This window comes from Miscanthus floridulus, chromosome 10 (assembly GCF_019320115.1).
Source record: "Miscanthus floridulus cultivar M001 chromosome 10, ASM1932011v1, whole genome shotgun sequence".
Taxonomy (NCBI): domain Eukaryota; kingdom Viridiplantae; phylum Streptophyta; class Magnoliopsida; order Poales; family Poaceae; genus Miscanthus; species Miscanthus floridulus.
The window spans coordinates 118,836,355-118,906,828 of record NC_089589.1 but is presented as its reverse complement, the minus strand read 5'-3'; the positions used below and the strand labels follow the sequence as shown (position 1 = coordinate 118,906,828).

Here is a 70,474-nt window from a genome sequence, read left to right as displayed (position 1 = left end):
TACGCACCTGTTAAGTAGGGGTTCAAACTTAATGAATGTGTTAACTAGCTTTTTCATGTGTTTGGTGATATAAAAGTCGCATAAAAAGATAACGTACGCGTTTGTTTGAATAACTTTTGTGAATAAAATCAATATGCGTGATGCTAACCAACCTTGCTTTTGTTCTTAAACACCTCTAAATGATCTTTTTGAACAAAAGTTGTTTAGGGTTTGTTTTGGAAAAATATGAAGAAAATTATTAAAAATGCTCCAAAAGCCTAATTTGTTTTAATTGCTTAATAGCCTTTTGATAACTAAATAAATAATTATTTTATAAAAACTGTAAAACATGTTGGTGTGAAAAGCTTAGTTTAAGTTATGAACTTTGTGGTAGGGTGTTTATTTGTGCCTAGTTTGCGTGTTTCATAGATTAATTAGCGCTCTAAGCCCGGTTTGTTCACCGACGCTGCTAGTTTGATGCTCCACGTTCTCCGCTGTTTGCTATGCAACTAGTGTTGGGGAAAAAATAAAAGTTGGGGTTTGAACATAGAGCAAGAGCTCTGCAAAGTTTGGTGTGTGTTGGTTACAGGTTGGACCTTCAGAATAGCAGTCAAACAGGGGAAGTTCGGAGTTTTTGTTCAGAATTCTTGAACCTTGTTGGTAGCCTGACATACCAAAGTTTGAGCACGTTTATCTCCTACTAATCCTTCATGCTAATGACCTTGGTCCCGTAATAAGTGTGGAAGTTTAGCCGGAGGTTAAGATCTTTTGTTACCGTAGCCGGCTTCGAATCTGGACGGAATATGCTGAAACAGTGAGGTCAAGGGGAGCAAATGGCACTGCCCATGCCCACGCCCTGCTCTGTGCACGCACAGGGGCGCCCATGCCGCCCTGTCCTACCGCGCGTTTAAGGGGGGCGCCGCGCTGCTGTCCTCGCGCCCTGCTTGCTCTCCCTCGCTCTGCTCTTGCCGGCGTAAGGCTCGCCATGGCCGCCCGAGCCCCTGCCGCCGCCGCCGGCTGTTCCCGCCTCTATGGTCCGCCTCCACCTCGACCAAGCGCACCCTAGCATTCGCCACAACCTCCCCGTTCCCATCGGGTCACTCTCCTCCGGGCCAAGCCACGCCAAGGACCCCGCCCGTCGCGGCTACTGCTGTCTGCCATCACGGCGGATGATGCCGCCTCCGCGGACGTGCTCCTGCGGGCCGCGGCCAGGCGTGCTACGACCTCCTGCGCGTGTGGCCAGGTCCGCCGTCGCCCCCACGCACCACCGTCGTCCTCACCCGGCTCGCCCCTTGCCGAAACGACGGGCGCCGGTGCTCGTGGCCCCATCCTTGCGGGCCACGGCTGAGCAGGTCGCGCCCCCCTACAGCCACGTCCAGGGTCACCGCCTCTCTCGCGCACCCCGCCGGCCTGCTGGACGCTGCCGCCGAGCCCGACGCAGCCCTCCTCCGCTCGATGAAGACGGGGAAGAAGATAAGGAATAGAAGTTTCTCCGCTCGTCACTCAAATGAAATGAATAGTGCTACATAGTGTTTTTCTTTTTCCCTTTTTAATAAATCGGCTGAAACTTTAGAAAATAATAGTAATTCGTAGAAAAATACTAAAATGGCAAACCCAGTTTTGTTGAGCTCCACATAAGTAGATCTATGTAGTAGATACATAATAATATGACATGTTTAAGTAGAAAAGTTTGGATATAGATGGTTGCCTATGCATTTTAGTGCTAAATTCATATTTGTAGTTATGTGAATCCAATTGTAGTGGAATTTTTATGGTACACTAGTATTGATGTGTGTTCTATGGTAAAAGTTTCATATACAGATGATGCGTAGTTTCTGAGTTATTGATTTATCTTGTAATAGCCTTGTTTAATAATTTTAAAGTAGTTAAAAATGCATAAAAATGGAAAAGTTGTGTCTTCTATGTTTTATAACTGTTATTATGTCCTATGAACTTGTAGCACCCGATTTTAAGAACAAAATCAGATACACACCTTATGTGAGCCTAGAAAGTCAAATCTCACATATAGCTACAAATAAGGGTAATATCAATAGACAATACTCAATATATAACATACTTAGTATAAAGAATATAACCTTAGATAGCAAACTGTGGAAAAGACAACTCCGGTCTTCAGGCGAAGACTCCAAATCCACAGGGACAACTGACTAGTTGATCACAAGCATAATTCCTCCAAACAATAGCAATCTGGTACCCATCCGGGGGTTTTATCCAAATATATGAAAAATAAAGCAAGCGTAAATACATGTCGTACTCAACAAATATAACATGTGGTTCATGAGGCTCAAAAGGCTAACACTGGTTTAACTACGATTAGCTTTTAATTGTAACAGTTTTAGCAATTGAGTAGCAACAAGAAGCCCATATAAACACATGATCAAGTAAACATGAATAATAAATAGCATAAACAATAATCATTAGTAAGCATCTTTATCATCGGTATTATTAGTGTTCATCATCTATTCCGTGAATGTTCCAAGGCCGCTCGTGACCGTGAGCACGGCTAATATACCAGTTTTACACTCTGCAGAGGTTATACACTTTCACTGTAGGTCGTAATTTACCCTTTCGCCCGAGGCGGCCAACCTTTTGACCCACTACCAAGGAAGGTCGGCAGGGTTCACTATGAAGCCTTTCAAAGGTTCGTCTAACAAGTTAGGGTCATTAGATTAACTCGGCAAACAGATATAGGAACCCCTGTCGAATGGCACAATTCAATCGCGACTATACACATAAGAGTAGAGGTTGTCCTATACCCGATTCGGCAAGTCATTCTTATGCCAATAAATTTAATCTCTAACAAGCTAGAAAAGGTCCTCATACTGAGCTAAATCCAGAGCCATATAGCCCTCACAGTTGTACTATAAGTTCCGAATGATCACTTACAGATAAGTCCTTAGGGAGAGGAATCTAGAGCACCATAAAACAGCCCAATGCTCTAGCCCCTGATTCCATGTTGTTAAAAAGCATCTTTTAATGTTTATTGCATATTTCACTAGTCAAGTTACAAGATCATTGCTTTAGTTAAGCAGTAGCAAAGCTACCCAATACATACCCCATAGGAGTCCCTAACTGTCTCATTGAAATCATACCTTTTTACCCACCTTTGTGTGCATGTTAATTAACCTTTGGAATGCCAAAGTGAAATTTTCATGAAACACTTGTGGAAGGAAGAGTGATGTTTTAAGGGTGTAAGTTTACACACATTGAAGACTTCTATCACTCACAGTTCTGATATACCAAAACCTGTAATCTTTGGAACCATGCGATCATCTAGTAGTATATTGGATGGTTTGAGATCCATGTGAGTAATATGCTTTTCCTTGTGAAGATAACATAAGCCCTGACATATTCCCTTAATTATCTGAAAACGTGTATCCCAATGAAGTCCCCTTAATTCATCTGCAAAAGTAATATAAAAAGAGTATGATGGAGTGCGTTATCTTCCAATATTTGCTTTATGCTTGCTAAATTGCATGTATACCAAATGATGGGACATTTCTATTTTTTTCAGTTCACTTCGATTGAATTGAAATAAAATGAAACAAAATAATAGTACAAAAATGAAAAAATACACATGCCTAGGTATTGCTAAGTTTTTTTATTGTACCAGAAATATGCTTCTTTAGGCTGCCATTGCTTAGATACTCAAAACAGAGTAACCTTTCTCTTATCTCCGTGTTGGTAGCTTTCCCATGTATTGATGCCTCTTCTTTTGCTTCATAAGAACAGTTGCCTAGAAATCGTACTATGTTTTGGTGCTGAGCCGTCATTGTGATTTTAACCTCCCCATGAAACATCCTATCATTAATTTTGAGGCTCCCAGAAAGCCTTACTACAGCAACAACCTGCAGGATGCCCTGTTTAACTTGACTTATTAGCATGACCATGAGCCTTAGCCCTTAGAATAAAGTTCAGCTTTGTTGTGACGAAACATGAAAGAGAATCAATGGAAGTTAATATTACCTTGAAAAATTCTCCAAATTCATTATTACCCATCTTTCGCTCAACAGAAAAAAATTTAGTCATGAACTGTAGAAGTGAATATGATAGATTGTTGGGCTTCTGCCTCCCCTCAAGTATATGCTCCAGGGCATTAAGATCTTCATATATACCAACCAATCTAAGTAAACAACATACTTTAAAATTAGAGGAACTTCAGCCTGTTCGGGAGGCCGTAAACGATCGTGGATTATTTACTGCTGGCTGGTTTGGTGTGAGAGAAAAACACTGTTCCCGGCTGGAAATTTACGATCGTTTACGAGCAAGCGAACAGGCTCCTGTCTTTTCAATCTGGGACTGAACTCAAGTGTAAATACTAGATTGTTTGGAAGCGACCCCACAATTCAAGTAGCACTAAAGTTATACTATTTATATGCTGTATTCTTTTAGAAGTGACCTTGCTTTGATGTTATGTTGTGTCCATTGAGGCACACAATAAGTATTGATATGAAAATTTAAATTCAACCCTGATTCAGCTTCCAAACATCAATTGCATGGGACTATGGGCCATATCTGGTCATTTAGATTGTCAAACCAATTCGTAGCGTGACATGTCTCAAAGAAATTATTGGAAATGCATGGCTTACATTGCCAGGTTCTCGATAAAAACTGCAAAAAAGAAAAGGGTAATTGGGGTTACTTGTGGGGTTGGGTACTATGTATGCTTAGGTTCTCCAGGAAATTAGGAGGGAGGGAAGGGAGGAAACTGAATAAATGATTACCTCTCCCCAACAAACAGACACCTCTTTTTCCATGACAGTATGATAATTTGGAGAAAAATAAAAAAATAAAGGCTGCGCCTGTGGGGATTTACTTATAATTTACTACCTGGAATGTTCATTGATAGTTCGATCAGGCAGCTCACGGAATCTTTGCACCACCTATGATTCAGAATATAATCAACTAACTTTCAGTATAAAATTAGGATACAAGAAATACAATCGAAATAAACATACTCAGTAACCTGAAGAGCACGCACACACGCTGTTAGGTCTAACATCGAACCGGCAGTTATCCTTATCCTATTACTTCTGGTTCTGTCAATGAACCGGCAGTGATATCGTACTATCAATACAGGATGAAGAACCAGCAATGATATGCGAGCACCTCACTGTCGTTTGCCCTCTGTCAGACCCAATTCTGGTAGAGATGCTGGTTTTTGACCCGGCAGTGATCCTCTCCTAGAGTAGTGACATACAAGAATCACACACAAGACGTAGCATATTACTTTTCAACAAACATGTGTATAGATCTTTTTGTTATGTGTTCTTGTTCCTACATCCCCTAGCATAGGCGAGGTTCAGGTGTATTCCCAAATCATTGTACATTATCTAATCATTGACACTTAGGTATTTAAGTTTTCAGTTTCCTCTATGAAGGTTTTAGGTGGATACACAGATACACCAGTTGAGGCCTTGTTTGGATGCGCATGTATTCATCACAATCCACATGTGTTGAAGTGGATTGAGGTGGAATTGAACTCAATTCCATTCCATTCCACTCCAACACATATGGATTGAGGTGGATACACATGCATCCAAAAAGGCCTTGAGTGGATTATGCACAGGATAGATCCACATGTAAATTCTGACATAAAAAGATACGTCACTGCATATTTTACTTGAATGAATATACCTGGTACAATGAAGACATTGGGTCATTTCTTGGCTCAGTATTAATAGACGGAGGAATCATTTGAATCATAGTTTCTGTCTCATCTAGCATAAGTATTATGTTATGTATAGTAGGTCTGCTATGTGGGTCGTGGTCACAACAACTCCGTGCTATTTCAATGCATTTCTTCAGTAGTTTGCAGTCTCCATCTAATGATTCATGCCACTGCAAAGTTCAAACATATAGTAAGGATGACAGCATCTGTATGTTGTAAAAGAGAAAGTATACTCAATATATGCCACTACAGATATTCGATAGGACCTTCAAGAATCTCCACAACTGGATTAGTAAATAAATGTTCAAAAGGTAATATATACCATTTAAAGGTGTCCATAAGATGTGCAGCGAAACTGTACTGACTCGGATCTGACCAAATATACAAGAGACTGAACGCTACGGTATAGAAATGTATGTGTAAATTTGTGATAAGACATATTTCCATTATTTGACTTTGATTGACACATCCCTTGACACCCATTGCCTATATGAACGAATAGCTCACTGGTGTTCATTCTTGAAGAGCCGCATCCGCTTGTACCAGGTTATGGCTGCACTTCAGGTGAAAACAGTAGGCATTGCCATTCAGGTTTTTCAACTCACTAAGACACTAACGCTAAAGTAAACAATGAACTACAACTTAACGATCTTTGTCAATCTAATATGGCCGCTTGTTACCTTCTCTGGACACTCCCATGTTGAGCCACATTCTCCATTACACAGCTTTGCTGTCCCCAACCTACCTAGCATCACCCTTCCCCTTCTCGAACTCTCTGCTGCCATGTGTTGTCCTGGACAGCTGAAAATTAAACTCGTGTTGCATAAAACCAGGCACACCGCCAAGGTGACTGCTCGTGCCATGGTGGAGGCTATGCTTCTATGTCTATGCAATCAACCATTGTAAAGCTAATGTACACGCTTTTCTGCTGCCATCATAGACCATTGACCCTGGAATCCAACTATGGTTGTTTTACTCTAGCTTTTTTTTTTCTTTTTTCTGTTGTGATCGAGTCGTTGCAAACTTGAGATTCAGCTGAAAGAAATTTTGAGAAACATTACCATTTATCAGCCAAAATATTTATGTGAGTTCAAACTTCAGAGTTTTATCTTGTTTAGGAAACAAGGAACTAATCCATTTTCTTAAAAAAAAAAGGAAACATAGAACGGAACGGAACGGAACATCAAACTCCTGTTTGGCTTAACTTATAACCAATTACTTTTGCACAGTTAAGATTGACCGCAACCCGCTACCATTCCTCCGCCAACAGAAAATACACAATAAAACCTATAAGAAGCTTTTCACTACTTGTATAGGATATTCTTTATAGTGATATAGTAACAAAATCCAAGTTTGATGTAAAAAATGTGCTAGGAAGGTAAGCAATGTAAGTATCCTTACATTTTCAGTAGGAGCTTCATCACTCTGAGTAAGTATTTTTATCATGATAATGCCCAAACTGAATATATCGGTCTTGCAAGATATTTGTTGATTGTCTATTAGTTCTGGTGCCATATAACCCCTGCAGCAAGGATTATAGCATAAAGCAGTTTTTCACAAATTAGGTACCAAGGAAAAGATTGTGGTGCCCAGAGGACGAGCTTACGGTGTTCCACCAACATTTGTAGTGAATATTGTGGACTGTTTTCCATCAATGCACCTTGACAGACCAAAATCGGTAATTTTTGGCTCCATCTTAGCACCCAGAAGCACATTTGCAGGTTTGAGATCCAAATGATAAATGTGTTCTTGATGAAGATAACCCAAACCCTGACAAATCCCCTTAATTATTTGATAACACATATTCCATTCATATCCATGAGTTTTTTCTGTAGAAGTAAAGAACAGCACAAAAGTAATGAATTTGTTGGTTGAATATTGACAAAATAGAAGGTTTCACTGTGATGAAGCTTTCAAAATCATAAGACTTAAACAATAATCACTACAAGTAAATTTAGTTAGTTTATACACACCTTTTATTGTATTAGTAAAAAAAATTTGAGATCCAAATTGGAATCCCATGTAGGTTAGATGGTTTGAGCACTTGCTCGAATATTTTGAGAAATGATTTGAAAGGAATGGAAATGATATGATAAGACATTGAATTAGCTACATCTTTTTTTCACAATCATGCTCATGCATGAAATTGGCTACATCTAACATGCTAGGTGAATGGATTGCTGATGCGGTGAGGTAAATAGAGTATACTCCATCCATCCCAAAGTGTGCAATTCTCACTTTTTGATGAGCCAAACAATTATAGGTTCGAATAAATTTATACAGAAAACACTAACATTTGTGATACCCATTAGATTAACCATAGAATATATTTTCATAGCAAATCTATTTACACTAAATGTTGATATTATTTTCTATAAACCTAGTCAAACTTAAGAAAATTTGACTTTGTTCAAATCTAGAATTGCATTCGTTTTGGGATGGAGGGAGTACATGGAGATGAATAGAGTAGCAAATTTATACCTTTTAGGTAATGCTGAAGATTCCCATTTGGTGCATACTCAAAGCAGAGGAACTTTTTATGTGCCTCATCGACAATCATGGCTTCTCCTTTTATTTCCATAACTTCTCCTAGTGTATATGCACAATAGCCCAAAAGCCTTACAATATTTTTGTGTTTTACCTTCTTAAACAATTAAATTCGTCCAAAAATAGCTTGTTAGAAAAATCGTTCCATGTGGAAAGCTTTTTCACAGCAACCATCCCATTTTGCAGACTTCCCTGTTTAACATTCCCGGCCTCCAAGCATTACATATTTGCTCTGTTCAGACAATTATATGGAAGATTACTGTTGGGGAGGCAAATAGGAAGTACCAGCATACCAAGTAAACTACTCCAGACCCACCAGTACCAATCTCTTGAGAAATTTTTTTTTATCAGTTCTATTAGTGTATATGATATTTTGACGGGTTTTGCGCTTGCATCACTAAGTATGCGCTCCAGGTCTTCAACTTTGTTTGCTTGATCACTAATTTCTGTAAGACACAATATACAGTTGAATAAGACTGGCCACAATTTTTTTCCTTTTCCAGGCAAAAAGCATATTTGTTGAAGAATGTATGACTTTTCAGATAAATAAATCATAATCTTGAAGAAGAAAATTTGGTAATAATTAGTAAATAGAACCATGCTTGCATGATGTTGCTCTAAGTATCTTCTCATTGTGTAGCAGATGATCTAAAAGAAAATATATATGGCCTTTTACTTGTTTGCATCCAAAAAAAAGCCTGAATGACCTTGTTTCTTACTTATCTTTCATATGAAGATGTATGATCTAGATTATTGTGACTTGTTCTCATTTATAGTACTATGTTGTAGGTTGTTCCACGTATCTAAGGTGCATTCTTACTAATTGATCAGAGTCCATTGGTAGAGAGATTATGTGATCATACCTTTAAAGTTTGATTGAGATGTCACCTCATGTGTCCTTTGGTTTGGCACAAACAATGTTGTACTGCGCTTAAGCATTCGTCCTGTCATAATGCAATGGACAGTGGCTTGTCCCTGGTACTCTAAAACAGAAGATAATGTGGTGATATTGGTCTGTGTTCGAGAAAAAAAAAGTGATGATATGGATCACCTTTGCTTTTTCTTTGGGGTTCTTATTTTGATAGGGATAGTCAATGGAAGTGCATCCTCTAAAAAATTGCGTTAAAAAAAGTGCATCCTCTAAAAATTTAAATAGAGTTCACTTGATGTGGCCTATCTAAATAGGTCAGTAGATGTCAGTGAACAAACTTATGGAAGTTCAACCAGTCAAATATTTAAAACAGAAGTATTTCCAAATACATGGAGCCTATTCTGGAAAGGGGGTAATGTGCCAAATAGATATGTACTTGTTAAAATGTCTAGAATAATTGTATTCACTGCAGCATACGAAAGGAGCACCCTTCTCTGTAAGTCTCATCATCGGCTTTGCAATACTAGAGAAATTCTGCACAAAACGCCGATAATAGCCAGCAAGACCAAGAAAACTGCGAATCTCAGTCACTATAGTAGGTCTCTGCCAATTAACAACACTAGCAACATTCTTAGAATCAACTGAAATGTCATGCCGATTAATAACATGACCGAGAACTTATCAAATGGGCAGTGAAGAAAATAGACCGAATTCGAAGAAATTTCCTCTGGAAAGGTTCAGAGGATGCATGAGGAGGCCATTGCCTAGTCAATTGGAGGAGAACCTGCCGCTCAAAAGTCTTAGGAGGCCATGGAATCAAGGATCTGCAAAAATTCAATAGAGCATTGCACTTAAAGTGGTTGTGGCTGAAGTGGCGGGATCCTGACAAGCCTTAGACAGGGGTTCAAAATCCACACAACCCCAGCGGAAACAGAGATATTTAGGACATGTACCTCAGTCTTTGTAGGCGATGGACTGCGTAAAAATTTTTGGCATGATAGATGGATGGATGGAACTGCACCAAAGCAAATTGCACCTCTATGTTTCAAATTGGCTAGCTAGACGGAAAATTTTAACAGTGGCCTAAGCATTGGCAGGGAATCTATGGATGCGGGGTCTGCGACATGTGTCCACTGATCGAGGGTTAAGGCAGTATGTGTCACTTTGGCAAGCTTTGCAGCAAGTCCAATTAGATGACCGGCCAGATCAGATCAATTGGCGATTCCCAGCAGATGGAAACTACACTGTCAAATCAGCCTACAATGTTCAGATCATTGGCTCATTCCCTGATCATGATTGGGAGAAAGTATGGAAGGCAAAGGTTGAACCAAAGTGTAGATTTTTCTGCTGGTTGCTGCTCCAAAGAAAGATTTTGACTTCCAACAAGATCATACGGCAAGGCGGCCAAGTAGACCCTATCTGCAAGCTATGCACAGCAGAAATTGAATCGCCGAAGCACCTGGTGGCTGATTATTCATTTTCACGCACGGTCTGGTCATTACTAGCCCAGAAGTTTAACCTTCCAATGACAAATCAAACCACAACGAGCACAAAGATCAAGAAATGGTGGTCTGCAATGATTGGAACAGACACATCAACGACAGCTACAAACCGAGCCCAAGTGTTCAGTCACGCTGTTTGGAACCTGTGGAAAGAGCGCTGCAGGAGAGTCTTCGATAACAAAACACAAACGCCAATACAGGTAGCAAGCTTAATTCAACAAGACATTCTGCTATATGCCATGGCGCATGACCCAGAAGCTAGTCTGCAACAGAGCCAAAGTTTCAGACTGCATCTGTAGTGCAGTTTTCTCTTTTTAGCTTATTCAGTTTTCATTTCTGTGTTAGCTGGGAACTTTTAACCAGCATGTAAACCTGTTGTACATGTTCATTTTCACCTCTACTTAATTCAAAGGCAGAGCACCTGCTGTTTCATGCTTAAAAAAAAAGTAATTTTTGAAGTTTCCTTACGGAAAAGAGCCTTGTGCATGCAGTAGCCTTTTGGAAGTTTGGAACAAAAGATTCTTTATGAAGGGCTCGGCTGGCTGTAAAGGCGCTGGTGCTGATTTGTATGGCTGATTTTTTTTAGAGAGAAAAATACTGTACCATGGCTTATAAGCCAACGAATAACCTTGAGGATTTCATAAGTTCCTGTAAAACCTCGTACTACCTGAAAGGCTGGAAGGGGACTTTACCTTTTGGATGTTGCTAGACGTTAATAGAAGATTTGAAGCTCACTCTCGAAAGAGCCCCATGTGAGCATTTACTTTAATTGATTCATTCAAAGAACGAGTATTTCATCTATACTGTGGATCTGTTAAGAACAGATAATCGTGAAAACAGAGTTAACAAGGCATTCAGATGGAGTTGTAGAAAGTGTAAAAAGCGGTGGAGGATTTATCGTTCCAAAAGGATTCGGCAACGAGTTGGAGCTTTCAAAATCACTAACGAACTACAGCTCCTAAGTTAAAGCACTAACCTGCGCTAAGCTCGAAGATCCGGAGAGACACGAAGAGCTGGAGCTGGTGCTTGGAGGCCTCGAGCAATGCAACACGAGATGGTGATAACCGTTGACTGTGTGCTAGTCTCTCGAGTTCTCCGCTGATTAGTCTGATTGGTTCTCTCTCTCTGGAGTTGGATAATGGATACTGTCATTGGCATTCAGCTGTACTAAACCAACTAATTTCAGATATGACTAAATCTATGAAGAATACTAATATTTGTACTATCAAATAATTACCATTATACATTTAATATAAAATATATTTTAATAGGCAAAATTTGCTACCTCTGTTTGCTGACGGACATGCAAAATGAAACAGTTTGCTGGTGGACCCTCTGGTTGTTGTCAAATTTACTCCTGGATATCGCGGCCAATAAAATATTAATTTCTAGCTCTTGAAAAGAGAGAATAGTGGTGAAATATCCTTTTTGTCCTTGGCTCTTTCTTCTTCCTCCCTCCCTTCGCTAAAAATTAATATTTTATTAGACATTTCACCACTAGTCTCTCTCCTCATGAGCCAGAAATTAATATTTTATTAGACATGATGTTCAGTGCAAATTTGACAACTAGAGTGTCCATCAGCAAACTGCTCAATTTTGTATGTCCGCTAGCAAAGAGAGGTCACTTTCAGTGTCCTCTAGCAAATTTTGCCTATTTTTATAAACTTAGCTTTGAAGTGTAAAATTATAATCTAACGTTCTCCGAATGCTGATTGGTTGGACGGTGTGTTTTGAATAATGTGTTTGGCTGATCATTGCTGTCATCACTAATCATGCATGAAAGGATCAAGATGTCTAAGAGAAAGGTGAATTGGGCTAATTCTAATTTTTTTGTAATAATTAAGCCCTACACTTAGCCACTTCACCCCTTGTGTCTAAAATATGTTTCTATTATTTTTACGCACAAAAATTTTGCACCCTAGGTTCCAATCCTACTCTAGCATGGTAATTCTAGGAATGTAAAGACATGAAATGAATTGCTCAAATGTAAATGCTCAAAGTAAAGAGAGAGAAAGGAACGCAGCGATATTTTTTCAAGGTATCGGAGAGTCGCCACTCCCCACTAGTCCTTGTTGGAGCACTCGCGTAAGGGTGTAGCTCCCCCTTGATCCGCGCAAGGATCAAGTGCTCTCTACGAGCTGATTCTTTGACACTCCGTCAAAGTGAATCGCCCACAACCGCTCACAACTTGAGTTGAGTCATCCACAAGTTCCACCGGATGATCACCAAGCTCCCAATCACCACCGAGCCGTCTAGGTGATGGCGATCACCAAGAGTAACAAGCACAAACTCTTACTTGACCACGACAAGCCTAATGAGAAGGGTGGATGCACATCTGCTACTCTCTATGCACTAATGAGGTCCTTAATCTTAGATTCTTAAATCCCAATCACCTCACTAGGCTCTTGCTCTCCCTTGCACTCCAAAGGTGTTTCTTAGCTGAATAAATGGGCAAGAGGCCTCCCATGGACGAGTGGAGTAAGTATTTATATCCCCTCATTCAAAACATAACGTTTGGAGGCTGAGACAGCATTCTGCGGGTTGACCGGACTCTCCGGTCAGGGTGACCGGACGCTCCGGTCAGTTATACCCGCCACTGTGTCAAAAAGAGTCGTTAAGTTCTAACCGGACTCCGACCAGCGTCCGGTCAGTACTAACCGGATGTGTCCGGTCAAGAAAAAACCTCTCTGGAACCTTACTGATGTTTACCGGACGCTAGCACCCAGAGTTCGGTCACTTCACTGTTCAGCGTCCGGTCAGGTCCGGTCGTCACCAACCGGACGCGTCCGGTCACGAAAACACCTCTCCAGAACCTCTCTGGAGGTGACCGGACGTAGGTACCCAGCGTCCGGTCAGCACCTCCACTCAGCGTCTGGTCAGTACCAGATGACTGCAGTTGATCAAATAAACTGACCGGACTCACCCTCCAGCGTCCGGTCACAACCAGACCAGCGTCCGATCAATCATTTGACCCTCCATTCACTTTCAACTCAAAATCCTAGCCCCGTTCGGCTTGCTAAATCTTGGCTAAAAAACAGTGTTCTGGCTAAAATGTTGTGAGAGAAAAAAACATTGTTTCGGCTAAAAAAAAAGAAGCCGAACAAGCCGGATATGGGGTAAGCCGAACGGGGCCCCTATGTGAATGAAGTTTACTCTAATTGATCTTAGGGCTATTCCTGAGCTATCTAGTGCTAGGTTTGACAAGTATGCACCACACCTAATCCACTAGACTTACCTCAGTCAAGCTATTAGTCCATACCCCCCTTAATAGTACGGCCAAAGGAAAAACAAAGTCCTAAACTACTCTAAGTGTCTCTCCAACACCAAACGACACTTAGAACTAGTCCGTCCTTAACCTTATCATCCATCATTTGAAAACCGAAACAATTTCCATTGACAGGGGCATGACAATCATGATTGCCCAATCAATCTCCATTACCATGACCTAACTCAAATTGCCTCTGCAAAACACACGTTAGTCATAGTAATCTCGTGTCGTCATTAATCACCGAAACCCAACTAGGGGCCTAGATGCTTTCAATCTTCCCATTTTTAGTGATTGATGACAACACAACCTCGAGTATGTAAAAGAGATGAGTGAGGTTTTCAACATGCTTGGTTCATATAAACTTTTGACAATAAGAACAAAAGGGTTAGACATGCTTATATGACCCAAGCCAATATAGTGTACTCAAAAGATATGAATTAAGCATGAGTACATGAAGTAAAGCTCATTTGAATTGGAGTAAAGTGCGGAAGCAAAGCAAATGAACATAATCCAAGTGACATGACATATATATAACAATGTAGAGAGTAGAAAGCACACATGTCACATAAGTCTCACCATCACATGTATATAATTCAATGCATGAAAGTAAACGTGAATGCACAAAGTATCACACACAAAAGACCAAAAGAATCGAATCGAAACCATCTCACATGCTCCCCATAGATCTAACATACTTGCTCCCTCTCCCCCTTTGGCGTGAAGCACCAAAACCTAAGGGACGGATGGCGGGACACGAGCAGTCAAGTCGGGCACTGAGGTGCGGTGAGAGATCTGGAACTGAGCTGCATGATCCTCTGACCCTGAACTCTAAGTGGTCTGACCCTCTGTAGCTAAAAGTGAAGGTGAAGCGATAGGGGTCTGCTCAGTAACTAGTGTGGCCTGTGACTCTAGAGGTGTCACTATAGGAAGTGGAGCCACATCTGCCTCTGTTGCTGTCGCTAAAGCCTCAAGTGTAGGAGTGATTGTCTGAGGTGGCTCGGATGATGCAACAGACGATGAGATCATCTCGGTAGTCCTGATAACTGGAGCAACTATGGTAGGGACAGGAACTCATAACTCTGGAGGTGTAGGCTGCCCTATAAGCTGACTGAAGGTAGCACCGAGACTCCTAGAGACTGGGGTGTCCATCACTAACACTGAAGAGCTCTGAGTCAGAGTGAAGCCTGTAACAATAGGAGTAAAGTGAGGACCCTAAGCTATCACTAGTGAAGCAAACCACTGAGACACCTGCTCTGTAGGTGAAGCAAACTAAGTAGCTGGTGGTCCCTGACTCTGAAGCTCACTGGGACGTATAGCTGGAGTCACTAGAGTGGTGGTGGCAGGCTGGCCTATCTGAGCTGTAGACTGCTGAGGAGCAACCCCAATAGTAGTGAATACATGCTGCATGAAGCCAAGTAACTGCTGCATGGCCTGCTACTGCCTCTGAAACTCATCCTGTCGAGCCTGAACCTGAGCAAGTGCAGTTGTGGTCTCCTATGCCTGGCGTGCCTGGTCCTGTCTCATCCGCTCAAGTATAGCTAGAAGTGCTGGGTCAGTCTGCGGCGGCTGTGGTGGAGCGGAGCTGGAGCCACTAGCCTCTCTGTCGTGTGGTCGAGCAGTCATCTATGGATTTGGCTGATAGTCATCATTAGAGCTGTCACTCGGGTCGCTCTCGACCACATCCTCTTGCTATGCATCAAGCTCCTCCTCTGTAGCTGCAATGCCTCTGATGATCTCATCTTGCTGAGCTACTGTCTCTAGTACCTCTGGGCGATGGCTCGGCTGGCGAGATGTCCTTGCACGACTGTGACATAGCATCTGGCTCATGTCATATGGTGGAAACTCAGTAGTAGCACATGTGTACTCTACCATTGTCTCAGAAGACTTCTGTGTAACTGCCTTTTGGATTAGGAAAGTGATCCAATAAGCATAAGGCAGCTGATGGTGACATCTGAAGCCCTCTGATAGTGTGTCCTCCATCTCTAAAAGCATCACATCCAAAATATCAAAGACGGTCTAAGACACCAGGTGATACACTAGCCATAGCTAAATATGTGTCAGGCCCTCGCGGTAGCCCATCCTCAGAAGCAGAGTCCTCATAATAGCATCAAGGAGCCAAGCCATAGGTGTAAGGTCACGTGGTGTCCTGCTCAACCCCTCACCAAATGGCTCTATGAAGCACGATCTGACAAGATCTATAGGTGACATAAGTCTGCTATGAGGGCGTATCAGAGGCTTTGTCTATCCATAGCATACCTCATGAAGGTGAATAAGTGACTCTAGAATCCTCAGTATCTTTCTGACCCTCGAGCTCTGGAACCTATAGTCACGGCCTCTGAAAGCAAAGTGAATAAACCTATGTCTCGGGTCAATCCACAGAGAGGAGTAGAACTCACGAACCCATGATGGAACATAGCGACATGTCCGTCCAAGAAGATCTGTCAACCCTGGCAGATAAGAAAGGTGAGGACGGATCTGCTCGCCTGCAGCTGCAACTAAAGACTCTATGGAGTAGACCTGCTGAGATCTAAAGGCAACACCACTGTTGAGATATGCATTATAGAAATCCTCCTGCAACATAGTGTAGAAGTGCTCTGAGGCACGCTCATCCCGCCTCGGTGGAAACCAATCCTCAAACTGAACGAACTATAGATGTTGCACCTGTCTAGCTGTGGCTGCCCTCAGGTCAAGGTGAACCACCGGAGGTGGACCCAGTCGCCTAGGAGGTGGATGAGAGCCCCTCCTCTATGCCTCAGGTCTCGGTGACACCTGAGTACGTGTGCGACCAGAGCGACGAAGCCATGGCTATGCTGCCTGACTGTCTCCTCAACCTGCTCTCCCTGTTGAGTGTCCTCTATCTGCTCTATGGACTGTGTCTGCTACTCAGTCTCCCCCTAAGTCTAACTCTTCTCTAAAGAGATACGCCGTCCTCCAAGCATGATAGTCCCAGGTGGACTACCAAGACTAGTCTCAATCCTCTCGACGGCGGCCCTCTGAGCTCCTGACAACTGATCACCTATATGAATGCCACTCCTAGCTCTGCCTCTCTCGACTCGCTCTGCGGTGGCTGCCACTGCTGCTGCTCTCTCAGTCTCAACATCGGTGAACTTGCGCTTCTTTGTTATAGTCTTTTTTGCCTTTCCTTTTTGCTGAGCAGTCAGGCGAGGTGGAGGCTTTGGATCCTCATCACTGGGACCACCCCGACATTCTTGCAACTTGCCATCTCTGAGGCTAACAAGAACCACTGACACTCAAGAGGCTTGGCCTCAATCCATACTCGTGGGCTTGGCCCCGAGTTCACTGACAACTGCCAAAACAACCATAAGAGCACCGACTCGCTGCATGATGAAATAGATAGGAAATATAAATAATCATTATAATCATCTAGAGGTGAGAAACCCTAAGAAGCAAGCAGTAGATGAGTATTGAAATTGATGGCTTGCTACCTGATGAAATCCAACGATCTAGCGACCGATAAGCAAAGGAGAGGATCATGGGGCACCATTGGAATCAACAAGGATACGCCTAGGGCTAGGGTTTGGTGGCGTGAAACCATACGACGACCAAGGAAGCACCGCGCTAGGAAAACATCGGTGCGAGAGGATGTAGCATGGTGACGCGGTGGTCAACGAGCTCACAGCGGTGCAGTGGAGTGCAATGACGCAGGTGCGCAGGCTACGCGGGCTTTGCGATAAGGTAGGCGTGACGGTGGTCCGACAAGGTAGGCACGACGATGGCGTGCGGCGATGTAGGCACAAGCACGGGCACTGCAAGGGCAAGGTAGGTGGTGGTGCTAGTGCACAGCGGTGAAGGCGTATATACGAGCACAGCACGGTGAGGGCAAGGCATGGCAGTAGCGCGGTGCGGCGAGGGCAAGGCGTGGCAGTAGCACGGCAAGGCAGGCGCGGCACGGTGAGGCAAACGCGGGCGCGTGCGCGGCAGATACGTAGGCGGAGCAGGCGTGGCGGCGCGATGGTGAAGGCAGGTGCGAGAGCGGGCGTGGCGATGGCTTAGCGGTGTGATGCAGGCGGCGCGTAAGACCTAGGTGTGGGCGAGATGAAAAACAATTTAAGGTGGGCCCCACGAGATAGAGAAGATAAGGAATTTGGATCCACTCGGATTCAACCGATCGGATGCACCGGTGGCAATGACCGAACGCTGCCACCCGGAGTCTGGTCGACAACAAAGAGGTCCAAATCACCTCAAGTCACGACCGGACGCATTTGGTCCCTCGTGATCAGACGCTCAACAGAGTCCGGTCGATCCTGACATCTTCTACTTCGTTTGATCAGACGCAGGACCAACTTCACACCGGACACAGCCACACGGAGTCTGGTCGACAACAGAGAGGTCTAAAACTCCTCAAGTCGCGACCAGACATGTCTGGTGCCTCAAGATTGGATGCACCACAGAGTCCGATCGATCCTGAAATCGTCTTCTTTGTTTGACTGGACGTAGGATCACCTTCACACCGGACGCTAGAATAACACTGTGCTACGTCCGGTCACCATTTTTCAGTAGATCTTCAAAGTTCCTTCACGCTGCCTTTTCCCAACCAAGTCCTAACTTCAATAAGACATAAATGAACACCAATTAGGACTGATGTGAGAGACCTCTCGCAAACCCTCAAAATTTTCAAAGTATTTTGCCTTAGGCTATAATTCTTTTTAAGAAAATAGGCAATAAAAAAAGGGCGAGGAGCAACATGGGATCACACAAGAGGGTTTTATGACCAATACGAGCTTCAAATGCTCTCCCTATTTGTGGACAAACACAGCGGGTGCTCAAAAGATAACCGAAAAGAAACAACGAAGCAACACACATACACATGCAATGCAATACTTGAAAGTAAGTCTATTTGCTTGTCAAGTTTGAACCAAGGTTAAGCTTCTTCACACGCTTTTCGATGGTTATCTTAACCATGTTAGACAAGCTCTAAGTGCATTACTAAAAAATTAAACATGTTTTATATTACAATGCAATGCAAGGGACAACACAAGCTCATTTTTAGTGAAGTTACTAAAGTCAAGCACATTGAGCTCATTCCTCAACCGACAAAATGTAGCATCATCTAGCGGTTTAGTGAAGATATCCGCCAATTGATCATCGGTCCTTACACCTTCTAGTGATATATCATTTTTAGCAACATGATCTCTAAGAAAATAATGGCGGATATATATGTGCTTGGTGCGAGAGTGTTGAACCGAATTATTAGCAAGCTTTACTGAGCTCTCATTGTCACACAAAAGAGGTACCTTTTCTAGAACTACACCATAGTCTAGCAAAGTTTCCTTCATGTAAAGAATTTGTGCACAACAAGCACCCGCGGCAATGTATTCCGCCTCGGCGGTGGACAAAGCCACACTATTTTGCTTCTTGGAGGACCATGACACTAGTGATCTACCAAGCAAGTGGCACCCTCTGGATGTGCTTTTTCTATCAATTTTGCAACCAGCATAATCCAAATCGGAATAGCCAACTAGTTAGAATCTAGCTCCTTTGGGATACCAAAGACCAATGCTTGGTGTGTGCTTAAGATACCTAAGGATTCTTTTAACAGCAACCAAATGAGCTTTCTTAGGATTAGCTTGAAATCTAGCACACATACACACACTAAACATGGCATTGGGACTAAATGCGGTCAAATATAACAACCTACCAATCATAGAGCGGTAGAGAGTTTGATCAACCATTTTACCTCCCTCATCTAGGTCAAGATGTCCATTTGATGGCATAGGTGTCTTGATTAGCCTACAATCATCCATTTTTAACCTCTTGAGAAGGTCCTTGGTGTACTTTTCTTAAGAGATGAAAATTCCTTCTCTCATTTGCTTGACTTGAAAATCAAGAAAGAATGTAAGCTCTCCAATCATCGACATCTAAAACTCCTTCGACATTAATTCGCCAAACTCTTTGCAATAATCTTCATTTGATGAGCCAAATTTGATATCATCAATATATACTTGACAAATGAAGATCTCTCCATCAAGCTTCTTGGTGAATAGTGTGGTATCGACCTTCCCAATGGTTAAGCCATTCTCAATGAGGAAATCCCAAAGACGCTCATACCAAGCTCTTGGGGCTTGCTTAAGCCCATATAGTGCCTTGGACAACCTATAGACATGATTAGGATATCTAGGGTCCTCAAACCCTGGAGGTTGATCAACATAGACTAGTTCATTTATGAAACCATTTAAAAATGCACTTTTAACATCCATTTGGTAAAATTTTATTTCATGATGCGATGCATATGCATGGTGGATATGAATGGCTTCAAGTCTTGCAACCGGTGCAAAGGTCTCTCCAAAATCCAACCCTTCAACTTGAGAGAACCCCTTTGCAACTAGTCTTGCCTTGTTCCTCACAATAATGCCTTGATCATCTTGCTTGTTGCGGAACACCCACTTTGTTCCAATGACTCTTGCACCTTGTGGTCGCTCTTCAAGTGTCCAAACTTCATTGCGGGTGAAGTTGTTCAATTCTTCATGCATGGCATTTATGCAATCCGGATCTTGAAGAGCTTCTTCTACCTTTTTAGGCTCAATGCAAGAAACAAACAAGTGATGTTCAATAAATGAAGCAAGTTTTTGAGAGCGAGTCATTACACCCTTTGAAGCACTCCCTATGATGAGATCTTGTGGATGTGATTGTAGTAGGGGTGAATTTCTTCTATCAACCACTTAAGGGGGAGGTTGTGGAGCATCACCATCTTGAGCTTGTGCCACTATTTGATCATGAGAGACATGAGTATCTTCATTTTCTACTCTCTCATCTTTATCATCATCTTATGACACATTTAATGAAGATGGATCAATCACTTGTATATTATCTTCATCATCTTTGGGCTTGATGTCTCTAACCAGAATGTTCTTCATGGCCTCCCTCAATGGTTCATCACCTACATCATCAAGATTCTCATGTGCTCCTTGGGAGCTGTTAGATTCATCAAATTCCACATTATATGTTTCTTCAACCAAGCCGGTGACATGATTAAATACTCGATATGCTTTGGACTTTATTGAGTAACCAACAAGAAATCCGATATCACAATGTCTTTGGAACTTCCCTAGGTGTTGCTGCTTTTTGTAGATGTAGCATTTATAACCAAACACCCGGAAGAATGATATATTCGGCTTCTTCTCATTGAGCAACTCATAAGGGGTCTTGCCAAGAAATTTTTGAAGAAATAGGTGATTGGATGCATAACATGCGGTGATGATAGCTTCCGCCCATAGAGCTTTGGGTGTATTGTACTCATCAAGCATTGTTCTTGCAAGTGTGATAAGTGTCTGGTTCTTTCTCTCTACTACACCATTTTTTGAGGAGTGTATGTTGCGAAGACCTTATGCTTGATCCCTACTTCATCACAATATGCTTCAATGTTTGTGTTGTCGAATTCTTTTCCATTGTCACTTCTTATCTTCTTGAGCTTCACTTCAAATTCATTTTGTGCTCTCTTGGCAAACTTCTTGAAACATGAAGCCACTTTGGTCTTGTCATGAAGGAAGAACACCCAAGTATATCTAGAGTAGTCATCAACAATTACAAGACAATAGAGATTTCCTCCCAAACTCTTGTAAGTTGTTGGTCCAAATAGATCCATGTGAAGGAGCTCTAGTACTCTTGTTGTTGACATGTAAGCTTTTGTTGGATGAGTGTTTGCAACTTACTTGCAGGCTTGACATGCACTACAAAGCTTGTCTTTCTCAAATTTCACATCCTTCAAACCTCTCACTAATTCATTATTTATTACCTTCTTGAGTGAGCTCATCCCAACATGTGTAAGTCTTCTATGCCATAGCCAACCAAGTGATGTTTTGATGAATAAACATGTCTTCAAGTTTGCATCTTCGAAGGTGAAATCCACTAGATATAGGTTGTTGTATCTAAATCCCTTGAATATAACTTGATCATCATCTTTCTTAGATATAACCACTTCCTTCTCGGTAAACAAGCATTGAAAGCCAAGATCACACAATTGACCAGCGAATAGCAATTTGAAACTCAATGAAGCAACATATAGCACATTTGATATTGAATGATCATTTGATATTGCAATTTTGCCCAATCCTTGAACTTTGCCCTTTGAATTGTCACCAAATGTAATCCTTTCTTGACCATCTACTTCTTCATCTAGTGAGGTGAACATACGAGGATCACCGGTCATATGTTGAGTGCAACCACTATCAATAACCCAATGACTTCCACCAGTCTTGTCGTTCACCTACACACAAGAGATCAAGCTTGTTGTTTAGGGACCCAAATTTGATGGGGGCCCTTGACTTTCTCAACTAGTGACTTTACAACCCAATTTTTTTAGGCCTATTCTTGTTGGGAGGACCTAAGAATATGACTTTCATTTTTCCACTAGAATCCTTTCTAAGCATGTAATGAGCATTGAAGGCAAAGGGTCTAGCATGCTTGGTCAAGGGTTGTGGTGGTGGAGTTTGACACTCATGGGCAAAGTGACATTCTTGTCCACACTCAAAATATCTCTTTGGCTTAAGCTTTGACTTGTGTTGTTGTTGATGTTGAGCTTGAGCTTTCTTCTCTTGATTTGCCAAGTACCCAATATCACTTCTATCCATCTTCATTATGGTGTTCATGAGTAGCTCACTTTGAAGATATTGGCCTCTTGTGAACTTGCTCAAACCGGTCTTGAGATGTTCTTTCTCCAACTTGAGCTTCTTGTTTTCTTCTCTAAGTTCATCATGATTTTTCTTCATCTTGAGTCTTGTTCTCTTCTTGAAGCTTCTCGTTCTCAAGAGCTATATCACAATCATTGTCTAGATTCTCTATCACAATTGTCTTGGTGGTTGATAGCTTTTCAAGATTTTTCTTGAGCTTTTCATTCTCATTCTTGAGCTTGACATACTCATCATAATTGTCGGACTCAACCACTTTCTTGCCTTTGCTACTAGAACCTTGCTCAATGCTCTCAACAATGAAGTCATCACATGATGTAGCTATATTAATCTTAACAACATTGTTAGTAGTATCATGTGGCTCATTGTATAATAACTCATGAGAAAGAACAAGATTGTCATGATTAACCATGAGATTGGTGTACTCTTCTTTTAACAAATTGTAGCTAGTGGTGAGCTCATTATGTATCCCCTCAAGTTTATCATGTTTTTCTCTAAGCTTCTTTTTAGAGGATTTGAGCTCCTTGAGTTTGGATGACATAGTTTTATTTTCTTCTCTAAGCTCAACACTAGCTTTTTCGGCTATGTCATATTTTGCTAAGAGTGAGTCCTTCTCAAGTTCTAGCTTTTTATTTTTAGCTCTTGTCTTTCTAATGATTTTAGTATATTGGTTTACCAACTTGACAAGATCATCATAAGAAGGTGATTCAAATTCTTCATCACTATCACTATCATTGTAGGGGACCGTGACGCCTAAGGGGGGTGAATTAGGCAACTTAAAATTCTAACTCTAAACTATGGCCTCTTTTTCTAACCTGAGCAAAACCTATGCAAAAGATAAACTATCTAAATGTACAACTATGGTTTTGCTAGTGTGTTGCTATCTCTACCGCAAAAGGAGTAATACAATCAATGTAAATGCGGAAGCTAAAGAGCAATGTAGAGATATGCACAGTCTTGTCGACGACTCCGGTATTTTTACCGAGGTATTGAGAAGCGCCCGAGCTTCCCCCTAGTCCTCATTGGAGCCCCTCGCAAGGAATCCCTCGCAAGGGCCAAGCTCCCGGTCGGGTAACTCCGTGGATAGCTTCGGGCCTTCCCCACGTGCAAGTGGGTCTCCGACGTGCCTTCTGATAAGCCTCTCCCGGATGCTCCCCGCCGTCTTCACTATCAAGCTTCCGGTCGAAATGCCACGGGCCTTGTTCCCTTTGGTACACGGTGGCGGCCACACCACAAATGCGGTTGGTATAATCTTGCAAGACTATAAGCCCCTCCGATGTACAACAATGGTGCTCGCAAGCACCGAGTGATAAGAGGTATGCAAACCTCACTAAACACTAGGCCTAAACCTAGAGCAAACGTATAAGCGGTGGTCTAATCAACCTAAGTGTTTTGCAAAGCACCTACGCTAATCACCTAATAAAACACTAAGCACTATGCAAGTGGAGATCACTAAAACGGTGTATCAAGACCCTTGATATGTTTCCTTAGCTCCCCACTACTCATTTGGCTGGTTGGGGTTGTTTTTATAAGCCCCACTGAGAAAGTAGCCGTTGAGGACGAAATCCCGCTTTTCTGCTACTGACCGAGCCCTGATCACGTCCTGACCAGACGCATCCGGTCGTCCCGACTGTTAGAGCTGCGATCAACTGATCGGACGCTACCAGCGTCCGGTCACCTACCACCAGATGCGTCTGGTCATAGTTTTGCCGCTCTAGAACCCCTCTGTACTCGACCGGACTCTGCTGTTCTGCGTCCGGTCATTTTGCCGCCAGCATCCGGTTCAGTGTCCGGTCACTGCTGCTGACGCCTATTGCCGAGCCACTTGATCGGAGAGTCCGGTTGCTTTCCTCCAGCGTCCGGTCCAGCGTCCGGTCACTTCTGTGAGCTCGTATCTTCGTGATCTTACGTACGGCTTGGTTCCTGTCTCCGTGCTTGGACTTTGCTTGATATCTTGGATCTTTCCTTGTGCTTCTAAGGTTTTGCTTATGGTGGATCATCACGTTGCCTTCGTCCAAGTCACGTCTTGCGCCCTATTGAACTACAAAACAATCACTTACAAATTCATTAGTCCAATTTGGTTATGTTGGTCATCAAACACCAAAATCCAAAGTAAATGGGCCAAGGGTCCATTTTCCTTATAATCTCTTCCTTTTTTGTGATTGATGACAACACGACCAAAGCAAGCAAATAATAAAAATTTGGAATTTAAAACTATCTATTTGCTAGGATGCAATGCAAGGGGCAAGGTTATATAATGCTAAAAGATACTACTTGTAAGACTAAAAGATACTACATAAAAACTTATCTTGCCCTTGCAAATGTCCTCGTGTGGCATTGTGAATATAAGCCTTGCTTCCTATAATTTTTCCATTACATAGGCTAATCCATAATCCACTATCCTTCCTTTCTCGGACCATTACCACTTGTAGACACTACTTGTAGACCATTGCCACATGCAAATTGTTATGTTCTAGCTTTTGGACATATAAATTAATGCTTGCTTTTGGTCCTCTAAATTCTCCCCCTTTGGAATCAAACACCAAAAAGAAAGACAATAGTAGCACAAGGGAGGGTCAAACTTTGTGATCCTTTGTATGTAGAGTGGAATAGGTCATAAAATTTGACTCTCACATTATATAGATTAAGCTCCCCTAAATATATGCATACATATGGTAGAAAGCAAGGCATATGCATATTTGACAAATTATTGCTCAAGGGAATTTAATCTATATAATGCATGGAGAAAGCATATAAATATCAAAATGAAATCAACATGATGATATCGGTTTAGAAATACCACATGTGGAAACCAATTTGATTTCTACCACTTACACTAGATGGTGGATATTTGAAGTATGATGCTTAACTCTGGGGACTTCATTTTTCTTGCAATGAGACTACTACACACATGATAAGCTTGAAAAGGTGTTAGTCTCAAAGTATCCAACTTGTAGAGTAACCTCCCCCTAAATTTGTGCACATAAGTGTGGGATACTTGTAGAAGTCATGCACATTGATTTTAGAATCAATAATACCACTTAAAAGATGACATCTCATGAATGTGATAATCATTTTCAAAGATGATATTGGGGAGAAATTATCTACAATTTAGACTTTGGCACATATTAGATGAACAATCAAAAGACAAGCTATGTGCCATGCTCCTAAACAATTTTAAACCATGTAGGTTTGCTCCAAGGGTTTAAGAATGAAACCGAGCAAGCCTACCATAAGATATACCTAGTGTATGCATGATAAAGGACATAAGCATGCAAATGCAAACATAGGCATGAAAAGTAACTAGATGCTTAAAAATACCAATTTATAAGAAATACCACTTATAGGAAATACAAATTGATACTACTTGAAGGAAATTGAATCTAGTTACCTAACATGGGAAGGGGAATTTGGGTCCATAGTATTCACTAACCCACTTGGCAATGATTTTGTCTATTATGATGCACCCCATGAAATACACCCATACTTTGCCAAGTCTCCAAATTCCCTGATGTCCAACAGACTTCTCACTTCCCTTTCGGGATCCAAACCTTCTTGGTGCTCTTCATGTTGGAAATGATTTTCTTTGACACCCAAAAGCGTTTGACCCTATTGTTGGCTTGTTTGTTCACCTTGATGGCCACCACCTTGTCATTTTTCTTCTTCTTCTAGAGATAAGGTGTGGAGGCTTTTTTGTCCACCTTGTTGGTGTAGGTGTTGGAGAGCTTGCTTGTTTGCTTCTTCTCTTTCTTCTTTGCTCCTCCCCCATTCTTCATCTTGCACTCATAGGACTTGTGACCTTCCTTGTGGCACACGTAGCAAACCACGGTTTGTCCTTCATCAAGCTTCTTCACTCCCTTGACGGTGTTATCTTGATGAAGTTAGGCTTGCTTCGCCTTGCCTTTTACTTGAGTCAAGTCCTTGGTGAGGTGAGCTACTTCTTGCTTGAGTTGCTCGTTCTCCTTTGCAACCTCTAGTGTGCATGTATCTACAATAACTTTCTCAACACAAACTTGGTTGCACAAGGATGAGTCTAAACATAAATCATTACAAGAAGTAGAGGCATCCCTTTTAGACATGTTAAGGATAGAACTTTTCTTTTTAGATGCCTTGGTGGGGGTTGAACTAACGGCTTCAAGATTAGCAACTTTATTAGTTAGCTCATCACAATGTTTGCACATGGTTTCCATTTTAGCAAGTAAACTTTTATAAGCATCTTGTGAGCTAGCTAACTTTTCTTTTAATTTTTCATTTTTCTTTTTAAGATTTTGTTGCACAATTTCCTCATAAGAAGGCATTTCATCATCACTATCACTCTCACTAAAGGATGAGCTTTTGTTACCTCGTGCCATAAGGCACATACGAGAAGAGCTTGATGATGAGTGCTTGCGCCCTCGTCTCTTGTGATGGTGTTCTTCTTCACTTGAAGAATCATCCCATGACCTTATCAATGTGAGAGCTTGGTTTTTACATGCCTTCTTCTTTGTCTTGGGTGTGGACTTGTTTGGACAAACTTCCACAAAGTGCCCCAACTCGCCGCATCCATAGCATCCTCTCTTTCTTTGCTCATTTCTTTGATTGGTGAAAATGAGATCTTAGATTTGGATGGGCACACCCTTAACATTGAGCCTTTGGATCATCTTCTCCACCTTGTTGATTAGTTTCATTGATTCTTCATCAAGGTCGGAGGTGGAGGAGGAAGATTGATTATCATCACTTGATTCTTCATTGTCATCATCATCATCATCCTCATCTTCTTCTTCATCTTCACTTGAGGAGCTTGAGCTTGAGCTTGTCTCAACTTACTTGCCCTTCATCTTCTTTTTCTCGCTACATGCAAGAGCTTTGCCTTTCCTTGATGAAGAGGCTTCTTCTTGACCCATCTTACATGACATTTCAAATGCCACTATCTTGCCAATGACTATGTCTGGGGTCATGGTGCTCAAGTCCTCCATGTTGTGAAGGACGGTGATGATGCTTGCATATTTCTTTTGTGGTAGCACGGAGATGATCTTCCTCATGATGTCCGCATCATCTAGCTTTATTAGTCCTATTGAATGGAGCTCATTGATAATTAGATTCAAACAAGAATACATATCACGAACAAGCTCATCATCATTCATTGTAAAGGAATCATAATTTTGTTTAGCTAGACAATGTTTTTGCTCACGGACATTTGATGTGCCGTCATGGAGCTCTTGAAGTTTTAACCAAATTTCATGTGCCATATTTAAAGTGAACACTTAGTTAAACACATCCATACTAAATAATTCAAACAAGCAATTTTTAGCTCTAGCATTGAAATGCATTTCTTTTTCATCACTCTTTGTGGGTTTTTTGGGATTCTTAATGGGTTTCATCCCGTCACGAGTGACTCTCCAAACACCCAAATCAACCGCCTCAAGGTGGCAAGCCATTCTAGCCTTATAATAAGGGAAGTTAGTGCCGTTAAAGTGCGGAGGCCTAGAGGTATTCATCCTAACCACTCTAAATAGCATCGGCTCAACGACGGTTAAGCCAAAGGTCCAAATTGAGCCAACCGGCTCTGATGCCAATTGTAGGGGACCATGACGCCTAAGAGGGGGGTGAATTAGGCAACTTAAAATTCTAACTCTAAACTATGGCCTCTTTTTCTAACCTTAGCAAAACCTATGCAAAAGATAAACTATCTAAATGTGCAACTACAATTTTGCTAGTGTGTTGCTATCTCTACCGCAAAAGGAGTAATACAATCAATGTAAATACGGAAGCTAAAGAGCAAGGTAGAGATATGCAAACTCCCATCGACGACTCCGATATTTTTACCGAGGTATCGAGAAGCGCGCGAGCTTCCCCCTAGTCCTCATTGGAGCCCCTCGCAAGGAATCCCTTGCAAGGGCTAAGCTCCTGGTCGGGTAACTCCATGGATAGCCTCGGGCCTTCCCCACGCGCAAGTGGGTCTCCGACATGCCTTCCGGCAAGCCTCTCCCGGATGCTCCCCGCCATCTTCACTATCAAGCTTCCAGCCAAAACGCCGCGGGCCTTGTTCCCTCCGGTACACGGTGGCGGCCACTCCACAAACGCGGTTGGTGTAATCTCGCTAGACTATAAGCCCCTTCGATGTACAACAATGGTGCTCATAAGCACCGAGTGATAAGAGGTATGTAAACCTCACTAAATACTAGGCCTAAACATAGAGCAAGCGCATAAGCGGTGGTCTAATCAACCTAAGCGCTTCCCAAAGCACCTACGCTAATCACCTAATAAAACACTAAGCACTATGCAAGTGGAGATCACTAAAATGGTGTATCAACACCCTTGATATGTTTCCTTAGCTCCCCACTACTCATTTGGCTAGTTGGGGTTGTATTTATAAGCCCCACTAAGAAAGTAGCCGTTGGGGACGAAATCCTGCTTTTCTGCTACTGACCGGATGCTGATCACGTCCTGACCGGACGCGTCCAGTCGTCCCGACTATTAGAGCTGCGATCAACTGATCGGACGCTGCCAGGGTCCGGTCACCTGCCACCGGACGCCGCTCTGGAACCTCTCTGTACTCGACCGGACTCTGCTGTCCTGTGTCCGATCGTTTTGCCGCCAGCGTTCGGTCGCTGCTGCTGACGCCTGTTGCCGAGCCACTTGATCGGAGCGTCCAGTTGCTTTCCTCCAGCGTTTGGTCCAGCATACGGTCACTTCTGTGAGCTCGTATCTTCGTGATCTTACATACGGCTTGGTTCCTATCTTCGTGCTTGGACTTTGCTTGATATCTTGGATCTTTCCTTATGCTTCTAAGGTCTTGCTTATGGTGTTGATTATTGGATCATCACGTTGCCTTCGTCCAAGTCACGTCTTGCACCCTATTGAACTACAAAACAATCACTTACAAATTCATTAGTCCAATTTGGTTGTGTTGGTCATCAAACACCAAAATCCAAAGTAAATGGGCCAAGGGTCTATTTTCCTTACAATCTCCCCCTTTTTGGTAATTGATGACAACATGACCAAAGCAAGCAAATAATAAAAATTTGGAATTTAAAAACTATCTACTTGCTAGGATGCAATGCAAGGGGCAAGGTTATATGATACTAAAAGATACTACTTGTAAGACTAAAAGATACTACATAAAAATTTATCTTACCCTTGCAAATGTCCCCGTGTGGCATTGTGGATATAAGCCTTGCTTCCTATAAATTTTCTATTACATAGGCTAATCCATAATCTACTATCCTTCTTTTCCCGGACCATTACTACTGGTAGACACTACTTGTAGACCATTGCCACTTGCAAATTGTTATGTTCTAGCTTTTAGTCCTATAAATTAATGCTTGCTTTTGGTTCTCTAAATTCTTCCCCTTTGGAATCAAACACCAAAAAGAAAGACATTAGTAGCACAAGGGAGGGTCAAATTTTATGATCCTTTGTGTGTAGAGTGGAATAGGTCACAAAATTTGACTCTCACATTATATAGATTAAGCTCCCCCTAAATATATGCATACATATGATAGAAAGCAAGGCATATTCATATTTGACAAATTATTGCTCAAGAGAATTTAATTTATATAATGCATGGAGAAAGCATATAAATATCAAAATGAAATCAACATGATGATATCGGTTTAGAAATACCACATGTGGAAACCAATTTGATTTCTACCACTTGCACTAGATAGTGGATATTTGAAGTATGATGCTTAACTCCAGGGACTCCATTTTTCTTGCAATGAGACTACTACACACATGATAAGCTTGAAAAGGTGTTAGTCTCAAAGTATCCAACTTGTAGAGTAATCTCCCTTAAATTTGTGCACACAAGTGTGGGATACTTATAGAAGTCATGCACATTGATTTTAGAATCAATAATACCACTTGAAAGATAACATCTCATGAATGTGAGAATCATTTTCAAAGATGATATTAGGTAGAAATTATCTATAATTTGGACTTTGGCACATATTAGATGAACAATCAAAACACAAGCTATGTGCCGTACTCCTAAACAATTCTAAACCATGTAGGTTTGCTCCAAGGGTTTAAGAATGAAACCGAGCAAGCCTACCATAAAATATACCTAGTGTGTGCATGATAAAGGACATAAGCATGCAAATGCAAACATAGGCATGAAAAGTAACTAGATGCTTAAAAATACCAATTTGTAAGAAATACCACTTGTAGGAAATATAAATTGATACTACTTGAAGGAAATTGAATCTAGTTACCTAACATGGGAAGAGGAATTTGGGTCCATAGTATTCACTAACCCACTTGGCAATGATTTTATCCATTATAATACACCCCATGAAATACACCCATACTTTAGCAAGTCTCCAAATTCCCCGATGTCCAACGGATTTCTCACTTCCCTTTCGGGGCGTAGATCAAACATCAGATGAAGAGTTCCTACAGCTATGAAGATACTGGAGCCAGGACTGAATATCTTCAGAGTTCAGAGCTGCCGGCCTTTCTCAGGGTGAAGCGTTTTCTCCATACTGTGAGGTCGTCGATTACACGGCTAAGAACCTGAGCTATAGAAGAAGATTCGTTTTGGAAGATTTCTCCATTCCGCGCGTCCCAGAGTCGCCATAGGATAGTCAGCAAAACTGATGGGCACAGCCTGCTGTCGAGCCCATGGGGAGGGTGCGACTGCGAACCATTCTCAGAAGGAACAGTAGGCCTTGGTTCAAAATTTGAATCCATCGTCGAGGCTTATCATGTGTGTAGTAGTCTCGTTATAAGAAAAACGGAGTCCATGAGGAACAGTACCCGGATTGCCGTCTAGGCGGCCGTCGTCTTCCATAAGAGAACTCATAAGGCTTGCCGTCGTCTCGGGCAGCTTGTCATGGACGCCGAGAGTCGGAACAGCAGGAGGTCCAGGGCTACGTACGCTCCAAGGACTGAAGGGAGTGCGGGTGGTGCGCCAAGCACCCTTCAGCAATGGAACCTCCGGACGGGGTTTTGGTAGGGCGGCATTCTGACGAACACCTGGGGTGCATGCCTACGGAGGGGGGGGGGGGGCGCGTGGGGGCACGCGCGCACAAGGCCGCACGCCCAAGAGGCAGCGGGCCTAGCCATGGCGGGCTCGAAGATGTGGCCAGTCGGGGCGGAGGAATGGTTCGGAGTTGCAGCGGTGGGGAAGGTTGAGCGGTGAGAGGGACCCAAAGCAGAGCAAGTGGGTTGGGGGGCGGGGAAGGACCGTCGCCGCCGTGGACGCCGGTGCCGGAATGGCAGTCGGCAGGGGGCGGGGCTCGTCGGAGAGACGGGCTTCGCCGGAAGGAGCGGGGGAGTCGCTAGCAGAATCGAAGAGATTACGAAAGATATCAGATACAAACCAATCAACTTATAAACTATTAATTAGACCAACATTGTGCAGTATCAAAATATTTTGAGGGTAATAATGAATTATATATACATAAATAATATATATGCGTTGGGCAAAAAAAACAAACTTAAAATTTCCGACGCCTGAGAGATTCGATTCTCGCGGGGAAACCCCATGTACTTAGCAGGCACACGCCTTAACCACTCGGCCAAAGCGTCGTTTGAACGTGTAACTTTTTTTCTTATATGATTATATAACAATAGATATAGTGCCGCTGGAGAATTGGAATGACGAAAGCCTTTGAACAACATTTGGACATGCATGTGTGGCCGTCGGTACATCGTAAGGCCATTTCGAGTGCTACATTTCATTGCACTGTTTTCAAAACGTAGATTTTAGGTGATGAGATAAAATAATAAGACTCACGGTGCGTAGTTTCATAGGATTGTGCATTTAATTGTTGCACGGTGGTATGAAATGAAAATGCTTCTAGCGGAGTTTCACTAGTTTTTTTTAATGTGTGTGGATGAAATAAAACGCTCTCCGTGGAGTCTCACTACGTGTCCGATGCATTAGTAACCAACTAACCATGCACGCTATAGATTTCATCTGGATAAAACTCATCTCGTCTCTCTGCTTATAATTCAGATGTTACATCATCATCATTTTTATTGATGTGCCACCTTATTAGATGGAAATAAAATTTTTAATGGGATTGGCCTAAGAAATCTTATGACTACAAAGATTCCGCTTGATTTTTTTTTCTTTAAATCAGCTAAATAATGATGTACATTAGGCAAAATAGGAGAGCGGGTAAACTACTGCTGAAATGCGTGATTTACTTTTGATTTTACTAAAGAGAGAGTGGCTAGCGAAATTTACTCAAAATAAGACACCAATTTCAAAGCTAAAATACATGTATCCTTAATTACAACAAACCCATAGCATCCTAAGACAAAACGCTGCTTTTCTTCTTGACATACACACAATATCTTTGATCCCTTGATAAAGTATGGTCGTAACTCGTAAATGCCTCTCCTCTGCTAGAAATGTTCTCGAAAGGCCCCCTAGGTTTTTCACATTGGCATGCATACACCCAACTCCTCGTCTCCCTCTTTCATTTTTACCCTTTACCTTTTCCCTTTTTACAAATTCGGGCCACAACACCAATGTACACGCGGCGCAACCATACCCTCTTGCACTCACACTCGCCGTCATCTCTGATCAACGGCCAGGATCTGACGATCGAGACCCACAAGTATGCATGTCCTCCACCCGTGGCCGTGCGTGACGTGCAACTCCGATGCAGCGACGACGTGCGTGCGTGCGTGATCACGACACGCCGCCGCCGCTGCCGATCTCCTCCACCATCCACGCGGCCTCGGCGACGCTGGGCCGGCACTCGGGCTCGGGGCTGGCGCAGTGCACGCCGACCCGGAGCAGCCTGACGGCGGCGTCCCCGCCGGCGGCGGCGATGGCCGGGTCGACGAGCTCCCCCTCGCCGCCCTCGGCCACGGCCGTGGCCGCCCAGTGCACGACGTCGGTGCCGCCGCGCGCGCTGTGGAGGTACTGCGACGGGAACCGCCCCGTGACGAGCTCCAGGAGCACGACGCCGAGGCAGTAGACGTCGGAGCGCGCCGACACCACCCCGCGCGTGGTGCCCTCGGGCGACCGGAACGCGAACATGGCCTGCGGCGCCTGCGCCGCGTTCACCAGCGGGAAGAAGCCGTAGTCCACCAGCCGGGGCTCCATGCCAGCGTCCAGGAGGATGTTCCCCGACTTGAGGTTCCCGTGCGGCGGCGGCGGCGGCGGCGCGTCGAAGTCCGCGCCGTCCATGCTCACCAGCCGCCCCGCCGGGATCCCCAGCCTCTCGTGGAGGAACGCCAGCCCGCGCACCACGCCGACGGCCACCCTCAGCCGTCCCTGCCAGTCCAGGATCAGCCTGTTCGGACTCTGGTCGCCTGCCAGGGTCATTATTAAAGTTGATTAATTAGTCACGTGATTAATTAGCTAGCTAGCTACTAATCACGATTGATTGATTAATTAGCTGCGCTAATTAACCAACCAGATGGTTAATTACCATGCAGGATGTAGAGGAGGCTGCCGCGGGGCATGTACTCGGAGACGATGAGCTTCTCCTCCTTGCGGTAATGGTAACCGACGGGCGGGAGCACGTTGGGGTGGTGGAGCTCGCCGAGCATGTGCACGTGCTGCTCGAACTCCTCGCGCCCGACGCGGTTCATGTCACGGAGGCGCTTGACGGCCACGGTCACGCCGTTGCGCATGGCGGCCTTGTACGCCGACCCCAGGGTGCCTTGCCCAGCACCTCGGCGGAGGCCTTCATCAGGTCCGGCAGGCCGAACGCGGGGATGTCCTCGTTCAGGAGGACGAACTCTCCCATCCGCCGGCCGCTGCTGCCGCCGTGGCTGGACGACCCGCCGCCGGCCACGTCCACGGCCACCATCTCCCCGGCGCGCGGCGCCGTTGTCTTCGACCCCGCCGCCGCCGCGGACTTGCTGGAGCCAGCGCCTGCGCCTGCGCCGGCACCGGCGGCGGCCGTGCTGCCCGCGTAGTAGTCCCACGCCCGCGCGGCGCTGTTCCTCTCGTCCTGCCGCAGCATGAGCACCATGGCGCCGGTGACCAGCAGGATGACGAGCAGGATGATGCCGATGACGACGAACACGCTGGTCTCCTCCTCCATGGCCATGTAGTCGGCCGCCGTGGGCGGCGGCATCGCGGGCGGGAGCGCCGGGCCGGCGGCCACGCACACCGCGGCGTCGCTGCCCGGCGAGCCGCACAGCCCGGGGTTCCCGGCGAACGATGACGCCTCGTAGCGCTCGGCGACGCTCTGCGGGATGGAGCCGCTGAGGCGGTTGTGGGACACGTTGAACCGCTTTAGCGACTCCGGCAGCTTGAACGGAATCGGCCCGTCGATCTGGTTGCGGTCCAGGTGGAGCTCGATGAGGCGCGGCGCGCTCGCGATCGCGTCGGCGGGGAGCGGGCCCGTGATGCGGTTGTTGTCGAGGTAGAGCTTCTTGAGCCACCGCATGTTGGCGAACACGTCGGCGGGGATCGGCCCGGAGAAGTTGTTGGAGGAGAGGTACAGCGCGCGGAGGCCGCGCAACGTGCCGAGGCTCGCCGGCAGCGGGCCGGAGAGCGCGTTGTGCTTGAGGTTCACGGAGTGGAGCCGCGGGAGCTTGGCGATGGCGCCGAAGTCGAACGTGCCGGACAGGTTCATGTGCGTGAGCCGGATGCCGACGAGGCTGCCCTTGTAGCACTGCACCCCGGGCCAGGGGCTCGCGGCGTCGCACGGCGGGAACGGCGACGTCGCCGACCACGCCTCCAGCCTGCCGGTCGGGTCTGTGAACGACTTCTTGAGATTTACGAGCGCCGCCCCTGCCTCCGACACGTTGCCATTGTCGGCAGCGGCAGTGGCGGCAAGGAGGAGGAGGAAGAGAGGTGGGAGCCGAAAGGCGAGGAGGGTGACCATGACCGGGTGTGGTGGTGGTCAGAGCCTGTCCTCTACCTTTCTTCCAGCTCTCTTCTCGGACGACGGATGGTCCCTTCCCTGCCTGCCTTTCGTGGCGCTGCTTCGCCCTGGTTTTTGTCAACGCCTCTTCTGCTGCTCCAGTGGTTGCGCAGGCGGATCTGGGACTGGGACCCAAAAATAGGGTGCCCCACAGCTGCGACGGCAAGCGACCAACGGGAGAAGACGATGCAATGCGATGCAAACAGCCGAGGCGTTCCAGCTTCTTCAGAAATCAGAGCAGGTGTGGAAAGCAATGGAACAAAGGTTGGATTACAGCAGAGGATGGCCTAAACGGCTAAACCTCGCTTTTCTCCCTGGCAGGTACAAATGATTCCTGGTTTTGTAGACAGGACTAAATATAGTCAGGGTGCAAGATAAGCAAGGATTAAATTAGTAAACTGAAACAGCTTCATGTTCATTGCTGCATTGCATGAATATAACATGCTACAAATCAAATGCAGATTTAACCATTCACCTGAGGAAAGGTAATGTTTTGAGGGATGTTTACCTTTATTTATTAGGCATTCTATGTGTGTTATTTTCATAACCACAACCAATAAGCTTTTTAAAATATATATATATATTCTTAGAAGAACCATAGGTAACCTAATAAGTATGCCTGCAGCAATATTATTTGGCTCTTAGAAATGAATCTTGTTCTCAAGAATTTCTTGTTGTACATCTAAAGACAATAAAACAAAACACTACAAACACTGCTACCAATCTATGTACAAGAAAAGGGTAAACCACTCCTTACACTATCACCAATCCTCCTAACTAGCAAACAAAATTTCAACATCCAAAGCTACATTTGTCATATGTACACACATCATCCATCAGCGCTCAGCCTGGGCTACCTTGAGTCCTGGACAACCTACTGTACATACTCCTCCTGCCTTGAAAGTTTGAATAGCTCAGCAATTAGCTCCAAGTTGAGCATCTTCGTCTCTGGTATCCGATAGTAGAACAGAAAAAGTGGAGCGCAGCACACAAGTGCATAGATCCCGCATGCTCCGCCAAGCCCGATGGTGCTCATCATCACCGGGAAGCAGTATGCTGAAAGCAGGCCCCCAAACCAGAAGGAAAGCGAACAGAAACTTACACAGGTCGCACGGGCCTTGGTTGGGAATATCTCAGAGCAGAGAATGTTAGGTATTGGTCCCAAACCAACGACATAGGAGCAGAAGCAAATGGTTAATGCGAAGTGGAAGACGATGGCACGCTCGAACAATCCCATATTCAACAGGGTGGACATAGACATAACGCTCAATGATAATATAAGGATAGGAGTAGTGGCCAGCACAAGAACCCTACAAAAAAAGGTTGAGTTGTATTAATAAGTAGTTTCTATCAGGAACAGGAATAAACATGTAAAAAAGAATTAACTAAAATGAATATTTACTTCAAAATCATGATCACTACATGACAAACTTGTTGCTGGATAAGCCGGCAAAGCGAAATGTTGGTAGATAATGTTGGCAAGGAATTTTTTAGGATACCCAATGCAAATGAACCTAAGAAGCAGAGTGTGGAAGCACAATTATACAATGTCAGAGGTGTATTGGAGTTCAGAAATGGTACAACATCTAATGCTGCCGGTGAGGCAGCAAAAGGCTATATATTGAGATCAAATGATGTATCTATGAACAGACCTTGGTCATGTGGATGCATTTCTACTAATTGTAAATCAACATTATTTCGAAATTGTAATGTTGACGGTGTCTCAGAGTTTACCTTCTTCCGCAGACATCCATCAGCAGCATTGCGGCAGTTATACAAGGGAGTATCAGCAAAGCATGAAGGGTACTTATGAGAATTGATGTTGAATGTGGGGAAAGTCCAATGTCTGAAAACAAGCTAACTCCAACCTGTTCAAGTATTTCAGGAGCACAGCGGAGAAGACCACTGATTCCTGTAGACTGTATTTTTGAGAAGAGCAAACATGAAACAAGCAAAAAAAAAAACGTGTCAGCAGACTAACTAGCATTATATATGTATGGTAGCCAGTGCAGAGGGATTGTAAACTGAACTCCATGCTGAATGGAATATAAAATCTACAATAACACAGAATCGTACCTGCTGAAGGGCTTGAATTAACATGCCATAACACAAGGCATGCCTGATTCCTGGTTGAAGAAGCACCCGCCATTTAAACTTCATATCAGCTGTTTCAGATAGCCGGACTATTTGATGTCTGAATGGATGTCGCCCTGTGCTTTCTATATCACGAGGTGCAGACTGGTGAGGCGATACGAACCCATGAATTTCTTCTTCTTCAATGTCATAATCATGTATAGACGCCATAAACTCTTGCGCAAGTACTGATGTTCCATGCCTTCTTAAATATGAAGAGCTCCCTTCAGATGTAAAAGAGGTATTTGTATCATTTACTTCAACACTTGCTGCCTGAGAAACAAGAGAAGCCCGCAAACCATCTCCATTGTTAACTTCTCCAGCAGAATAAGCCTCCCTAGTCTGTTGATCACTGTTACCATCCCTGTGCTCATTCATATGTTCGTGTTCTGGAAAAGAAAAACTGTTGAAGACTGGGAAGAAACTATTCCGTCTACTTCCTCCTTCTGACATATTCTCATGAATGCTTCCGAGAAGATCAACTAGTGGGTCCGAAAGCTGCCAGTAAAAAGTACTACGGGGCCAAGTGTGGCTAGCACTGGTTCCAGAGAAACTTTGAGCACGAGCAGTGCCAACAGCAGAGTCAGATATGATGTCCACACCTTCCACAATAACAGCGATCTCTCCTGCAGGTCTATGTGATGTCATGATGCATTTATGCTTCTTTATTTTCGACAAAAATAGAAATGAACAAGTGATTGGCTCAATTTATCAAAACAAGACAGTCTGTTAATGCATCATGTGTAATTAAAGCACCATCAACCCCCAATCATATTGACATATTGTTGTCAGTACTTCATCAGCTTGTCTCACAGCATTTAACTGTAAAACAAAACCGTCATCCAATTGTTCAATCTCTATGTTAAGTATGTAATGTCAAATGCTGCTTATGTTTACAATTTTACAGCATATAGGTTCTAGGACATGAATAAGAGGACTGAATTAGTTCCCATTCAGTTCTTGAATATGAAGTCATGTATTACTAGGCTATATATTACTTACTCCCTCCATTCCAAATTATAAGACGTTTTGGCTTTTTTAGATACATAACTTTTGTTATGCACCTAGATATACACTATGTCTAGATACATAGTAAAAGTAATATATCTAGAAAAGCCAAAACGTCTTACAATTTGGGGTGGAGGGAGTACATAGTTCTATTAGTATCTTCTATGTTAGGAGGCTTTTTTTTGTAATGTAAGAGGTTCAATTAGCACCTCCAATGACAAGCTGAAATCAAAAGATCATGTATCTTCATTTCTCATAGTTCTGATTGCATGAACACCAGACAAAGAAAGAGGTGGACGGAACAGCACCATCACCCATTAAATGACACAAAAATCAGGTTCATGATCCCGCAAATCAGCTGATAACAGTAATATTTCCAAAACTGCAAATTTAGTTTGTATGATCATGCTGTCAGACATTGGTTACAACTTTACATTTCTCAAGTCCCCACAATAACTACATTTATTTACTCAGTTCCCTACTAATCAAGACCAAACTATCTTCAGATGAATTAGTAGCTTGTGAATAAATATGGAAGCATTGTCAAGTGTCAACAATCTCACCTGAAACATCACGTTTCTTCCCTCTAAGCCACTGCAGAGAAACTCTGGCCTCACTAATCTTTCCGTCACTTGCAAGCCACCTAGGTGACTCTGGCAAGTAGTAAACCAACAAAGCAAAGTAGACAATGGAAGGAGCAAAGATTGCACCAATCATGATTCTCCAGTTAGGTGAAGACATTAGTGTTAACCAGAATATCAGGCAATATGAAAAGATAGTTCCTAGGAAGAACATAAACTGTGGCATAGTTCCAAGTAATCCCCTCATATTTGGAGGAGATGTTTCCGATATATAAATAGGGACACAGGTGAAAACCAACCCACTTCCTGATCCAACAATTAACCTAGCTAGAAGTACAATGTAGATGTTAGGAGACCACAGCATCAGGACACCACCCGAAAACAATACCAGAGATGAGTAAACCAGTATGGCACGCCTTCCAAGCCAATCTAATAGTGCTCCAGAGAATATTGTTATCACAATAGCCCCAAATGTTGAGGCTGCTAAAGTTATACCTTCAATAGAAGGTCCATTCAACAATTCAAATTCTTTTTCCATATGATGATTAGCTTCTGTCAGATAATAAAAATCAAGGTTAGTATGATTGTCAGATAGTTGAGATCTCTAATGGAGGTAATTAATGTATAATTACAATCAATAGAGCAAAGAAAAAAATACCTAATAATGCTGCAAAATCCCATCCAAGCAATGCATACCCAATAGAAACAACAACTGCCGAAAACACTGTTGACTTCATCTCATCAAGTACTATAGCCCTTTTGCAAACAATTATAAAACCTAGACAGTATGAAACCTGTGAGAAAATTTGCTTAAAAATAGAATTCAATCAAGTTAATTTTTTTATGGCAACCAATTGAACTTCTCATCTCAGAGTTAGACAAACAGTTAAACACAAGCCAGTCTATAAACCCATCGGTCACTACACCAGTTATGTTACGACATATGAACCTCTCATTTGTTTTAAAATTAGCCGGTTAATGCATTAACTATGTCATAAACTTATGTGCCATAATTGCTTCATTTGCTATGTTTTTTATAAGAAACTTTAGATACTTCTCCATAGTGTTCAGTTTACGTCTCGCAAATGGTTACAATATTTGATTCCATCTATAGTGAAAGCATATTCGATTGATACTGGAAACAGGGACAGGGCTACAGGGTGGTTCCTGTGGGCCATGGACCACCCTGCACTCTGTCCTAAAAGCTCATAGGATTTAGGAATTCTAATTCTGTTTCCAAATCCACCGTGATGCTTCCGCTTCCACCATCGTAGGCATGGTTGGTCCCAGCAGCCAGTCGCCTGCGCCCCTTCCTATTCGTTGCTCCGTGCGACCTATTAGCTCCTCTGTGCGACCATCTGTGCCCCTTTGTATTCATCCACACCCAACGGGCAACGGCTGCACACGCCGGCAGTGGCGTCGGGGGTGAAGCACACCTGAGAACTCAGGCCTCAGGTATGCCTCACAGCCACCCAATAATTTTTGCAAAAACTTCGAAGTTAGGAGGCTTGTCAAATAGCTAAATAGCTTTAGGTTAGGGTTTCGGTGCTCAGCTTCGCACAGCATAAGGGAAGGGAAGAGAAGGGGTGGGAGTACCTGGTGGGTGCTCGTCGCCGGCGAAGAGACCAACGAAAGCCTCAGCACCTGGCCTAGGGCGGCGGCGGCCCGACAGTCGCCTGAGAGCGAGAGGGTAGCGAGCGAGAGAGAGACAGAACGAGGAGGGAAGAGGGATGCAGATGCAGCGGACGGAAGGGGAAGCAGGCATCGACGGCGGAAAAAAAAAAAACGCACGGGCTTCTTGTGGGCCGTTTTTTCAGTTTCGCTGAAAATTTCTTTTTTTCTTCTTTCTCTCCCTTTTAATAATTTTTTATTCTTGTTGATTTCATATATCTATTCTCTACATTGGACACTATCAATGGCTAGTACAACATTTGTTTAAAATAACATAACAGAAATTTCATATCTATTCTCTTCATTGGACACTATCACTGGCTAGTAAATATATAGTACATTGTAAATAAGTAAATGGAACTTTTTATATTTTATTAAGGTTGAGTATTTTTCTATTGAAGCTAGAAGCCATTTTCACAGGAACATATACCAATTTCACAAACCAAGAAGCGATAACAACATTTTTATAAAAAAATGATTTTCTCTTTGTGACAATTTCCCAAGTGAATATTAAATATTTTTGTGCTAAACATGAATGAAGCAATAGTTCCCATGAACTAGGAACATTGCTATCATCAATAAAAAATGGTATGAACTCATTAAAAAAATCATGCTCCAACAAAAACTAATACATAGTATTGACACTTCAATATCTCGTGAAAAAATTGAGTCTTTCTAGCACTCTCTTTTCATTTTATAATTTACTAAGGATTTTTATGTTGTAACAGGGTTAAAGATTAGGTTGCAAAATACTTTCATGTGTTAGAATTGTCACACTTTATCAACCTTAAACAAATCTGGCTAAGCGAGTGTTTATTATCCGCATGGCACAAAGACAATAGAGGCACATAGTGGCGTTAAGTCCATAGAAAAGCTCCAACCGAAAACAAAGGTATACAAGTTGAAAAGATAGACATCGCTATGAGGCAAGAGCAAAAGAAGGCTTTTTGACATGACAGGATAGGAATAAAAATAGTTTGACCATAAAAACAATTATGCATTCGAAAAAAAGTATTGTACAAATAACAATACTGCATAATTATTAATAAATTAGGAATGTTGCCACTCTTACATGACACTAGTTGTCCTTTATGGAACAAATGGTTTTTTCTTACAGGTAGAACATTTTTTACTTACCCCTTTGTAGCAAAATATATTTTCGGGTTAGAAACAACTTCTAGAGTAGAAAAAACAATATTTTATTAAAAGGAAAGAAATATTATCATAGTGGAAAAAATGTTAGGGGTGTGACACATTTGCCTTCCTAGTATCTTATGGAATAGGAAACTACTACGTGAAAAACTTTCCAGATATTTTGCATAAGACATAATTATCGCATTTTAGACAATATAATACTCTATATCTAGATATTTTGTATGAGAAATATCTAGGCAATAAATAAACACAAGCAATATTCTACATGGAACAGTCTAGATCTTGATATTTTGTGTAATGAGAAATATATGGGGAATAGATAAATATGAGAGTTATTCTAAAATATAGAAAAGTGTAGAAGGTTGTCACCATAAAGCTATAATAAATACATATATAGACTTGTGTTCATTCCATACGTAAGTCACCAAGTGAGTTATCAAAAGTTATGAAAGTAGTCATCATATATTTAGTTTGAAAATACTTCATAGTTATTTTGAAGTTTATAAGTATGCACGTTAAAAATTTGTTTATAACGAGTTAGATATTATTATAAATAAAATAAAAGAGAAAAATATTTTACACACCCAATATTATAATACTACATCTGCCAGTGCATATCAGGATACGTAGAAGAAGCTCCTCACCAATCCCATCCACTATGAGTGTATGATCTACACCCACATCCAACAAAATAAAATCTAGAATTTTTACCGTGTAGCAGGCATGGACTAGCCAGCACCCCTCGAATCGGCACTAGCCCCATAAAGACGCGGGAAGGATTCCTCTCCACCCGTGCCCCGACGTCGCAACAGCCACGGGAGATAAGCGGTTCGTCAATCCCCACTCAAAAATGACGCGAGACAGGAGAAAGTAACAGGGAGAAATCATCACCTGTGAGTGTGCGAGTTGACGGGAGGGAACCAGCCAATGCGGGGGCGGAGGGAGGAGAGAGGCGGGGCGGGGGCGGGGGCGGGGTGAGTCGCCGCCGGCCGCTTAGATGCAGAGGAGACGCGACGGCGGCAGCGGCAGCAGGGAGACTGATGATGATGATTAGTTTGTTAGATTAGCAAAGACGGAGAGACGGAGGAGAAAATGGGTTAGTGATCAGATTTGCTGGACAGCGCCCCCACTGTCCGTTGGTAGATCAACGGCGCTGAGTTCACGTACCTGCGTTGGGATTCCACGGTGAAAGCCCCTAGTTTGGTTTTAGATAATTGATGAAACCTAGCACTAACATTTGTCATGAGTTGTGATATGAGCTAGGTTGGTACAATCCAAGTAATTGAGCAAGATGAGATCCATGGTGATGAAGGTGGACATGTGTTGATGATGATCAAGCTCAACTTGAAAAAGAAGAAAGAGAAAAACAAAAACCGAGATGATCAAGGCAAAGGTAAAAGATAGTTTTTGTTTTGGCACTTAAGATACCATAGAGGATGTAAGTGCACTTAGGATCGATAGTCGTACTATAAAGAAGAAAAATCTTTGGCTAAACGGTTTATCGAGTGCCAATAGGTGGCATGACTCACGCATTGCATTTAGAAACCTAGTGTGCTAACTTTGACCCTTGTAAAATGCTTTAAAAAATACTAACACACATGCACACAAGTTCTACACTTTGTGGTTAGCAAGTTGGAATAAAGGGTGAAGTAGTTGTGGACTTAGAAAAAGAAAATAAGGAGATGGTCCACGACCGGACGCTGGCCGCGGTGTGATCTGACTAACCCCGGTGCGTCCGGTCAAATATAGCGGGTGGCGCGCAGCTAGCCGAGAGGGTCGAGGTGCGACCGGACGCTGCCACTGGCGCGTCCGGTCACCTTTTGAGCTGAGTGGACGCAGGAGGCGTTGCACGACCAGACGCGCAGGCCCTGCGTCAGTTGGTGGATGACGTACGCTGACATCACCATTGCTTGCGCGCGGTGAAGGGCGAGACACTGACCGGACGTCTGGCGTGTCAAGTCACCCCTGACCGGACGCATCCGGTCACTAATTTTCACCTCTGCACCCTTACTGGAAACGAACGGACGCCGCGTTGCTCAGCGTCTGGTACAGTGAGCAGCGCGTCCGATCGTTTGTTGACTCGAGCGCTGACCGTTTTGTTACCGTTGAGATCGAGCAGCACAGTTTCAAAGCGGGGACACATGGCGGCGATCTAGCGACCGGACACTGAGGAAGCTGCGTCCGGTCACACCCATCTGCGCGTTTGATCTGGCTGTGAAAGCAGGGAGCATGGGGCCAACGACTCTTTCGTGGTTGGCTCTCTATTTAAAGGTCTTGGCCAGCTCTTGGCTTGCCCTCTTTAGCATTTTTTGACATACTTGACATCCTTGTGAGCCTAAGCAAACACCTCCCACTGATTCATTATCATAATGAGATTATGAGTGATTCCAAGTTCATTTGCTTAAGTGATTACATCTAGTGGCACTTGGGGATCGTTATGGCTGCGGATTTCTTGTTTCTCTTGGTGGTTGCCGCCAACTAGACGGCTTGGAGCAGCGGAGGAGTTTCAGCACGATTTGGTGATTGTTCTTGGCCGGCTCCGGTGATTGTGAGGGGTCTTATGCCTTGTCCGGCGGAGAGCCGAAAGATAACTCTAGTGGATTGCTCGTGTCATTGAGTTACCTCACTTATGGGTAGGTTCTTGCGGTGTCCAATTGTGTGACGTGGTTCATGCAACACCTCTTAGCTGCCGAACCACCAAGTGTTGGTCGACACAACGGAGACTAGCGTGCCGGCAAGCATGTGAACCTCGAGAGAAAAATCGGTTGTCTCTTGCCCCTTGGTATTCTCCCGGTGATTGAATTGGTATTCATCTTGTGATTGGTTCACTCCTCTACGCGGCGGTATAATCACCTTACTTACTCATTTATATTTCTGCAAACTAGTTGTAGCAAACTCTTTAGTGTAGATAGAATTGAGAGCTTGCTTTGTAGCCTTTTATCTAGTGGAGCTCTTCAGTGTGGCAAGTTTGAAAGCTCTTACTAAATAAAAACTTAGCTCTTGTGTGTGACTAGAGATTATAGTAACTAAAATTATTTGTATAGGTGGTTTATAACCCTAGTAGAGTTAGAGTAAAATTGTATTATACTAATCAAAATTGCTCTAGTGATCTTGTTGAATCGTTCGTGAGAATTTCCGTCAGAAAATTGGCTATGTGCTATATGAAGATCCTTTCGCATGTCCGAATTTAGAAAAATAAAAATAAAATAGAGGATATAAGTAGCATACAAAACAAGACATTCATGTACTACATGGTAAATTTGGAAAGTCGACGTTAAAAATAGTAAAAGTGCGTAGCATGTAGGAGTAGTCTCGAACACTACAAATATCCCATCTTCCTAATTTTCTTCGGAAATAGAATGATGAATACTGCACATAAGGACGTCCCACTGTCAAATATATTTTTCCATGCTTGTGTTACGTTTTTCACACAGGCGATTTCAGATACGTGCATACCAAAGGTGGCCAAGGGGATAAAATATAATGGGGGTGCTTGAAACCTTTGCCCATTACTCCCTCCGTCCTGTAATATAGTGTATTCTAGCATTCAAAAATTATCCTTAAATATAATGCATTCTAGAGGATAAAAACCGGTTTTGTATTAAATACTTTTTATTTATCAACCAATCACTATTAATCACGTTGATGATAGCGTTTGATTAGGAAATAAAATGAGGGTATATGCGTATTTTATATTATCTCTTAATTTGTCTCAAAATTCCTATAATAAACTATATTACAGGACAGAGGTAGTATTATATATGTAGCCTCGCCGAGTAAGGATATAGATGAAAGCTGCATGTTTGGATCTCTAGCCAGACCACCTTCGAGGCTTGTGAAGCAAGGTATTCCTTGCCAGCATAGTGCACAGGAGAGCCAAAATGGCTTGCCTGGCCTAGGTTTGTAAAGGAAACAAGCATTACCTAGAATGGTGAAATCTTGCTCGCCTTTGCTGGGTGTGTGCGTTAGATTGTTAACGTGCCTCAGCCCGTGGGCCTGCCGCATGTCTCCCCAGCTTGCCTTTACGTACACGCTATTGGTCAGTGAGTAATGCATCGCGCATTTTCCCAACTCTTTACGCTTTTAATGTGACTTGCCCTTCAACAATTTCTTCAATTAGATCTCCAAATATCACAATCATGGGGATAGCTCTTCAAAGTGCGCACAAGATATAAAGTCTTGTGTAAGGAAAATGGACCCTAGACCCATTTACTTTGGATTTTGGTGTTTGATGACCAATACAACCAAATTGGACTAATGAATTTGTAAGTAATTATTTTGTAGTTCAATAGGGTGCAAAACGTGACTTGGACGATGGCGACATGATGATTCCACGATCAGCACCATAAGCAAGACTCTAGAAACACAAGAGAAGACCCAAGATATCAAGTAAAGTCCAAGCACGAAGATGGAAACCAAGCCGGACGCAAGATCGTGAAGAAACGAGCTCGGTAGAGGTGACCGGACGCGGCCCTATGAGGACCGGACGCGTTCGATCAGTTGCTCGGCAACAGCAGACGTCAGCACCAGCGATCGGACGCTGAGCGAGGCAGTGACCGGACGCACAGACTTCACTGTTCATCATCAACAACAATGTTCTCAGCGTAACCGGACGCAACGGCAGGACGACCGGACGCACCAAGAAGTAGCATCCGATCATGTCTAGAAAGGTTCCAGAGCAGCGCCAGTGCGACCGGACGTGTCCGATCGAGTGAGACCAGACTCGGCCCAGAGTCCGATCAACGCACGCGCTCCAACGGTCGGTAGGACCGGACACGTCCGATCGGGACGTGATCAGCGTCCGATCACTAGCAGAAACATTGGTTTTTATTCCAACGGCTAGTTCTCTCATTTGGGGCTATAAATATGCCACCAACCGGCCAAGACAAGTGTGGAGAGCTGAGGAAACATACCAAGGGTATTAATACACCATTTTAGTGATCTCCACTTGCATAGTGCTTATTGAGATATTCGGTGATTAGCTTAGGTGCTTTGCGAAGTACTTAGGTTAGTTAGACCACCGCTTATGCGCTTGCTTTAGGTTGAGGCCTACTGTTTAGTGAGGTTTGCACACCTTTTTCCATTCGGTGCTTGCACGCACCATTGTTGTACATCGGAGGGGCTTGTAGTCTTGCAAGATCACACCAACCGTGTTTGTGATGTGGCTGTCACCGTGTACCGAAGGGAACAAGGCCCGCGGCGGTTCGGCCAGAAGCTTGATAGTGAAGACGGCGGGGAGCGATCCAGGAGAGGCTTGCCGGAAGGCACATCGGAGATCCACTTGCACGTGGCGAAGGCTCGGGGCTATCCACGGAGTTACCTGTAACACCCCGGTGTTATGCCTGCATTTAGTCACTGCAAATCATGCATCATCAAGCATCCAAATCATACATGCCTAATCCTGTGAATAACAATTGAAACACTGCTTTGAAACATTTGAAACATGTTGTGAAACCTGAATGTTGCATACCTTGTTAAAGTTGTTTTGCCCTGAATTTTGCTTGCTAGGTTAGTAAAACATGTCTGGCTACTATTGTAAATCATCTAGCAATGTTTAGTTCAATTTTTGGAGCAAGGTTGGTATTCATATTAATTCAAAATTTGGCTTTAAAATTAAATTCCCAAAAATTAGGGTTTTGAGTTAAACTTGGACTTTGATCTTACAATTCCAAATCTAGAAAGAATTTGGCTGTGGTCCTAAAAGCAAAGTTGTAGAGAATTAAATTCTAATCAACTTTCATTTTTGGTACATTTTCAAAAGATGTCATTTTCTTGCTCAAAATAATAATTTAAAGATGGCATTTAAAAATTCCTTGAAAATATATTTGGAAAAGGCTTTTTCCTCCTTCGCGGGCCGCCGCCTCGCTTCTGGCCCGTGGCCGCAGCCGGCCCAGCCAGCATCCTGCGCGCGCCTCGCCTCGCTCGGCCCAGCCCAGCGCCGCGCCGCGCCTGGCCTGCCTCCGCGCGCCTGCCCGCTGTCGCGCCGCGCCGTGCGTCCCGACTGCGGCAGAGCTCGCTCGCCGCGTGGCGGCCATGCGCCGTCGACGCCGCCGCACGTCGCAGCCAGCCTGCGCCCGCGCCCACGCGCCCGCCTTCACCTGCCGAAGCCGGTGCGCTCGCTCACTCCCTCCCGCGCTGCCTCTCCTCCTCGCCAGAGCCGAACGCCCCAAGCTCTGCCACTCGCCGCGCCACGCACCCGCCGGCGAAATTCGCCGCGGCTCCTCCACCTCGGCCAGCAAGCACGCGCCCGTAGCTCCGCCTCGCCCTCCTTCAAGTTGTGCTCGCGTTTGCGCCACCTGCCGAGCTCAGGTAGGGCCGTCTCAGCCTCGCCACCGCCGGCCATGGCGCCGCCGTGCTCGGTCGCCATGGAAGGCCCCTCCCTTCTCTTCTCCAGCCCCGCCTAGCTACCCTACCGCATTCGCCATCTTCCCGCGCATCACGTGCGCCCGCTAGCTCGCCCTGCCGTGGCCGGAGATGGCCGCCGGCCTCATGGCCGAGCCGCGCCGCCGCGCCAGCGCAGGCGCCGGCATGGCCTCTGGCTCAGCCAGCCAGGCCGAGCCAGGCCGTGGGCCGACGCCCGCCGGGCCGTCTCCCCTTCCTTGCGCTCGGGCCGCGCAGGCCAAAAGCGGCCGTGGGCCAGCTGATTCCAGCGGGCTGGCCCAGTAGCTGTAGGATAAATGGTTTTCAATTATTCTTTATTATTTGAAATTGGAAATGGTTTGAAAAATGTTTGGGTACTCAAAGTTGCTCCAAATCTGTTGAAATAAATTTGTCTAGGTTCCTTATCATCAGATCTACTTAGGAAAAATTGTGCATGTCATTTTTGAGACACTTTGCTGTAGAATTTTATTTAATCATGTATATTGCTGATAACTTAAAAATATGTAGAAAAATCTATAGGCTTCAGAAAAATATGATTCTAAGTTTGTTGATCTTCTTATATAAGGTACTTCCTAGGAAAAATATGTTTCATGCATGTGCTGTGGGAAAATTTTGAGGTGTAGTTCAAGTACCTTTAATGGCTGATTTTTGTTATTTTTGCTAGAGAGCAAACTTTGTATAAAACATGCATGTAATAATTTTTGTACAGTCATTGTATGCTATGAAGAACCTAAAAATACTAACTCTATTGTTTGACACTTTTCACAGTTCAAAGTATTTTTATGTTCATAATCCTGCCATAGCTTGTGATTTTTGTGTAGGCTAATCCACTCATTCAAACACCATGAAAATCTGATGGTAGACTTCTTAGGGTAATACTATGCTGTAGTAATTTTCTAAGATTTTTCTAAGCAAGAAAAATAGAGGTTGCTATTCAAACCTATTATTAATTAGGGTTTAATTAAGCATTGCTTTATGTGTTTAAGAAATTAGCAAAGCTTTGGTGTATCTTTGAAGCATTTCATAAGATATGTTGACTTAATATATTAGTAGTAGAAGAGAATGCAGTAGATAACATGTGCTTGTAGTATATTTTCTTGGATGATGTTGACTACCTTGCATTTAAACATATCCATTGTATTCATCTCATCCGATGCACCGATTGCATAAGCACTTACGCACATTGCATCATACAGGATCGCAAACCGAGAACCCAGTCGTCATACTCGAGGAGCCCGAGGAGCAGTTCGAGGTGCAGCCGCAGGAAGTGCCCGAAGCCGACGAGGAGGACGTTGAGGAACTTCCGGAGTGCCCCGATCACCGTCCGAGCTCCTTCGAGAGAGGCAAGCCCCGGAGCATTTTTCTCCCGGTTTGCAATAATTTAATTAAATGCTTTACTTTAATTGATGCATTACGTTCAGGAGTTGTTTGCAACCGTTGCTGCATTATACCTTGTCTACCTTTGTTATACTATATCCTTGTTACCCTGGTATCCGCAGTCGAGTCAATGCTTAGCTGGCTTAGACCGGTAGAAGTCGGGTGATTTCCTGTCACCTGCGAGCTATAGGTGGTTACCTGGATCTGCTTGGATGATTATGAAGTCATGGTATAACTAAGTGTTAAATGAAGTTGAGACCGGACGGAGACTTGCAGAGTTTTGGACTGTAGTGTTTCCGTCTGTGTCGATTAAGGACCGACCGTTGTTGGGCCTTGAGTCATGTTGAACGCATGCCTTATATTTAGCTGGCCGGATAAAGTACCTTCCGATCACGAAGCTGGGAGATTTTTCGGGCCGAGTAGATTGCCCGCAGCGCACTGTGTCGGAGCAGGTGTGGTAGGACACGGGGGCGAGATGATAAGACCAAAGTGCAGTCGGTCGGCCCCCGGGTACATGTGGTTCTTGGCAAACTCGAGATACCTAGAAAGTTGACTCGGTGATCAATATCTCACTTTAGCGGGTGAGTGAGGTTTGTGTAAGGAATAAATCACCAGCTGGTTAGGAATCGATTCGAATCGCCATCGCTCCTGGATAGTGAGCACTTGACTTGAGTTACTTCATCGTAGTAAATGTTTATGGAACACTTGGACAGTTATAATGAATATGACAGTATGGGAGTTGTTTAATGATCATTGGTTATCATTATCTGCTTAATCACATGTTTACTCTAGTATAGGTGCAAATCTAGTCGACAGGTTCATAATAATTAACTTGGCAATAATGCTTTTGAAAAGGGTCTTGAAATGCTAAAAATGCTTCTTTTTGCAAATGAGTCAGCTACCCTACTATAAAGCCCTTCATAATCCTTGGTGTCACTTATTTTCGGTTATGTCGGATAAGTCTAGCTGAGTACCTTCTCGTACTCAGGGTTTTATTCCCACTTGTTGCAGATGGGCAGATGTATTACGGCTACTGTATCAACTGCCTGTATCCTGCGATGGGTGATGCTTAGGACCATGGGCATGGTCATTCCTTACGTCTCGTCTGATGCTTTTGTTGGAGATGATCATTCGTTGGCACTATATTTAAACTCCGCGTGAGTGTGTGTGTGGTTTGAACAAATGACTTCCGCTACTTTTATTCAAACTGGTTTTGTAATAACTATGTTGAAACTCTGATGTATCTGAGATTGCGAACTTTTATATAATATGTGATGGTGACCGCTAAACTTATTACGATCTTGGCTGGAATGGAAGTTGGTTTAAAATCCTTCGTGATTTCACGGACTACCGGGTTATACGGGCTTAAGTTTGCTAAATCGTCTGCTCTGGCGGATGATTTTCTTACCTAATTTCGTATAATTGGTCGGTTCTGTTACATTACCCGACCGGAAATTTAGTCCTTGCGAGGGATTTCTTGCCAGGGGCTCCAACGAGGACTAAGGGGAAGCTTGCACACTTCTCGATACCTAGTAAAAATACCAGAGTCGTCGATGAAGTTTGCATATCTCTACCTTACTCTTTAGCTTCCGCATTTACATTGCAACCTTGGTTTGTGTTTTACTTTCCTAGCTTACTGATAGGCTAGTTGATAGGTTTGGAACCTATGTTGCATAACTCCTTTTTGCGGTAGATATAGCAACTCACTAGCAAAACCGTAGTTGCACATTAGGTAGTTTATCTTTTGCATAAGTTTTTGTTAAGGATAGAAAAAGAGGTCATAGTTCAGAGTTAGAGTTTCAAGTTGCCTAATTCAACCCCCCTCTTAGGCGTCACGGTCCCTTACATATTGAAAGGTGGAAGTATATAAAAATAATTTTTAATCAAATAGCTCTCCAAATGAGAATTCAGAAAGTAAGTTAAAGACTATGCTCTAAGAGCGTCCATGACGGGCGTTTCTATCCTAGATCCATACATTAAATGCATGTACATGACCTGGTTCCATACACCATGTAGCCAAATCCATGAATAAGAAGTTGCTTTTATTCGTAGGATCCGCTCTCATCCTCCTCTCTCTCTCTTATACTGCCATAGGAGGAAGGCGCTACCATCCTCCTCCTATTGTAGATGGGTTCAAGGCTAGCCCGATGCACGAAGGCTTTGTGGCTCTGAGCACAGGCAAGAGATGCGGCTCTCTCCGATGTCGATGCCCCCGTCCTAGCCACCGCGACCTCTGAGCACAGGCTACAGAGGTGGTGCCTCGGGTGGAATGGGCAGCACACGAGAAATATGGGGCCAAAGCAGGCAGATGGTTGGAGTGCTCCTACAGGTGATGGGTCGGCTGGGTCGGCTGGAGTGGTCGAATTGGGAGGGAAGAGGATTGCATAAATATGAGAAAGAATGGCGGGTCCAATTATGGATGCATGCCCGTTTCTAGACATTGGGGACGAACATCAGATGACATCTTGTTAGAACACATAACGTCATAGGATCCATTTAAAAGAACACCCTGTCTCCATACATTGCTGGTGCCCTCCATGGCTCCCTCCCTTTATATCTATGGTCGCAGCATTGGAATTTTATCCCAAATAACTATCGGTGGCCTATTGATGCGGTTCGCACACATAGGTGTACCATCCCACCACACCACACAGTCGTCGCCCGTTGTCACGTGAAATGCATGTTTTGGTGTTCTCTTTGTTGCTTTGTTTAAGGCCAAAATATATACTCTGCTGCGGCATGTGTAACTTTGAAGAAAAGATAATGTGAACACTGTTTTATTTATTGAAAAAAAAAATAGTAGCATGTGTGGGACGCTTATTTTTTTCTTCACTCCAAGAATAGAGCATTAATGATATGCCCAGCGAAATGTGCAATAGGTGAGGTCGTCTTCTGCCATCACCAATTGGTTTTTCCCTGAGTTGAATGGTTGAATGCTTGGACGATGTTTTTTTTTTTTTGACAGTAAACTACGGAGGAGAGAGATTCCCCGCCTGGATTTCATTGATATTCAAAGAAAGTGTTTGTTACATAGGGTGAATAATCACACGACATCATGGAGTTGTGGACACATGCATGATCTAAGAAAACAGCGCCATCGACGGAGACCGGGGACCATATCAGCAGCTGCAAATCTTTTCTCCCAAGTCGCTATGGTACGATGTAAATGGACGGATATGGTACGTCCGTCCTTGATTGATTTTATGATTTTTATTCATGAACTGAACATGATGCATATATGCATTCGAATAGCTATAGCTAGCTAGTAGGCTGCCTAGTGGCGGCTAGGCTAGCAAGCTAACCGCAGCGCGGCGTGGCGACGCTGCAGACGGCGAAGAGCTTCGCCGCGTTGGGGCTGCGGATGTAGCTCCCGTAGTTGGGGCTGCGCGCGTACCCGCACAGGCACCCCTGCTGCGCCCGCAGCTGCGCGCAGCACGCCGGCGGCACCGCCCCGCCGAACAGCGCCGGCCCCGCGCACGGCGTCAGCAGCGCCGGGTTGCACGGGCTCGTCGCGGCCTCTGTCGTCGTCGTCATAGTCGCGGCGGCGGCCACCAGCAGTAGCAGCAGGGGCGCCACCACGGCGGCGCGCGCCGCGGCTGCCGACGGCTTCGTCGTCATCTCCGTCTCGGAACGAACTCTCTCGAAAGCTGGTGTGTGTTGATCGAGTGGTGTGCAGTGCGTGGTGCGAGTGCGATCGACGCCGGGCCTGTCGTGTCGTGCTGGGCGCGCTGAGCTGAGGGGGGTACTATTTGTAGCGGCCGCGGGCGGCGCGGTTGGCGATAGAGGCGACTGGCCTGTGTGCTAGCTTGTGCGTGGTGCTAGCTGAGCGAGGCGGCCAGGGACGACAGGGATCGGAGCTGCCATGCATGGCGGGTACGTGTCGGCGATGGCGTCTCGGCGAGCTAGCTCGGTGCACGGTGGATACACACCACCAGAGACGACGATCGATTGATGCGTGCGTGCATGCGTCGGACGGTGCGTAGCGTGAACGCGTGAACAGCGGCGGCCGGGATCTGATCCGATCGATCGTTTCGATCGGCATGCAGTTGGGAGTTGTGAAGCGCATTGAATTGGGCTCGTCTAATCGATCGGGTTGGAACTCAGGAGGTGTTTGATATATTAGGGAACCCGTTACGTCGGATGTTTAGATGCTAATAAAGAGTATTAAATATTGAACGTGCGTGTGTAATTAACTTGGATTGGATGGTTGGTTTCCTTTGACAGAGTACATTCGCTTCAATAAGGTGATCAATGCACTACGTGAAAAACGGTTTTTAGCAACGGGATAATTTTTTTAGGGGCGGCTGGTGATGGAGCCGCCCCTACAGTGACGTGTTCGGGATCTACGAGACCAGCCGCCCCTACAAATAAAATAGCAGGGGCGGCTGGTGATACGAGCCGCCCCTACAAATGGATAGGTTTTGTAAGGGCGGCTCAATCACCAGCCGCCCCCAGTGTTTCTATTTGTAGGATGCGGCTGGTGATTGAACCGCCCCTAGAAATACCCACGTACGGTCCAATCGTCCAAAATATCTACTGTCTCCTCTCTCTCTCTCAGTCTCGACTCCCTCTCTCTCTCTCTCACTCGCTGTCCCTCTCCTCCGACTCTCTTCGAGCCCCTCCGTCTCTCCCCCACGCCGCCCCTCCCTCTCCCCCACGCGGTGACGGGACCTCCCTCTCCAGCGGAGGTGCACGGAGTCGCACCCCCCTCTTCTCCGTGCGGCGGCACTCGGCGGCGCACCCTAGGGTGGCGGGGGTTCTGCCAGGTGGGACGAGGAGTCCGTCCTCGCCGCGATGGTCGTCGAGGACACCCCCATCCGCGAGTCCCGTCGCAAGAGACGGGCCTCCACCTCCTCCGCCGGCGGCAGCGCCGGATCCAACACCAGGTACGGCGGCCGACCCGCCTAATTCTTTTCCTGCTCGGGTTCTCGCCGGTACGGCGGCGCAATAGCCCTGCTTTTACACCAGTCTGTTGTTTTTCTTCGTTTCTCCCGTTCATCTCGCCTATACGTTCGATTTGGCCGTTTTCTGCATCAATGGGGCCCTACTCCCAGCTGCCCAGGTCCCTTCGTCGACGACGAGCACCCACCACAGCAGGTACTCTTTCCCCCCTCTCTCCCCTTCCTTCCCTGCAAAACTGAGCACCCGGCCCCGAACCATATCCGGATCTGATCTAATCACAAGTCTAAGTGTATGCATGTGGCTTCGGGGGGGGGGGGGGGGGGGGGGGGGTGTTTTTCACAAATTATTGGGTCCGTTCCTGCCTCTTGCATTCTAGGATGGCGACGCTGGGGAATATGAAGATCAAGACGTCGACGTGCAAGAGGATCGTGAAGGAGCTGCGCTCGTACGAGAAGGAGGTGGAGAAGGAGGCGGCCAAGACCGCCGACATGAAGGAGAAGGGCGCTGGTTGTGATCTGATATGCTTACAATTCTTATAATAGTATTGCTCGCTGGTCTTTCAGTCTGCATCTAGTTAGGTAATACTTCCGGATTGTTGTGCGGTAATTGGTGGTTCAGTTTAGCCTTGGAAAAAATAGTATGGTTCATGGGTCTGAAGTTTCTGCCTTCCCATACATTGAGAGGAGACGCATGTTCATGGATTGTCGCTGAAAATTATATTCTGGTAAGAATTACATCCTTGAGGCTGTAAGGATAGGAGTAATTGGTTGTTGATCATCGCATTGCTGTTTTCATTGTCCTAGGCCCCTAGCATTAAACTGGTCTCTCATTTCTCAGATGCACTGCATTTGTCAGGCCACATGAAGCCACTGAAGTGGTTTTCTCCTCTTCATGTAACAGAGATTGTCAGGCCACAGGATCTGGCGAGAAGGCAGCGGCCACCGGTAACATGTCGTGTATGGATCGCCTCCGGGAGGAGCTCTCTTGTGCGGTAAGGGTGCTTCTTTTCTTTTCTATGATATGATGTTACATCTGTGATTGCATACTAGATGGTATTGGGGATTGATTTGGGAGTTGCTTATTGTCCTAATATTGGGAGGGATCCAATTGTTTATAGGGTCGTAAAAAATCCCTTTTATGATTTTTTAAAAGTGACATTCCTTTTTTACATGTAAATTTAACCGTCATTTCGTTTATGTTTTGATTTGCTTGGTTGTATCGAATTGGAGTTGGAGTGTTGGACTATAGTAGATTAGTATGAGGGGGAGGTGGTTCTTGCTGAGCAGGCTGACAAGACTGGGGAAAGCAGCCCTTCCGTGGATGACAAGGCCACAGAACATCAATGTGAGATTTTTTTTGTTATTGACTTTTGTACATGCGTGAATCTCTTTGTACAATGCAAGAATTACTATATTTGGCTTCACACTTAAATTGATTTATTTTCAGGGGAGCTGATTGATAATTTTCTTACCATCAACTTCACACCCTTTAAGGCTGAAACTCCAAGAAATGATTCATGGAATGAATAGCAAGCTATGACGAGTACTGCTGTATGTATAACATCAATAAACTGTTGTAGTTGTTATTAGGTACATTAATGTTAACTAGTTCAAATTTATCTTTGTTCATAGGATTATCTTGCTCAATTTGGCAACACTTATGAAAAGTATGTTTTTCCTACCTGTTTTTCTCAATGTGCTTTATTGTTGTGTGTGTACAACATTCCTAGTTTGGATTTCAGCAACCATGTGAATCTTGTATGAATGGTACTGTGCACAAAATGTCCGTCAGTAGGGCTATAAATGATATGCTAGTTGAAGCTATAGTTTCTTTTCTGATTTGTTGATTGTTGTTGTTAACCAAGCGCAATAACTTTCTTGAACTTTGACTATTTGATGGTTTTTCTGTCATTGTGTATTGGACTGTCGGCTTAGCATGTACTTGAATGACCAATATATGCCTTACTGTGATTTTGAATGTGCTCAACGTGCTGAATCATCATAGATGATGTGCACTCCTGAGCACTTTGTATGTGTTATCTAAATTCTAACTCTACCACATTGGCCCTCCTATGCTTGCAGCTCTGATCTGGAGCTAGCTATACCACTTCAACAGCAAGAGTTTGAGCGGCAACCACAAAGGTTTCAAGCTCCACCACCACAGCAGCAACAACAACAGTAAGTATAGGAGCCAGGGATTACATATGTCCCTGCGAAGTCTTAATTATAACATCAAAGTTTATATTTTGTGTTCACTTGTTCTGTAATCCATGAATATCACCAAAGTTTATATTGTGATACTTCCTGGAATATCATATCAACTGTATGCCAAGCACTATGATATCAAAAAGGAAAAATCATCCATGTATCTCAGTATCATTTTCATGTCTTTCATGTCTTTGTGAAAGTGCTAAGATGAATAATTGTATGCTAAGCAGCCCTTCCGTCGAATTTGAATTGTAAATTTAAATTTTTTTTGGCGAAAAAATAATTTGTAGGGGCGGTTGGTACTGTAGCCGCCCCTACAAATCGATTTGTAGGGACGGCTGGTGTTCCCAGACCGCCCCTATAAATTGATTTGTAGGGGCGGCTACAGTACCAACTGCTAAGCCTGGGCAAAATACCCGATACCCATTACCCGTACCCGAATTATCCGAACCCGGACCCGAATTACCCGAACCCGAGGTACCCGATCTCAAATTCGGATAGCGATTTTGATTACCCGAAATTAGTTTGGGTAATTCGGGTAATATCCCCCGGTACCCAAACTACCCGAACTACCCAAAGATTTGTTTTTGTCTTTGTATTTATCGTGTGTTGTTAGCTGAACCATTTAACTTATCACTTTATTAGAATATAATTCTCTCTATTTGAATGAGTGACTGTAATATATTATTCTCTACAAATTGTTATTGAAATTCTATATAAATTGCTGCTGAAATTATGTATAGATCGCTATTGAAATTTAGTGTAGTTTGTTGTTTTCTGTAAATTTGGGTATATCGGGTAATACCCGAACCCGAACCCGAATTATCGGGTACCCGAATTTACGGGTAGTGTTTTTTCGGGGGTAATATCGGGTAACAATTTTCATTACCCGAATTTTGAATTACCCGAATTACCCGACCCGAAAAAATCGGGTAACCCGAACGCCCAGGCTTGTCAACTGCCCATACAAATGCATGATTTGTAGCCACCCTTTCATAGGGGCGGCTGGCAAAACCGCCCCTACAAACGGTTACCAACCGCCCCTAAAAATGTTTTTCTACGTAGTGATGGATCCAACATGGTCAAACATCAGTCGATCGACGTGTACCCGTACCCTACCGTGTGAATGTTGTGTAAGCATCAAATCCAGCGTGATCAACTGATCATCATGTGCACCGTATGAGCATTCGATCGGTCATCGGTTTTGCATAGTAGCCACATCGTGCCCACTGTTTGTTGTCTTTTTAGGCCCTCTACAAATGTTAGCCTAGAATGAAGATTTCAAGGGCAGGTGTTTGATCTTGATCGACAATAGTGGCATTGTCGCGGTAGGTTAGATCCACGAGGACTTCGTTCGCCCCCCTTTTCCGATGTCCTAGCCCCTAGATCTAGCGAGCTACAACCCCTTCTCTATCCAGCTGAGAGTGCGCGCACGCGGTGGCGGCCTAGCAATGGTTCCAAGAGGCGATGGTTGTGGCCCAACAGAGGTTGTGCGCGACAGTGGCACCGCACCGCAATCGACGAGGTACATCACCTCTCCCTTTATCTTCCTTTGCTCTCCCTCTCCCTCACTCCCTCACTCACACACACACTCTCTCTCTCTCTCTCTCTCTCTCTCTCTCATGGCGAAACGGATCTGGCGGCGGAGGCAAATGTAGCAGGAGAGCCAGGAAAATGCTCGGCGACAGTCGAATTTGGTGATAACAGCAGGAGCGCGCTCAACAACATGCGAATCAGGTGGTGGATGCAGGAGCAGGCTTAGTGGCATCTGCAGTGGCGTGGTCAAGGACAACAATGACCTCCACAATGGGCCTCTGCGGTGTGCTTGCTAAGCCATTTTTTATTTCCTAAGTTTCATTTACAGAGGCGGGCATTCAGCCCACATGTGAAAATCTTAGATTTACACAGGCATTTTTGGCACAGGGTTTGTTTGGTTGATGGCTTAGTTTTCAACGGCCAACCTTAGGTAATGTGTGGCTGACATAAACAAAGTGTGGCAAGTAAAATCGAAATCACACTTATAATAAAGATTAGTAACAAAATGAGTCTATGACCTACAAGATATGTTGCTATCAAAATATGACACGCTATATATGAGAGTGAACCAAACAACAACCTAAAAATCTATAACTTACGTGTAGTGTGACGAGTTCTGATATTCATGTAATCGTGTCACATGCTAGGCCGAGGCCCGGTACACTCATACAATTGGTTGTGAGGCTGTGAGGAAAACCATGCCCGCTCTCGTGCAAGCATAATTTCATTTTTTTTTCACAGTCCGTAAATAATATACTACTTTTTTTTAGATTACAAATAATATACTACCGTGCCGTCCTACATGTCAGAGAGCGAAATACATGAGTTTTCAACGGTTGTTTTTTTTTTCTTAACTGGAGTATTGGACTCTTGTTTTCTTAACTGTGCTCCTGCGTTGTTGCGAAAATATGAAACAACCAATATATGGACTCTTGTTTTTTTAACTGGAATATTTGGACCCTTGTTTGTGTTTTCCTCGGAAGCTGTGGACTCGTGTGCTTTTGTGCAACACAGCCTTCTGACTGCAGGGGACGCGTACGCGTGATGTGACGACGGCGATGAGGACGCGGCCCTCTTCTTTGAGGGCAAACGTAGCGGTAGGCCCGATTTGTCGTGAAAAAATACTATTTATTAACTAAAAAAATACGACTTATAACACAAGTCAACATGGCCCGAGTCTATGGCACCGGCAGCAGCACGCGTGGCAATGCCATATTTGTCGCTTGTGTGTTGTCTCGTGCAGTCGTGCTAAGCCCCGTCAAGATTAGGCGCTCCTTCCCACTACAACAAGTGATTCCAACTTCCACCGGTGCTAGAAAAACAAGGAGCGGAGCGCTTGCTCGGGTGCCCAAACCATATAATAGAATTTCGTTGGCACTTCTCTGACCGATGTAGGGTGGGTCTTTTTCGTAGCCGGCTTATCAGTAAGAATCTACAGTATTTTCTTTCATAATAAAACAGTTTTAGCTGGCTTATCAGTCGGCTTTAGTATCAGCCAAACAGATCTAGGTATTTCTTTTATCTCCCATATGGGTCCCACCAGTGATGCCCTACGGCTCTAAACACTGCGACAACTGAAGAACGCTCCGGGTTTTGGCAGTGGGTCCGCTTTTGACTTTTCCGAACATATAGTTTTTGTTATTCATTACAAACTACTATAATTGTTCTAAATCATGAGACGTTTTAGCTTTTCTAATCTATTGCTCTTACTATATATCTAGACATTATATATAACGTCTCATAATTTAGAACAATTGTAGTAGTTTGTAATGAAGCCCATATTTGATTGTGCATGATTTTCAATGCATATTTTTGAACTTGAACAACTAATATCGTATAAAACGACTATCAAAATCTTAAAATCTAATAGATTTTCAGGTATTTTGAATTCCAATGAACCTTCATGATTTTAAATTAAATAATGTATGTACAACCAGATCGTCTCCCATTGCAACAATAACAACGGCTACAACATAGTACACACAACTGCAACAGTAACTCATATACAAATTCTGTAGCTGCAGTTGCTACGGCTGTGCAACAATGGGAAGTGAGCAGGCCCACAGGAGTTACACATGCTTACAGGTTTGATAGGGACATGAAACAAATCTTATAATAAAAAACAAATTCTGTGAATGGCGGGAATGATGTCACTTTTAAAATGACCAACAGCCGTAACAAATAGCCCAGTTCGATCCCAGTAATTTAACCAGACCTTATTATATTAAGGTCTTCTTTAAATCCAGAGGTTAAAGTTTTATAGTGTCATATCGGATGTTACATGGGGTGTCGTATAGGGTGTTTAGATATTAATAAAAAAAATAAATTACAGAATCCGTCAATAAACCACGAGAAGAATTTATTAAACCTAATCTATATCTATACTATAGTATAAAGAGCGTGCAAGCCGGCAACTTCCGTCGCTCTCACAGAACACTGTTACCGGCTCTCACAGAACACTGTTACCGGCACAGTAAACGCGCGATGGTTATTCGGTGAACAGCAACGGATTTTCTGTGAACAGTACTGGGTTTTTATGAACAGTGACGGGTTCCTACAAACAGTACTTCACCCATTACTAAACAGTACGAACCTGTTTTTTAAGTGATGGGTTACTATGAACAGTACTTTACCCGTTAATAAACAGTACGAACCTGTTTTTTTTTTAAGACGCAATACAAACCTTTTTTCCCCACTATTACCCGCGCAAAGCGCAGGGTTACCTGCTAGTTAATCTGTTATTAGCACATGTACTGTAGCACTACATTATCAAATCATGGTCTAACTAAGCTTAAAAGATTCGTCTCGCAAAGTAGTCGCAATCTGTGTAATTGATTATTTTTTAGTCTATATTTAATACTCCATATATGTGTCCAAATTCGATAGGATATGGTATAAACTTTTGGGATGAACTAAACACGGCCTAAGGTGGTGTTTAAATTGAGGGAGTAAAGTTTATGATGTCAAATCGGGGTGTGCACATGAGAGTGTTCGTATAGTAATAATAAAGTAAATTACAAAAGTCCTCAGTAATTCACGAGATGAATTTATTAAGTCTAATTAATCTGTCATAAGCATATGTTTACTGTAGCAACACATTATCAAATTATGGACTAATTAGTCTTAAAAAATTCATATCGCAAATTAGTCACAATCTGTACAATTAATTATTTTTTAATCTATATTTAATACTCAATACATGTGTCCAAATATATGATGTTACATAGAGTAAGTTTAGGGAGGAACCAAACGAGGCGTAGATCCCAAAAATCAGCACATGCATATCATTCTGCCACGTGCTGATCCCGCACCGTCGCAGCACGACACACATCCGGGGCCACACCGATCCTGACACACACCGGATCCTCCGCCTGCCTCCCCTCACTGACCTCCCTCCTGCTCCATCCCTACCACTCCGCAACCCCGCTGTGTCAGCCTGTGTGCTCCCCGCCCACGTACGCCGCGTCTCCGCCCTCCGTGATCTCTCCCTGCGCGGTGGGCCCACCTACCAATCAGTAACACCTCACTCCAGCCGCACCAAACACCGCGATCTCGCTCCCGTGCTGAACTGCTGCGCCCACAGGATGACAGGAACGCACACTTTTGTACACAGGCCCTCAAGTTGCTCTACAACCGCAACCACCATCCACTCCAGAAACCACTCACCCACTGACACTCTGGGGCCAGGGTACGGTTGGAGATCGCAACAATCTCAGGGGCTGGAATAAAAAATCCTCACGCCCATGGAAATATCCGGCAGCGGCCCGTCACCACCCCCGCGACGCCGCGCTCTTCCTTCTTCTCTTCCCCTCGGCTTCGAGGGGTTATTTTTATTTCTTTCTTTCCTTTTTTTCCCTTTTTATTTTCTTTTTTCGTTTTTTTTCTCGTTCCTCCCGTTGGGGTTTTGCGCCCCAACGAACCCTAATAATCGCCGGGGAGGGACCGGCGGCCGATCGCCCCGCCGGCAGGCATGCACCCGCAGCAGCGGATGAAGCAGGCCGCCGCGGCGCAGCAGCAGCAGCAGCTGATGCAGCAGGCCCTGCTCCTGCAGCAGCAGCAGCAGGCGCAGCCGCCCTTGTTCCCCGGGCACCACCACCCGCACCCCGGCCTCCTCGCCGCGCCACAGGTGGGTTTGATTTCTCGTCTCTCCGGTTCAATCGCGTGGGCGGGAATCGACGATCGATGGGGTTCTGATTTGGGGATTTCCGCGCTTAAGGCAGCCGGTGGGGTTCTGGGGTTTCGGATCGGATTTGTAGGTTCCGGGCTGAAGAGCTATTAGGGGTTCTGTGGTTGCGGTTTACCGCTGGAATTTTGGGATTTAGTAGTGTTCTGCGGTCGGTTATGTCAATCGCATCGCCATTTGTCGCGATTCTGGGATTCTCGTTGTGGGTGCGCGGCCATTTGTCGCGATTCTGGGATGCGGGTCGTCGTTGCGTGTCACAAACAATTTAGATTTCTAAATTCCTGCTAGGGTTTGGTGATTAAATGTTCTCGTCCGGCTGAGTTTGTTTTTGGTAATCGGTAATTTTAAGATCATCTTTTATCATTATGTGCATGGGGCGAATATTGTGGTGTCCGAATCTTGTTTTTGGTTCACTTTTAGTTTATTTTTTTTCCAAAATATAATAAGATAGGTATGTTTAGTGGTGCACACTTTCCCAGTTTTGGAGGCTTTGCTTTTGTGTGATCCGGATATTTATTTGTTGGACTGTGATAGTGTTGTTTGATGAGTCACGATTGTTGTTTTCTTTTTTCTTAGTGAAGGAGACCTTTTCAAACTGCAACATCCTCCGGCTACAAACTGAATGCGTGATTTTAGTAGAGCTGTGAACTAGTTATGAAATCAGAGATGTTAACACTGTTCTTCATAGAGCCTTCTGCTTACACTTGTATGTCTTTGCAGATGGAGCCCATAGTTAGTGGAAACCTGCCTCCTGGGTTTGATTCGAGTACATGCCGCAGCGTGTAAGTGTTGGAAGTGGTTCTTTCCCTGATCTTATGACCTAGGACTGCTATAGTGCTAAATTCGTCTTTTAAGAACATCTCCATAAAAATATGGCTTTATTTCCCCCTTAGTTTCTGAATGGTCGAAATGAAACAGGGCCTTTATGCAGAATGTTCTGTGTTTAATGTTATAGATCAAATTGCCCTCTGCATGTGGTAAATCTGCAAAATAATGTTGACTACCCTTTCCACATTTATCCTTTTTGTGCTCATCGATCACATTTTCAATAGGTATGTTGGCAATATCAATCTTCAAGTGACGGACGCAGTACTGCAGGAAGTCTTCCAAAGTATTGGTCCAGTAGAAGGGTGCAAGCTCATCAGAAAAGAAAAGGTGGGTCTTTCTTTCTTTTAATTAAAAAATAAAAAATGGCTAAAGATAGTTTGTAACAGATAAATCCATACCCCCACCTACCCCCAACACCCACTCGCCTGAAAAATTGTGGCTGCCTTTTCAGATTGCTCTCTGCATCTTATTTTCCCTTTTCTTTACCCGTATGTCTCAAGTGTTAGTCGCTTAATTCTCACTCTTGGTAGTAGGAGAATTCTTACTCTCATCGAGAGAGGATGACACTAGGAGTTGGGGCAATTTTCTTGTCTATTTCTCACACAAGCTCACACAAATGCCATACCAACCTGAGGGGTTGGGGTTACATATTTATAGCTGCTAGGCAGCCAAGCATATGCCAAGATGCTAGTCTAAGATGCTAGTCTAAGGTGCTAATATGCTGTCCTAATATGCTGTCCTCTAAGATGCTGTCCTAGATGCTAAGATGCTAGTCAAGGGTGCTGTGCTGTCCTTGGCACTTGGCAGCAACAACAGTCCCCTCCTTGTGGCAGCAGTACAGCCAACAGCCCCACAAAGCAGCACAGAGACTTATCCATCATTCTCCCCCTAAGTCTTGTGCGTCGTCTTGTGGGGGAGTTGAACCATCCCGGTCCTAGAGCAGAGCTCAAGGAACTTGATCCTCCCAAGGGGCTTGGTGAGCAGGTCCGCAAGCTGATCCTTGGTGTTGATGTAGCTCGCCTTGATGCTCCCTTCCTCCAAACAACCTCGGATGAAGTGGTACCTCACCCGGATGTGCTTGCTGCGTTCGTGGAACACGGGGTTCTTCGCCAGGGCTAGAGCAGACTTGCTGTCCACCCTGAGCTCCACCGCTCTAGTGTCTCTGCCGAGGAGATCACCAAGCAGTCGAGCGAGCCAGAGCGCCTGAGTCGAAGCGGTGGAGGCCGCTATGTACTCGGCCTCGCAGCTGGACAGGGCCACCACCTGTTGCTTGACCGACTGCCAGCTAACGAGGCACTTGCCGAGGAAGAAGAGGATCCCGCTCGTGCTCTTGCTGGTGTCGATGTCGCCGGCGTGGTCGCTGTCGCTGTACCCGACGAAGTGTGCCGCCCCAGGGCACCTCGGGTAGTAGAGGCCGTGGTCGAGAGTCCCCGCAACGTAGCGGATGATCCTCTTCACAGCCTGCTAGTGCTCCGTCGTCGGTCGCTGCATGAACCGACTAACGTAGCCGACGGAGAATGCCAAGTCCGGCCGTGTGTGGGCGAGGTAGCGAAGGCTCCCCACAAGACGCCGGTACTGCGTAGCGTCCACCTCCTCCGTCGTGCTGTCGCGGCTCAGCTTCAGCCTCTCCTCCATCGGAGTGAGAGCTGGGTTGCAGTCGGTGAGCCCAGCTAGCTCAACGACGCGCTTGGCGTAGGCGGTCTGTCGAAGCGTGATCCCAGAGTCATCCTGGTGTACCTCGATTCCCAGGTAGAAGGAGAGAGGCCCCAGGTCACTCATCTGGAAGGTGGCCTTCATCTCTTCCTTGAATGCCACCACCTCCGCATCCTTGGTGCCGGTGATCACCAAGTCGTCGACGTAGACACCCACCAGCAGGGCATTACCTCCATTGCCTCGTCGGTAGATGGCCGCCTCGTGCGGGCTTTGCTCGAAGCCCATCCCCTTTAGCGTGGAATCCAGCTTGGCATTCCACGCCCTCGGTGCCTGCCGCAAGCCATAGAGGGCCTTGCGCAGGCGGAGCACCTTGCCCTCCTTGCCGGGGATCGCAAATCCCGGCGTCTGGTGCACGTAGACCTCCTTCAAGTCGCCGTTAAGGAACGCCGACTTGACGTCCATGTGGTGAACACGCCAGCCCTCCTGGGCAGCTAGCGCAAGGAGGAGTCGCACGGACTCCATCCGTGCCACGGGAGCAAAGGCGTCGTCGAAGTCGACCCCCTCCTGCTGCACGAAACCTCGTGCCACCAAGCGAGCCTTGTGCTTGACGATGGCACCGGCTTCATCCCTCTTCAGCTTGTACACCCACTTAAGGGTGATCGCGCGATGACCACGAGGAAGGTCAGCAAGCTCCCAGGTGCGGTTCTTCTCAACCGCATCCATCTCCAACTGCATCGCGGCGCGCCATGCCGCGTGTCTCTCGGCCCCTACGAACGACCGAGGCTCGCCGTCGTCACACGCAAGGTGCAACTGCGCCTCCAGGTCCTCCAGGTCGTGAGGCACCAGTCCCGGCACCGGCTGGTCGCCGAGAAGGTTCTCCACCGTACGGTACCGCAACGGCTCACCGTCGTGGTACGCGTCGACGCGCTCCTCGTCGTGAGAGAGCGGAGTAGCGAGCTCAACCGGGCCGTGCTCGACACGAGCTGGTGGTGGAGTAGACGTGCCCGGAGTGGTGCCTGTCGGTGCTGGAGTGCGTGGCGTTGCCGGCTGTGGTGGAGCCGGCGAAGAGCTCATCGCAACCGAGGTCCTGGCTGGAGAGCGTGGTGCTGTCGGAGTAGCAGGTGCCGGGGTCGGTTGAGGCTCGGAGACTGGGGTAGACGCGCTCGCCGAAGAAGAACTGCCTACTCCCCCAGCTCCCTCGAAGTGGACGTACTCGACAGTGAAGTCGTCGTACGTCGGAGCTGAGCCGTCGTCCACTGCCTTGTCCCACGCCCATCCTCGCCCTTCGTCGAACACAACGTCGCGCGCCGTGCGCACACGCTGTGTCTTCGGGTCGAGGATGCGGTAGGCCTTCGAGCCCTCCGCGTAGCCGATAAACACTCCCGGAGTGCTCCTGTCGTCGAGCTTGCTGATGTGGCCAAGCTCCTTGGCGAATGCGAGGCAGCCGAAGACCCGCAAGTGGGAGACCGCCGGCTTGCGCCCATGCCAAGCCTCGTACGGCGTCCTGCCGTCGAGCGCCTTGGTAGGCGAGCGGTTGAGGATGTAGACGGCCGTCACCACCGCCTCTCCCCAGAAGATAGCCGGCATCCCCCTCTGCTTGAGGAGGGCCCGAGCCATCCCCACAACCGTCTGGTTGCGCCGCTCGACGACGCCGTTCTGCTGCGGGCTGTACGGCGCGGAGTAGTGGCGCTGAATGCCCTCGTCAGCGCAGTACGACGCGAATTCAGCCGCCGTGAATTCGCCGCCGTTGTCGGTGCGCAGCACGCGCAGCTTGCGGCCGCACTCCGCCTCCGCAGCAGCCTGCGCGCGTCTGATGGCGTCCGCAGCCTCTCCCTTGCTGCCGAGGACCATCACCCACATGTAGCGGGAGAGGTCGTCGACGAGCAGCAGGAAGTAGCGTCGTCCTCCCGGTGTGGCCGGTGTCACCGGGCCACACAAGTCCCCGTGCACGAGCTCGAGCCTCTCCTTGGCTCGAAAGCTCGCCCGCTGGGGAAAGGGGAGTCGCCTCTGCTTCGTCAACACGCAGACGTCGCAGAGCTGCTCCACATGGTCGAGGCACGGCAGGCCTCGCACCATCTCCGTGGCACTGAGCCGCTTCAGGGCCTCAAAGTGAAGGTGCCCGAAACGCTCGTGCCACTGCCACGCCTTGTCGTCCCGACGAGCAGCGAGACAGAGGGGTTGTGCCACCTGCACGTTAAGGACGTAGAGTCGATTTGCGCTTCTGGATACCTTGGCAAGAAGGCGACGGCGACGATCCCAAATCCTCATGACTCCGTCCTCAACCACCACGCGCGAACCGTTCTCATCCAGCTGTCCCAAGCTGATGATGGAGTTCCTCAACGCGGGGATGTAGTAGACTCCGGTGAGCAGCCTGTGCTCACCAGACACGGCGGTGAAGATGATGGAGCCGACGCCCTTGATCTCGACGCTGGAGGCATCCCCAAACTTGACAGAGCCTCGGACGCTAGAGTCAAGCTCGGTGAAGAACTCCCGTCGACCGGTCATGTGATGGGTGGCGCCGGTGTCGAGGCACCACCCGTCAGTCTTGTCGTTGCCGGAGCTATCGCCGAGGAGGGCGTGTGCTTTTGGCTCGTCAAGGTGGAGGAGAGCCGCTGCGGCCGGTGCCGCTGGAGGTAGCTCGATGCTGGCATGTGCCATGAACAGAGCCGGCTCCTCCTCCGCCTGTGCGACGTGGGCCTGGCCGCGTCGTGGCTGTCGGCAGTCCTTGGCCCAATGGCCAAGCTGGCCGCAGTTGCGGCAGGTGTCGTCTCGTGCCGGCTTGTGCCTGCCGGCGGCGCCGCCCTGGGCGCCTCCGCGGGCATCACCCTCGGCACGTCCTCGCGCCCCGGCCTGGGCGTCTCTGCGCGCCTTGCGCGGCTTGCCACGCTTGCGGCCGCCTGTCGCGGAAGAAGGCTCCCCCTTCCTCCGGTCACCTTGGCTGGCAAGCCACTGCTCCCGAGTGAGAAGGAGCTTCCCGCCAGTGGTGATGGGCCCCGAGAGGGACTGTGGCTCATCGCTGTCGACGACCTTGAGGCGACCTATCGCCTCCTCGATTGACATCGTGGAGAGATCCAGCAGAGACTCGATCGAGCGAGCCATCTGCTTGTACTTCTCGGGGACGCAGCGGAAGAGCTTTTCGACAGCTCTCTCCTCGCCGTAGGTGTCGTCGCCGAACTGCACCATCTTCTGCAACAGAGTATTGAGACGGAGAGCAAAGTCATCAACGTCCTCACCTGGCTTGAAGGCCAGGTTCTCCCACTCCTTGCGAAGTGCCTGCAGTGTGGACTTGCGGGCGCGGTCGCTGCCGATGCGTGCCGCTGCGATGGCGTCCCAAGCCTCCTTGGCAGTCCGCTTGCTGGTAAGCGAGAACTGCATCTCGGGCGGGACTGCAGCGATGAGAGCATCCAGCGCCCGTCGATCTAGGTCGTAGTCGACGTCGCCATACCGGACTGCCTCCCACATGTGCCGCACCTGGAGCTTTACCCTCATCACCGCAGCCCACTCGACGTAGTTGGTCTTGGTGAGGGTAGGCCACCCACCGCCGGGACCGACGTCCCTGACAACAGCCTGGAGCCCGTGGTAACCACGGTATCGATCCGGGGAGAGAGAGCCACGCTGCCTGTGAAGGCCGCGCTCTCCATCGACCCGTCGGTACCGATCCGGGGAGAGAGAGCCACGCTGCCTGTAAAGGCCGCGCTCTCCATCGACCCGTCCGCCACCGTTGCCGTGCGCGCCTCCTCCAGGAGCGCCACCGGCGCGTCCGCGCCTGTCTGGGCTGCCGCCGCGCTCGTGGGCGTGCGCGGCTGCCCCAGGAGCGCCACCGCCGTGCGCGCCTCCTCCAGGAGCGCCGCCAGCGCGTCCACGCCTGTCTGGGCTGCCGCCACGCTCGTGGATGTGCGCGGCTGTCCACTGCGCCGCCCGCGCTCGCGCTGCCTCCCTCTCTAGCAGCTCGAGGTCCGCGTCGGCGGTGTCGTCAGCGGAAATGGAGCTGCCGATGCTGCCGCGCAGAGCCTCGACCTCCGCCGCCGCCGCACGCGCTGCATTCGCCGCCGCCGCTGCTTCCGCCTCCACTCTGGCTGCTGCCAGCTCCGCCGCTGCTAGCCTCGACGCCCTTGCCGCCGCCGCAGCGGTCTCTGCCGCCGCTCGCTCGCGTTCCTCTGCCGCGGCAAGTTCAGCCTCCTGCCGACGCCGCGTGCTCGAGGCGACCGAGCGCTGAGACTGACCTGCGGACATGACGCGCTACCGGGGGGCTGCTGCGTGGGGAGAGGGCTGCTTCAGACGAGCTGGGAGAGGAGTGAACAGGAGCGGCCGGAGGAGCTGCTGCTGCCAACAGATGGGGCTGTTGTGGGGCTGGGAGAGAAGATGAGCAAGAGATGCTCAGGCTACAGGATAATACGGCTTTGATACCAGTTGTTAGTCGCTTAATTCTCACTCTTGGTAGTAGGAGAATTCTTACTCTCATCGAGAGAGGATGACACGAGGAGTTGGGGCAATTTTCTTGTCTATTTCTCACACAAGCTCACACAAATGCCATACCAACCTGAGGGGTTGGGGTTACATATTTATAGCTGCTAGGCAGCCAAGCATATGCCAAGATGCTAGTCTAAGATGCTAGTCTAAGGTGCTAATATGCTGTCCTAATATGTTGTCCTCTAAGATGCTGTCCTAGATGCTAAGATGCTAGTCAAGGGTGCTGTGCTGTCCTTGGCACTTGGCAGCAACAACAGTCCCCTCCTTGTGGCAGCAGTACAGCCAACAGCCCCACAAAGCAGCACAGAGACTTATCCATCATCAAGTCTAGTTACCATGGAAATACACACGTGTAACATGCTTTGCATATTTTCATTTTCATTGTCTTAGGCTCTTGTTTTGATGAATTAAATGCCTGCATTAATTCTTTCAATACTTTCTGCTAAGTTTGAGTTATCTGGTGCTTAATTGTATATTAGCCAGTGTTCGCCTAAACGGATTAAACGGCCGTTTAAACGGCTAGTAAACGGTAAACGGTAAACGGTGGTAAACTGTTTTGTTTAGGGGGTAAACGGAAATTAAACGGTTGACTGTTTGAATGGTCAAAAAACGGGAAAAACGGCCTAAACGGAACGGAGATAAACAACATTAAACGGGCTAAACAGCTGTTTAAACGGTCGTTTAGGCGAACACGAGGTAAATCTAATTCAGTTTTGTATGGATAAATTTGTATACTTAAGTTTATTATATTTATAAATGTGTACACTTGATGTGTTACATGCATAAATATCTATATTTGGTTCTTTTCACATGCATAAATATATATACACACCAAAATAATTGATTTTTACTCGGATAAATATGTATAAATGCTAGAATACTTGATTTTTTACATGCACATATATAATTATATGTATTTTTTTTTAAAAAAGTATAAAACCGTTTAGACCGTTTAACTTCGTTTAAACATCGTGTAAACAGCCTAAACGCTAAACGAAGGGCGACCGTGTAAAGACCGTTTACCGTTTAGGAAAACATTGATATTAGCTGTATTAAAATCA

At 45.6% G+C, this 70,474-nt stretch overlaps 4 protein-coding genes, 2 long non-coding RNA genes, 1 other non-coding gene and 1 pseudogene across 11 annotated transcripts in view; 3 read left to right on the top strand and 5 right to left on the bottom strand.

Moving 5' to 3' along the window:
• Nucleotides 1–3,975: 3,975 nt before the first annotated feature.
• LOC136485485 (putative cysteine-rich receptor-like protein kinase 39) lies at nucleotides 3,976–8,285 on the bottom strand. The gene is made up of 5 exons (XM_066482356.1): nucleotides 8,153–8,285; nucleotides 7,278–7,500; nucleotides 7,073–7,193; nucleotides 5,638–5,841; nucleotides 3,976–4,123 (listed from the first exon to the last, which is right to left on the bottom strand). The coding sequence occupies exons 1-5, from the start codon at nucleotides 8,250–8,252 to the stop codon at nucleotides 4,106–4,108; spliced, it is 666 nt and encodes a 221-aa protein (XP_066338453.1). The 5' UTR covers nucleotides 8,253–8,285; the 3' UTR covers nucleotides 3,976–4,105.
• Nucleotides 6,855–9,256, top strand: LOC136485486 (uncharacterized). Its single transcript, XR_010766458.1, has 3 exons — nucleotides 6,855–7,349; nucleotides 8,405–8,514; nucleotides 9,008–9,256. It is a non-coding gene; the product is annotated as an uncharacterized lncRNA (long non-coding RNA).
• A 22,680-nt stretch (nucleotides 9,257–31,936) lies between these two features.
• On the bottom strand, nucleotides 31,937–32,017 carry TRNAS-GCU (transfer RNA serine (anticodon GCU)). Its single transcript has one exon. It is a non-coding gene; the product is annotated as a tRNA-Ser (tRNA).
• Nucleotides 32,018–32,756: 739 nt separating this feature from the next.
• LOC136485484 (pollen receptor-like kinase 3) lies at nucleotides 32,757–35,361 on the bottom strand (annotated as a pseudogene).
• A 569-nt stretch (nucleotides 35,362–35,930) lies between these two features.
• Nucleotides 35,931–42,828, bottom strand: LOC136485483 (monosaccharide-sensing protein 2-like). 3 transcript variants are annotated; one of them, XM_066482355.1, is made up of 6 exons: nucleotides 42,768–42,828; nucleotides 39,709–39,828; nucleotides 39,033–39,602; nucleotides 37,405–38,087; nucleotides 37,063–37,247; nucleotides 35,931–36,638 (listed from the first exon to the last, which is right to left on the bottom strand). In XM_066482355.1, exons 2-6 carry the CDS (start codon nucleotides 39,785–39,787, stop codon nucleotides 36,203–36,205), a joined length of 1,953 nt encoding a protein of 650 aa, XP_066338452.1. In that variant the 5' UTR covers nucleotides 39,788–39,828; nucleotides 42,768–42,828; the 3' UTR covers nucleotides 35,931–36,202. The 3 variants fall into 3 exon arrangements, with proteins under 3 accessions (XP_066338452.1, XP_066338451.1, XP_066338450.1); XM_066482354.1 differs by lacking the exon at nucleotides 42,768–42,828 and adding an exon at nucleotides 42,588–42,761; XM_066482353.1 differs by lacking the exon at nucleotides 42,768–42,828 and adding an exon at nucleotides 40,647–41,524.
• Nucleotides 42,829–52,772: 9,944 nt separating this feature from the next.
• LOC136485942 (probable non-specific lipid-transfer protein 2) lies at nucleotides 52,773–53,278 on the bottom strand. Its single transcript, XM_066482736.1, has one exon. The coding sequence runs from the start codon at nucleotides 53,250–53,252 to the stop codon at nucleotides 52,932–52,934; it is 321 nt and encodes a 106-aa protein (XP_066338833.1). The 5' UTR covers nucleotides 53,253–53,278; the 3' UTR covers nucleotides 52,773–52,931.
• A 2,259-nt stretch (nucleotides 53,279–55,537) lies between these two features.
• LOC136485482 (uncharacterized) lies at nucleotides 55,538–56,855 on the top strand. Of its 2 annotated transcripts, XR_010766457.1 has the most exons (4): nucleotides 55,538–55,880; nucleotides 55,983–56,086; nucleotides 56,168–56,202; nucleotides 56,618–56,855. It is a non-coding gene; the product is annotated as an uncharacterized lncRNA (long non-coding RNA). The 2 variants fall into 2 exon arrangements; XR_010766456.1 differs by lacking the exon at nucleotides 56,168–56,202.
• A 5,212-nt stretch (nucleotides 56,856–62,067) lies between these two features.
• The window catches only part of LOC136487050 (oligouridylate-binding protein 1-like), a 13,604-nt gene continuing 5,197 nt past the window's right edge, over nucleotides 62,068–70,474 (top strand). Inside the window, exons 1-3 of one of the 2 annotated variants that reach the window (XM_066484168.1) lie at nucleotides 62,068–62,405; nucleotides 63,183–63,244; nucleotides 63,515–63,617. In XM_066484168.1, the coding sequence (XP_066340265.1) occupies nucleotides 62,250–62,405; nucleotides 63,183–63,244; nucleotides 63,515–63,617 (321 nt within the window). In that variant the 5' untranslated portion in view covers nucleotides 62,068–62,249. Of the gene's footprint in view, nucleotides 62,406–63,038; nucleotides 63,245–63,514; nucleotides 63,618–70,474 lie in introns of both variants that reach the window. The other variant, XM_066484169.1, reaches the window with a different exon arrangement.

What these genes read in the sequence shown, in the direction of transcription:
- LOC136485485 (XM_066482356.1), bottom strand. Translation starts at nt 8,252, where the DNA reads ATGGAAATAAAAGGAGAAGCCATGATTGTCGATGAGGCACATAAAAAG. An exon ending in TCTTCAGCATTACCTAAAAG is followed by an intron (nt 7,501 to 8,152) that starts GTATAAATTTGC and finishes TTACTTCTACAG; the next exon opens with AAAAAACTCATGGATATGAA. An exon ending in ACAAATGTTGGTGGAACACC is followed by an intron (nt 7,194 to 7,277) that starts GTAAGCTCGTCC and finishes TCCTTGCTGCAG; the next exon opens with GGGTTATATGGCACCAGAAC.
- LOC136485483 (XM_066482353.1), bottom strand. Translation starts at nt 40,815, where the DNA reads ATGCCTGCTTCCCCTTCCGTCCGCTGCATCTGCATCCCTCTTCCCTCC. An exon ending in GGATTTTGCAGCATTATTAG is followed by an intron (nt 39,603 to 39,708) that starts GTATTTTTTTCT and finishes ATTATCTGACAG; the next exon opens with AAGCTAATCATCATATGGAA. An exon ending in TAATTCAAGCCCTTCAGCAG is followed by an intron (nt 37,248 to 37,404) that starts GTACGATTCTGT and finishes TCAAAAATACAG; the next exon opens with TCTACAGGAATCAGTGGTCT.
- LOC136485942 (XM_066482736.1), bottom strand. Translation starts at nt 53,252, where the DNA reads ATGACGACGAAGCCGTCGGCAGCCGCGGCGCGCGCCGCCGTGGTGGCG.